General features: G+C 40.9%; 8 protein-coding genes across 8 annotated transcripts in view; 2 read left to right on the plus strand and 6 right to left on the minus strand.

The window, feature by feature from the left end:
- LOC144525847 (trace amine-associated receptor 4-like) overlaps window positions 1-1,046 on the plus strand; it is a 1,111-nt gene extending 65 nt beyond the window's left edge. The window contains 2 exon segments of the mRNA XM_078262911.1: window positions 1-111; window positions 236-1,046. The exon segment at window positions 1-111 is cut by the window's left edge and continues 65 nt beyond it. Coding sequence (XP_078119037.1) covers window positions 1-111; window positions 236-1,046 — 922 coding nt within the window.
- A 968-nt stretch (window positions 1,047-2,014) lies between these two features.
- On the minus strand, window positions 2,015-9,102 carry kiaa2012 (KIAA2012 ortholog). Its single transcript, XM_078262930.1, is given in 14 exon segments — window positions 2,015-2,106; window positions 2,698-2,772; window positions 3,543-3,665; window positions 5,114-5,284; window positions 5,551-5,706; window positions 6,068-6,284; window positions 6,739-6,806; window positions 7,055-7,268; window positions 7,397-7,548; window positions 7,937-8,057; window positions 8,059-8,130; window positions 8,260-8,403; window positions 8,610-8,741; window positions 8,992-9,102. Coding segments are annotated over 14 exon segments (1,848 nt in total).
- Window positions 9,103-12,760: 3,658 nt separating this feature from the next.
- LOC144525867 (olfactory receptor 4K1-like) lies at window positions 12,761-13,732 on the plus strand. The gene has a single exon (XM_078262931.1). The coding sequence runs from the start codon at window positions 12,761-12,763 to the stop codon at window positions 13,730-13,732; it is 972 nt and encodes a 323-aa protein (XP_078119057.1).
- Window positions 13,733-22,439: 8,707 nt separating this feature from the next.
- LOC144525849 (trace amine-associated receptor 4-like) lies at window positions 22,440-23,638 on the minus strand. Its single transcript, XM_078262913.1, has 2 exons — window positions 23,362-23,638; window positions 22,440-23,250 (listed from the first exon to the last, which is right to left on the minus strand). Exons 1-2 carry the CDS (start codon window positions 23,535-23,537, stop codon window positions 22,440-22,442), a joined length of 987 nt encoding a protein of 328 aa, XP_078119039.1. The 5' UTR covers window positions 23,538-23,638.
- Window positions 23,639-31,783: 8,145 nt separating this feature from the next.
- Window positions 31,784-32,982, minus strand: LOC144525850 (trace amine-associated receptor 13c-like). Its single transcript, XM_078262914.1, has 2 exons — window positions 32,727-32,982; window positions 31,784-32,597 (listed from the first exon to the last, which is right to left on the minus strand). The coding sequence occupies exons 1-2, from the start codon at window positions 32,897-32,899 to the stop codon at window positions 31,784-31,786; spliced, it is 987 nt and encodes a 328-aa protein (XP_078119040.1). The 5' UTR covers window positions 32,900-32,982.
- Window positions 32,983-36,313: 3,331 nt separating this feature from the next.
- Window positions 36,314-37,445, minus strand: LOC144525851 (trace amine-associated receptor 4-like). Its single transcript, XM_078262915.1, has 2 exons — window positions 37,255-37,445; window positions 36,314-37,124 (listed from the first exon to the last, which is right to left on the minus strand). The coding sequence occupies exons 1-2, from the start codon at window positions 37,425-37,427 to the stop codon at window positions 36,314-36,316; spliced, it is 984 nt and encodes a 327-aa protein (XP_078119041.1). The 5' UTR covers window positions 37,428-37,445.
- A 3,402-nt stretch (window positions 37,446-40,847) lies between these two features.
- Window positions 40,848-43,049, minus strand: LOC144525852 (trace amine-associated receptor 13c-like). The gene is made up of 3 exons (XM_078262916.1): window positions 43,033-43,049; window positions 41,811-41,990; window positions 40,848-41,661 (listed from the first exon to the last, which is right to left on the minus strand). The coding sequence occupies exons 2-3, from the start codon at window positions 41,984-41,986 to the stop codon at window positions 40,848-40,850; spliced, it is 990 nt and encodes a 329-aa protein (XP_078119042.1). The 5' UTR covers window positions 41,987-41,990; window positions 43,033-43,049.
- Window positions 43,050-49,029: 5,980 nt separating this feature from the next.
- LOC144525853 (trace amine-associated receptor 4-like) lies at window positions 49,030-50,143 on the minus strand. The gene is made up of 2 exons (XM_078262917.1): window positions 49,953-50,143; window positions 49,030-49,840 (listed from the first exon to the last, which is right to left on the minus strand). The coding sequence occupies exons 1-2, from the start codon at window positions 50,123-50,125 to the stop codon at window positions 49,030-49,032; spliced, it is 984 nt and encodes a 327-aa protein (XP_078119043.1). The 5' UTR covers window positions 50,126-50,143.
- Window positions 50,144-71,670: the final 21,527 nt, after the last annotated feature.

A 71,670-nucleotide genomic window follows, 5' to 3' on the forward strand; every position in this document is an offset into this window, starting at 1 on the left:
GCCAATGCGTACTCACTTTGAGATCATACTGTCTTACATTATACTGTCCTCCATCACTCTGCTCACCACAACTCTCAACCTGCTGGTCATCATTTCCATCTCCCACTTTAAGTATGGGAGACATACTGCATGGAATTGAAAACAAAATGTTATACTTGTTTGGTGGAAGATAGTCTCATGTTATTTTCTGTGTCCTCTTTCTGTACTCAAATGTGTTGCTGGTCTTCCTCTCCAGGCAGCTCTAAACCCCCACCAACCTCCTCCTCCTCTCTCTGGCTGTCTCAGATTTCTTCGTGGGCCTCCTCATGGTCTTTCAAATTATGCTCATAGACGGTTGCTGGTTCCTCGGTGACCTCATGTGTACTCTGTATTATCTTTTGGACTACATCATTTCTGCTGCTTCAGTGGGAAGCATAGTGCTTATATCTATTGACCGCTATGTGGCTATTTGTGATCCTCTGCATTACACCACTAAAGTCACAGAAAAAAGAGTTCAAGTCTGTGTCTGTCTGTGTTGGATATGTTCTGTAATCTTTCAAATTCTGGTGCTGAGGGATGACTTCAAACAACCAGGCAGGTATAACTCCTGCTCTGGAGAGTGTGTGGTTGTCAGTGACTACATTGCAGGACTTGTTGATCTGGTGGTATCCTTTATCGGTCCTTTCACTGTCATCATAGTTCTGTATATGAGAGTATTTGTAGTGGCTGTGTCTCAGGCTCGTGCCATGCGCTCTCATATTGCAGATGTCACACTTCAGGGTTCAGTGAAAGTAACTGCTAAGACATCTGAAATGAAAGCAGCCAGGACTCTCGGTGTGGTTGTAGTTGTGTTTCTAATATGTCTCTGCCCATACTTCTGTGTTGCTCTTACTGATAACTTGCTCAATCCTGTATCTGCTGCATTTGTAATATGTCTGTATTATTTTAACTCCTGTCTAAATCCTCTGATTTATGCCTTTTTCTACCCCTGGTTCAGAAAATGTCTTAAACTTGTTGTAACCCTTCAGATACTGCAGCCTGCCTCCAGTGAGAGCAACATACTATAGAGAGAAGGATTAGAATTACTTTTGCTATGAAAAGAAAAATATACTTGTCCATATTGCAAGGACCTAAAAAAACGTAGGTCTGCGTAAAGTGAAAACATGCTACTCTTTGCATTTATTGCATGGACTGTATGTGACATAAACCTGTGGAACTAGTGAGCATTAAAAGGCAATCTACCCTCTGCTGTATATTGTTAGTTTCACATCTAGAATATATACCTGCATATGTTACAGCATGGAATTTACGTCAAGGTTCTAGACATTTAAGCAAGCAGTAGTCATAACCATGATCATGCACCTTCATCAATTATTTAGGGAAGGAGAAAATGACACAGCATGCTGGTGCATCTCACGGGCCTCTTCAGTCAAATGCACTGCATGTAAAAAGTTATATGCAGTGCTGGGGAGTAGAGAACTAGCCTGTGATTACTGTAAATTAGTAGTTTAACTACATTTTGCAGTAGCTTGCTGGTACTGTAAATACTTTCATATTTGCATAGTGAATCAAGTAGTTATATTAGTTTTGGGACACAGATGTAACATTTCATTCTGATATGCTCAAGGTTACTGTAATAAGGCTCCTTCTGTTAAAAAAGTTATGAGATTTATCAGCTCCTCATCCGAATCATCAGCCACTACCACCGATATCTGGCCTCCATGGGGGGATTGATATTCCTTCTGCCCCCTTGTTTTCAAATCTCCCTGTACAGTCTAAGTGCATAAGAGTTACTGCCAATACTTAAATATCACATACCATCTGTTGTAATAAACATTCATCTTTACTTCATTCACTTTTCTCTCCTGATTGAAATGTACTTAGTTACTTTCACCACCACTGCAGACTTTTGTTCTCTGGAATACACAACATTTAGCTTCATGACGAGGTGCTCTAAATGACCATACTTTTACTTTTGTTGGAGAGTCTTCATCAGCAGTTTTAGCGTTGAGCTACAAAACACATGCTGGACCCTTTAAAGGTCAGTTCGAAAACAGCATTTCACCTTGGACTGATGGTACTGGATGTCACCCACAGGGCCATCTATGTTCAGCTCCACCTCACCCTCTGCACACAATGAACAGGCAATGGTTACAGCAGGGCACAAACACAGGCAGGGTTTGGGAATTCATAACAAAATATGTGATGTGCTTTTTAAACCAAATGGTTAATTGCAAAGGGAAGCTAATACCAAACAAACAACTACAGGTACAACTAATACCAATTAATTATTGAACTGTGTCTAATGTATAGAATTATGTACTCATGAGCCAATTCAAGCCCAATGGTATGACATCTAAACCTGGAAAAAACAAGTTGAAAGCAATGTGTATTTTGCTGAACCAGTCCCAAATATATTTGTGATGGACACTGGAAGTCCATCAAAGTACTTCACTGACATAAACAATGACAACGGTTCCACTGCAATCAATGGAGACGGATACAAAGCAACAGATACAGATACAGTTTGATAAGAATGAAATACAAGCCAATAGAGAAAGACAAGAGAACTTGTTAAACCGGCATTTCATCTAACGAAATCCAACACTGAAGAGCATCAAAGAGTGTTGCATACTGAACCTGCCCCTCCAACTCTACAAATGACCACAAGAATGTATGTGTGTGTGTGTGTGTGTGTGTGTGTGTGTGTACACAGACCTGTATGTGTGTGTGTAGGCTGCAGCACAATGACCCAGGGCAACTTCTCTCCTTCTGCCGACAAAACCTGGAGAGCTGTGTGTGACAGAAGGAGTGAGTTATTGATAATTACTGAAATCCTTCACCTTGCTCCAATGCACATGTGTCAAACTCAAGGGCCGTGGGCCAAATCCGGCCCCTCGCAGATTTTGATCCGGCCCACATACCAATTTAGGTTCATAATAAATTTCAGCCCACCTATATTTTTTTTCTTGGGGGGGCATTTTTAGGCCTTTATTTGACAGGACAGCTTAGATTTGAAAGGGGAGAGAGAGGGGGAATGACATGCAGCAAAGGGTCGCAGGTCGGAATTGAATCCACGGCCGCTGTGGCGAGGACCGAGCCTCTGTACATGGGGCACACGCTCTACCAGGTGAGCTACCTAGGCGTCCCAGCCCACCTAGTTTTTGTTGCTTTTTCTTACTTTTGGCGACACTGTTGGCGCTTTTTTCCACGTTTTTGTCACTTTATCCAACGTTTTTTTGTTGTTGTTTTTGTTGCTTTATTTCTGACCTTTTTTGGCGCTTTTTTTCTATGATGGCTAAGGAACTTTTATGCTGACTTTTTCAGGACTTTATGTCGACCAAACTGTAAGTGAGAAAGCTATATGAGACATGCAATAATACAGTCAAAGATATTTGACTTTTTCGAAATTAAAGCATGTCAATAAAATAAACATGAACACTGGAAACGTGATTCTCATTTCCAGTGTGGCCCTTAGTGAAGTTGAATTTGACACTACTGCTCTAATGTTTCAGGAAGTGTACTGATTTTGGATTTCTTGATGAAGGAAGTTTTGAGCGTACCTCTATCCTGTGTGTCACCATCAGCGTGAGATGGATCCTGGCTGTTGTCGTACAGCGACAGCTGAATGATCTCCCCATCAGGACCCAAGATCAGGCTGCCAACAGATTTGCCATTCTGCAAATCTGACAACACACAACAACTCTGAGGAACGGAGACATAGACCCTTTGACGGGTGAATAATAGTGAAACAACCAGTGCCTGGATTGGACCAAAAAAGGTGCCAGTACTCTAATTCAGCAATTGCATAAGATGATCATTGCATGTGTCTTAGATATCTTTGTATTCACATGGATATCTTGAGAGGTGACCCACAGTAGTCGACTATTCAATGGTTTGATCTACAGAGCCTGGTTAGCCTACCAATTTCACACTCGAATCGTCAAAGTGTATGAAAATGTGGTCATGAAACAATAAAATGAAATTAAGGATCATTCCATTTAGCCTCTACTGGGGTGCTAGATGTCTAATTTTACATAGAATTGCTTGTTTTTTCCCCCATTAAATCATGATATATAGTCTATTTTGGTATAAATAGCAGCCTATTAAATTAAGCTTAGCGTTAGTTCATGCAGGATATGGAAGTCATACGCCTGCTAATTGAATCTTCATTCCTATCAGACACACACCAATCACAGTCATTCTCACATCAAAGGCGGTCCTTTTAAATATGACTCCCTCTCACTGATCCCTGCTACGCTGATGCTCCTTCACTCGCTGCTGCTGCCGCTGGCAACGCTTTGCCTCCACCACCCCAGCCTCCACCTTCCTAGTTCAGAGTCTTAACAAGACTCAAAGTTTAAAATGGTTTTCATTGTCTTTCTTTCGGCTCACTCTTGTATACAGGGGGTTTCTGCATGGTGCGTCCTGTCTCAGCTTAGCATGCTGCTTGGCTGGTCCAGGAAGCATGATCAAGAGCACCAAGCATAACTGTATTTCCATGTGTTGCGATAAATGGTTAAATCTATGACCAGAGTGTTCCTGACTGAACAATACTGTTAATTACAATTAGAAGTAAAAGAACTTATGGACAAACATCAGCAGTGCTAGTGTGTAGAGGCCCATTTCAGACACTGAAAAACATTATCTCTCACACATTGAATTAATGTAAATATATGAATGTCAGGAAAGAGGTGAACTGGTCGTGAAGTTGAGTAACCATGTATGCAAAGTAAGATTTTAAAAACATTAACTTCATGGAAAGACAAGGTTCATGTCTGTTTTACTAACAACTCCATTGTAGGTCACTTTTACATTTTAGTTAAAGGTTAAGTGCAACAAGTTATCTTCAATCATATCTCATATTTGTTGATAGGAGTGGTTCTTGGATGAGGCCCACTGTGTCTCCATGACAGTTCTATGATTCACACTATTACAAGAGATACAACAGAAACAAAGCATGGATAATTTGGGCTGTGCGCTCATGAAGCTTTTCATAAGCGACAGTCTGCATTTAACACACACAGTGGCTACCGTCCATTTTACTGGAATCACTTTGAAAGCTGAATCAGAACAAAGGAAGAAATAGTTAACATAGTTTCCTGTTCTGACACAGGGGTTTAGCTCCTCATACCTCTCAGCTCCAGAGGCAGAACGCCCCTCACCACGCCTCTGTTAGCATCGCTGGATTCATAGGGATCCTGGAGGTCAAGCAGTCGATTCTGTAAGAAGGCCAAAGAGCTCTGTTTGCCCGGGCCTTTCCGTCCTGCAACACAACCCAGCAGTCCTACTGGAGGAGGAGGCTCTGAAGGGGAAGACACAGAAGACAGAGAAGACACAAGCGACGACCATGGTAAACCCTTGCAGAAAATATTCTCCAACTAGAGTGTATGGCTTGGGAAGTAGCTCAGTGGATGGGTTTTGTGGCAGCATTGCAGCAAATGAATTATGAATCACAACGACCACAAAGACACACAAAGAGGTTGCTGTTGAGCTGATCTCTCTCTCCATCTATCAGGCAGAGTGTATCATTTCACATCTAAACACCAGCTTGTAAAGTTTGTGCTGTACCGTCTCCTGGCTCCAGCAGAATCATAGAGCCTTTCTCTTTCTCAGAGGGTAGCCCTTCTCCTCCTCTTCCTCCTCCTCCCTGCTCTACTGTCTCTTTTATATAGTATTGTCTCTCTGTTTTTTCTCTTCCTCCTCTTTGGTTTCCACTTATCTCTTCTGAAAGAGAGAGGGAGAAGAGTTAATAATTTGTACATTGGCAGATGAACATTTCCTTACTATAATGTCAGCGTTTATGAAGTGGAGATGTACACATCACTAAATTAAAACGGGTTACACAACACACACTATGGAGAGGTAAGCTGTTACTAAATATTTCACTAAGTAATTGCCAGGTGTAACTGCTGTGTAGCTAACTAATCATATGGAAGACATATCTGACATGACTTATTGAAAATGCTGTGTAATAATTATGTGAAATAAAAGTATCATGTATATAGTATAGAATATTGCCAAACATACTAATCTATCCAACTAAGTCAGTGTGTGTATAGTCTTCCCCTGTGTGTGTCTTTGTTACCCTTCTTTCCAGGAAACAGCAGAGGAAGAACCAGAGGCTGCTGATGGAGTCTATTCAGATTTTCTTGGGATTGAAACCCAACTCGTTCTGCCTTTGGTTGGGCATCCTGCATCATTGCACGGCCGGGGGTGAAGCTACGACTCTCTGCTATTGGAGGTAGGCACCGTGCATGGTGTTCATCCCTGCTGGGGCCCTGAAACATTCAATAGAGGCGTGTCTGCTATTCAGAGGTTTTGCTCTCAGATAATGTAATGCCACATGTGGGAAATGAGGATTTCTGTCAGTATTTCAAATAACACCAATATTTATGCCGTAGAGATCAGAATAAACCAAAAATGCACATGCACCTTTACAGATTTTTGTTTTTTGCAGTTGTTAAAAAAAAGTATTCTACTGTGATATTTCAGTATATAAAGAGCGGAAGTAATGGAGTACGTAGTTCCAATAAAACCAAATGATGTGTGTTTCAAGGATATTGGCAATTTACTGCCAATCAATGTCACTCAAAGTTAGTAAAATAGTAAATTTTAGAGATAGTACCTGTTTCTATGATAATCCAGATAATGGGTTCTTGAATATCTGATTAATTTCATTTTTCTATATGCCAAATTTTATCTTCACAAACAGCAGTTTTCTGATTCACTACCTAAGTTTGTGTGAACGTGTCTTACCCTGTCTGTCTTCTCCCAGCTAGGTCCATTACTGACTGAATGTCCCACTGTCAGGGGAGGAAGGAGGCCTGTGTGTGGGGAAGGCAATCAGTGCATCATTATCAATATATACTGTAGAGGAGGTGTACTACGAGGTTAAGGTTTGGTGTATACTCCACGTAGTCTGACTAGACTACAGTCAGGAAAATACAGTTGTTGATTGATATATTGAAAAAGAACATGAGTACATGAAGATAACTTCTTGATATATTGTTGACTTATTTTCATACACATTAGGACATACATTTCTGTCTATTATGACAGACCACACACACACCTATCCTCCCAGGTCTTTTCCCACTTATCGATTTTTCATAGTTGTCTTCATCACTGGTCGTTCCACTTTCTTGAATGGAACAGCGTTGATCATCTGCCACGTCATGGACCCATTTCTTTGGATGCTGGAGCTCCCCTCCCATACTACGGTGGTTTATATCAGTATTCTGTATATTTTCAGTTTGCCGCAGAGTCAGACTCATGTCTACGTAAGTCTGCAGTTGGTAGAAAACACATTTAGCCAATAAATTAAATACATTTACATATACATTTTCAAAGATAAATGCACATAAATACATAATAATACACATGTATAGATTCAGTTTCAGTCATAAGCATCCACCTGAGGTTTCTCTGGTTCGTCAGGGGTCTTTGCTGCGTAGTGTCCCCAGGGACGAGGATCCGTCTGTGGAGTTGGACTCCTGGAGGTGCAGGGTATCTGAAGGAACAGATCCAGCCTGACTCTCTTTCTGCTGCTCTGCTCCTCCGCATTATCTGCAGAGAAGCTTAATTTTTAGGATCTAACCATACTAAGTTGCTTTCAACTGCTTTGGGATAGTTGACATGGTTGCATTCTTCCACTTGGTTATAGTTTTAAGAAGCAGAGCAGGACTTACAAAAGCCACATGACTCCCAAGTGGCTTTACTGCACACAAGTTTGATAATTTGTTATTCTGGCAGAGAAGTTTCGTAGAGTTACACTTTATTCATTATGAAATTCTTTGCTATTCAGGCAGAATATTTTCTTGTTTTTACATCATATTTGTTTTGTTGTTCTTGCTCATAACAGGATACTATGAAAGAGTTTCTGTTTTGGACTTTAAATCTCCACCTATATGTACGAGTTTGTATCAACCCATCTACCCATGTTTCCATCTTTTACCTTCAGGTTGATTCTCCAGTTGTTCAGTGATTTTCTCTGCAGGAAGCCACTGGGGGTTCAGCTGTACAAGGAAATCCGGACTGGACTGCTCTTGGGTTGTGTGAAGGGGCAGAGGGCTGGGAACGATGAAGGTCTGGAGCAGGAGGTAGATGAAGAGGAGGACAGAGGAGTGGATTGAGTCTGGAGGAGGTGAACTGGAAGGAAGACAAACATAAGACTTGCATTAGTGATTTTCTGACGATCCAACTATGACTGCTCTATGTGGTAGAAAAAGTTTAGCCTGTTTGCTAAAATAGATAAGAGGAGTTATTCCTGGTCTATACCTGAGTGTTGCTGTAGCTCACAATGGCTGCCGATAACTCCTTGAGGGTGCTCAGTTGTTCCACTTGTTGAGTGTACCGCCGAACAACCCGCTGCTTCTTCTCTCTGGTCTCTGAGAGACAACCCGTTTCCATAGTAACCAAGTCCTGGAGACAGAAGAAGGTCAACCTGAAACCTCTTGGTTTCTGTAAATGTCAAAGGTCTATGTAGATCAATATGGAGTTTTCAGTAAAGGCTCACACTTGTGTCTGTCTTGTTAACTGTTTACAGTAGGCAAATATCCATTGGTACACAAACACACATAATACACACACACACACACACACACACACACACACACACACACAGATACCTGGGAGTATAGTAGAAGTGGCCCCCTACGGGTGCTGTAAGTTTTTGGAATGGCTGACTCTGCCTCCACAAGCAGATGGCCGCTGTTGGACAGTCGCAGGAGAGAGTCCTGGGACTTCCAAATGTAGTAATCCTGTTGACAGATTGATGGATAATATTGATTATAAGATTAATGGAATGATTGATTGATTATTGAATGTCTGGATTGATGGATGAACTGAATTATCGGTTAACTGACATAAATGTGAGGATGTTTAATTTAATTACATTCCATAACCAAGACAGTAAACCAGCAACCAACAAACAATCTGACCAATATGCAACTAAAGTTCAATTCGATACTAATAGTTAGAATTGCCCCTATTACAGCCTTTTGTGAGTACCTGCGGTGTAAAGCAGACGTCCAGCCGTCCGTCATGTCTCCCTGTGTTTCTGTTGGTTGAGACGAATCGAGCACACCCCCGACTCAGCAGGGACAGAGACAAATCCTTCATGATGTCTTGGATTCTTGGAGGATGGCTAAGTCAAAGGGGAATTATGTTATTCCATAGACTAAGCCATAATAACGATAATAGTGCTCTATGCAGATGATTCTGAATTGATGTGGTAATTTAAAACGTAACTATTACAGTAGGTTTAGGTTTTTGTGGAGTTTTCTTTTGCTCTCAGAGTCTGTGTTGGTTTTGATATGCATGAAAATGTACTCTTAATTGCCTTTATATTTGTGAATGTAAGTGTGAATTAGATTGAATCGTTTGAGGTGTGTGGTGGCACTGTGAAACAATGGCAACCTGATCAGGTGTACCCTGATTTCTTCTCGCTCAACGTGTGCAACCATGAGGGTAGGAAAGGACATACGGGTATAAGAATAAAGTTTAAGATTGGCACCACTGCCCAATGTGTAAAGTCATTGCGGAGCACAGGTTATTATCTCTGAATGCTACGTTTTACTTCTGCCTTACTATACTAGACTATAACAGAGACAACATTGTCTTTAATGCAACAACTGGATATATATCACAGCAGATAGCACATGCAACGAAAGAGGCAATTATGGAAGTCACGTATCATCAAGCATTCAGTTTAGCTATTCGATTCAATATAATTCTATTTCATTTATATTGTAAAATCACATCAGAAGTTATCTCAGGATACTTTACAGATAAAGGTCTAGAAAGTCCTCATTCAGATTGACAGAGTGAATATAACAGAATAAATCCAATTAACTGAATCACCAACATTAGAAGTACCAACATTGAGGAGAAAAACAAATCCAGAGAAAGAACTGAAAAAAAGTCAAGTAAGTGAGGAAGATTTAGATTTATTTAGTTTTTCAGCTCCTTTCTTGATTTGTATCATATTTTATAGCAGAAATGAGCATTAAAAGACAAAACATTGGACGTACCTGCTGTCTCGCATACAAAGACTGCCCTTTGTGTGTGTACGTGTGTGTGTGTGTGTGTGTGTGTGTGTGTGTGTGTGTGTGTGTGTGTGTGTGTGTGTGTGTGTGTGGGTGGCTGTGTGTTCAATCCCTGTTGCTAGGTTGTTGAGAGTCTGTACTTTGTGTTTCTGTTGCCGTGGCTGCAGTGACATGTATGGTAGCACACCCACACACACACACCCACACACACACACACACACGCACGCTCACATGCGCACGCACACACACACACACACACACACACACACACACACACACACACACACACACACACACACACACACACATATAAAGGAAAATAAGACTTTTAAATGTTGCCTCCAGTACTGTGAGAACACCTCACATGCACCAGGGCATTAAAGGCGTGATAAGTTGTAGTTTATTGCTAGTTGGTCGCAGCCAGGCATCAGTATGCCAAGGCCCCTACCCCCCATCTGACATCACACCAGACTTCTTTGCCTTTCATCAAGGTTGGGGCTTGCTTCATGACTTGCTTCATGCATCCATGATTTCTTTCTTTCAGTGATTATCCAAAGCTCATGAAGGTTGAAATTGATATCCATTGGTAATTTGAGAATATGACCTTCAGACTCAGCTCCTTTATTACCACAACAGTTTGGTACAATGCCCCCATCACTGTTGACACTGCACTAATCTGTCTTTCCATCTCCCAGTTAATCTAACACTCACTCATGAACAAGACCCCAGGCAGCTTAAGACACATATTGACCGGATAATCTTCCATGGACAAGATCCCCTTGCAGTGCCCTGTCCCAGACCCCACCCAGAGACTACAACAGGGCCAGGTACTCTAAACTGTTCTATGATGACACATAGAAGCGACCACTCCAACACAGCGGTGCTCATCGGGGGGCTTGTTTGTATCCCAAACCTAAAGCAGTGCCACTCACCCTGTGCCAGTCAAAACAAGAGAGAATTCAGCCCCTCTTCAGCCTCCACCTCCCTCCTAAACTCAAACTACTTCCCCCTCAGACATTCAAAGTCCCAATTGCAAGTTCACACTGCCGGGGGTTAGGCCCCAGCCTCGACCTGCGAACCAATTGACATTGCACTAGACCCCTAGCCTATCCTTGTGGATGGTGGGCCCAAATGCTGAAGTTTCTATGGGTACAGGCTTGGCCACCAGACACTCGCCAATAAGCTACCAGGCCTGGCTCCAGAAGTGGCCCCCAATTCCGTATTCCAGGCGAGATTATTATTATTATTAATATTAAATTTTTACAGTATCTTGTTACATTTTTTTATTTTTTTTATTTTATGTGGTGAAGAGTGCATAATGATTTGTTAAGGACTTCCACCTGACTTGGAGACTTGCCTGTCTGGACTTTAGAACCTGCGTCATGGCTTTTGGACTTTTGTTATGAAACAATCCGTTCACAATTGTTTTGTAGTTCGTATCCTATCATCTACTGGCTTGACCTCCGTGAGTTGATTCTGAAGGCAGTTATGAGCGCTCGGACAACAAAGTGACACGAAGCAGGGTTCAGTTCACAATGTTCTAAAACAGGGGTCTTCAACGTATTTTAAGCCAATGACCCCTTAACTGATAGACAGAGGGATCAAGGACCCCCTACTACGTATATTGTATAAAATAAATGGCATATTAAACTGGGTCTACAATAACATGTAGGGTAGTCTAAAGCCTTTATACATACCTTTTATTTATGCATAGAATACTAAGCTGTTAAAATAATAATTGTTGGCATGATTTTAGAAATCATCTTTTAATGTTAAACATACATGTTGCACAGTGAATCCTCAGGATTAATTGTATCTGTGGATGGCTACCTTAGTGACCACCCTACCTATAGGCCAGTGAGCCTATGATCAATGGTTTTTTTCTTGCTGTTTTATACTGTATTTGCTAATAATATGTTGGATTCACATTCATTTTTGAAAGAATTAACAATAATTTGGAGGCCCCCATGCAGTAACTCTGAGGACCCCCTTGGGGTTCCGGACCCCCTGTTGAAGATCTCTGTTCTAAAGGTTTAAATAGACACACAATAATAGATTTAAATTTTCTAACAATCGCTCCATTCACTTAGATGACGTAAGAGTACAGATAAGAAAGGGGCACCAGAGGAAAGGAGGATTGGTTCAAGGTAGGTTCACGTGAATACATCTTCAGGAAGGAATACATTTACAACAATTTATGATGCCAATTAAAACAGATGAGAGGATTTGCTCAGAGTTGGAATGTAACAGATTCACAACAACTTTCAAAACAAGGACTTGGTCCCACCTCTGGTACTTGCTACATCCAAACATGGCTGCATTCTACAAGAAACAATAGCTCAGTCTTGATTGGTTTAATATTCTTCTAGACATGTTGGTTTGTTGGCCAGAACAAAAGTATAAAGGTATGGAAACTGCTTCTGTTTGTCTCAGTAGGGAGGGGAGGTTATGGCAGTCTTCAGTGTCCTATTGATCAGCCATCTCTCTGACTGGTAAATTTCATCTCTGATATGAGTAATATGACACAAATTCTCACAAAGTCTTACACATTTTTAATGCAAAGGCAATTTTTAATGGATGTTTGTAATTCCAGGTTTTATTGACATGTTATGGTATAGGTCAACGTCTACCAAAAGCTTCATGTTTATTACAAACTATGCTTTTCCATGACTATATTCTATAACTTTGAATTCATCTATCATCTAAGCTGCTTGTGTCTTATTACTGGGCCGATGGAGAACTCAACTCAGATTAAGTCATTTGTGTTGGCTATGTATGGTAACATGGGTCCCTTAAAGTACTTGTTTTTCACTGTGGCATTGCTATTTTACATATCAGTTATTTTGGCCAACACAGTTCTTATTGTCATTATTTATGTTGACAGAAATCTGCATGAGCCGATGTATATATTCCTGTGTAATTTGTTTGTTAATGAAATATATGGCAGCACGTCTATGTTGCCTTGCTTGATGCATCAAATGTTGTCGGACACTCATGAAATTTCTGTCCTTTTCTGTTTCCTTCAAATATTTAACATTCATACGTATGTAGCTGTTGAATTTGGAACGTTAACAATAATGGCATATGACAGATTTATATGTATTTGTAAGCCTTTACATTACAATGCCATAGTAACTAAACAAATAGTATTAAAGGTAATTCTTATTATTTGGATAGTTTCCTTTATAGAGGTTGGAGTTTTACTGTCGTTCACTATTCGTTTAAAGCGTTGTAGGACTGTCATCCACAAGCTTTTTTGCGCACACCACCTTGTAGTGGAACTTTCTTGTTCACCAGACAGAACAGTGTCACTTATTCATGATCTGGTGTTTGGCCTTTTTTTCACTGTTGCTGCTCCTGTCACTTATATTTCATTCACTTATGTCAAAATTTTGGCTGTGTGTTTAAAGGGTTCCAAAGAGACCAAAATGAAAGCTGTTGACACCTGCACTCCACATTTAGTTTCACTCATTAGTTTAGTTTTTGCCTGTTTTTATATTCTAATCACTCAGAGATTTGACATGTTGTCTGTTCCATATCCACTGTGTGTTGTCATGTCAATGTATGTAGTGATCGTTCAGCCTCTTCAGAATCCAATTATTTATGGGCTTAAACTGTCAAAAATTAGACAAGCTTGTAAACATTTGTTGACATTAAAATCATTGCAACGCTACATTTTCCTGCATTCTCGGGTCCATTATTAATACAAATAATACAGCACAGTTTATATTGTGGCAATATTGTTGTTGTCATTGCTTTCCATACAAAACTGGAATCTTCTGGGGTTGCTGCCCTGTAAGAGGTTTATTAATTTTACTCAAGCAAGAAATGTTGTGTTTGCGGTGGTGAAAATGCAATGTATTATTTTTGATATAATTACTTGCTGGAGTATTGATGGAGTACTATGTGTACCCACAAAGAAATACATGGTTAAAGTGCTCATATTGTGCTCATTATTAGGTTCATAATTGTATTTGGAGGTTATATCAGAATAGGTTTACAGCAGTTTGTGAACAGTGTTTTCTCTGGAAGATGGTATAAGTCCCTTTGTGGGGGACATTGGGCTTTTCACTTTGTAAACCTATTACATGCACAAAAAAGATAAATAACACAATAAAGGAAAGGGAAAAAAGCAAAAAGCATAATATGAGCACTTTAGAGTACATCTATTTTTTATCAAACACAAATGAAGATCTAAAGTAGGGGCAAGCAAATACTGAGATGTGGGGTGGATGTTGCCCCTTGACAAAAAAATACTTGACCTGCTGAACGAAACCTGAACATTTTCCTTATTGAGCCACAGAAATCAGAAATCCCCTTTTAAATGTAACAACATACATATAGTTAATTCAAATCTAAAATTTAAATGAGTTTACCATCTATTGAATCATACACAACTACAAAAATGTTAAGGATAACACAGTTAAGCAAGGCTTGTTTATATCTCATAGTACCAAATAATGTTTGACTTAGAGTGACTTTAATCATGATGATACAGGACAATAAGCTTACACTTCCCATAAAGTGTCCCGTAAAACATAATTGGACATTGTGCTGAAAACAATTGCAAATAAACTGATTAAGCAGATTAATAACATATGAAATACACACAATACTGTATTTAAACAGATTACAATTTATTTCCATCTCTGTTATTTAATAGAGATTATTTAAAACACAGATCACAAGATTTCATGATTAGCAGTTTTATTTACAGTTTTGTGTATGTATGAGTATAAGAAAAAAAAATCTCTGTGGCAATTATCAATGAATTATCAGAATTCGTTTGCACTACAAAGAGTGTATATATTTGTTATTTATTTTTGGTATAGTGCTTAACAAGCATCATTTAATTTAAATTTAAATTTAATTTTGCCCAGTTATGGCCGGTTGAGGGGCAATAAATATCAAAAGTTCCAAAACATCTATTGTGTTATTTGTATCGATCCACTATATAAACATAATATCTACATACATGGCATTTGATTGGAGGCTAGTCTCACTTTGTCCCACAGCAACATTAAAATAGTTTAGATTTGTGTACATTGTTTCTGTTAATAATGTATTGTATTAAGTGTCCATTTCATTATAATATTCAGATTAGGGCTGTCAAACGGTTACATTTTCTTAATCGCGATTAATCATTGAATTTCTATAGTTAATCGCATGTTTTATCATAAGATTAAAATTCTATTATTTTGCATTTGAGAACATTTAAGTACATATTAACAATGGAAAGCCATTGTGTCTTGATTGGGAATCAAATGAATGCAAAGAAAGTGACTTTATGAACTTGATTTTAAGATTTGTATTTGTTTATTATATATTTAATCTAGTCACACATTTGAATTTAAAAACAACTTTGAATGCACCACGAGGGTGTAAATTACCAGTTTCATTGAACGCACCGTCTGTGTTTTTCCGACAACAGCAGCTGCAGATTGTTACATACCGGTGTTGAATCCTCTACAGTAAAACACAGTCAAACTTTACACCATTTAGCGTTAGCTGTCAGCATTTTAACCGTGTTTAATCCAGCTACTAGCTAGCAGTAGGCTAACGTTAGCTGCTGTTGAGTATTGTGTTAACTAGCGTCATGTGCAGCGGTGTTTCTGTTGCCTGTAACGTCTGTTTCAGAACATCAGAGAGAAGTGCAGACATATCAGTGGCACCAGAATGAGGCACCGAAATCTGCGTTGCTATTCCTGCAGCAGCAGGATGTGTTTACGAGGAAGTACGGCAAAATAGTAGCCTGTTAGGTACGACGCAAAGCCGAGTGAAGTGAAGATAAATTAATAAATGGCGGTATGCGATTAATACGATAAAAAAAAATTAACGTATTATGCTCGGCCCTTAATCGCATTGCGATTAACGCGTTAATGCTGACAGCCCTAATATATATGAACTGTGAACTATATATATATATATATATATATATATATATATATATATATATATATATATATATATATAGGAAGCCCGGGGCCCCCGTCTGGAGCCAGGCCCAGATGGAGGGCTCGTCAGCGAGCGTCTGGTGGCCGGGTTTGCCACGGAGCCCGGTCGGGCACAGCCCGAAAAAGCTACGTGGCACCTATCTCTCCATCCCATGGGCCCACCACCTGTGGGAGGAACCGCTGGGGTCGGGTGCGCTGCCATATGGGTGGCGGTGAAGGTCAGGGGCCTCGACGGACCAGACCTGGGCAGCAGACGCTGGCTCTGGGGACGTGGAATGTCACTTCTCTGTGGGGGAAGGAGCCGGAACTTGTGCGGGAGGTGGAGCGCTACCGGTTAGATCTGGTGGGGCTTACCTCTACGCACAGTCTCGGTTCTGGAACCATACTCCTGGATAGGGGCTGGACTCTTTTCTTCTCCGGAGTTGCACAGGGTGTGAGGCGCCGGGCGGGTGTGGGGATACTCACAAGTCCCCGGCTGAGCGCCGCTACGTTGGAGTTTAACCCGGTGGACGAGAGGGTCGCCTCCCTACGCCTGTGGGTTGTGGGGAGGAAAACTCTGACTGTTGTTTGTGCATATGCACCAAACAAGAGTTCGGAGTATTCGGCCTTCTTGGAGACCTTGAGTGGAGTCCTGCATGGGGCTCCAGTCGGGGACTCCATAGTTCTGCTGGGGGACTTCAACGCGCACGTGGGCAATGATGGAGACACATGGAGAGGCGTGATTGGGAGGAACGGCCTCCCTGATCTAAACCAGAGTGGTTGTTTGTTGTTGGACTTCTGTGCTAATCATGGATTGTCTATAACGAACACCATGTTCGAACATAGGGATGCTCATAAGTGTACTTGGTACCAGAACACCCTAGGCCAAAGGTCAATGATCGATTTTATAATGGTTTCATCTGATCTGAGGCCGTATGTTTTGGACTCTCGGGTGAAGAGAGGGGCGGAGCTGTCAACCGATCACCATCTGGTGGTGAGTTGGGTCAAGGGGTGGGGGAAGACTCTGGACAGACCTGCTAAGCCCAAACGGGTAGTGCGGGTAAATTGGGAACGTCTGGAGGAGGCCCCTGTCTGACAGACTTTCAACTTATACCTTCGGCGGAGCTTTTCGTGCATCTCTGTGGAGGCTGGGGGCATTGAACCCGAGTGGACAATGTTCAAAGTTTCCATTGCTGAAGCTGCGGTGAGGAGCTGTGGTCTTAGGGTCTTAGGTGCCTCAAGGGGCGGTAACCCACGAACACCGTGGTGGACACCGGTGGTCAGGGAAGCCGTCCGACTGAAGAAGGAGTCTTTCCGGGATATGTTATCCCAGAGGACTCCGGAGGCAGTTGCAATGTACCGAAGGGCCCGAAGGGCTGCAGCCTCTACCGTGAAAGAGGCAAAGCAGCGGGTGTGGGAGAAGTTCGGAGAAGACATGGAGAAGGACTTTCGGTCGGCACCAAGGTGCTTCTGGAAAACCGTTCGCCACCTCAGGAGGGGGAAGCGGGGAACCATCCAAGCTGTGTACAGTAAGGATGGGACGCTGTTGACCTCAACTGAGGAGGTAATAGGGCGGTGGAAGGTGCACTTTGAGGAACTCCTAAATCCGACTAATACACCCTCTATGGTAGAGGCAGAGCTGGAGGATGATGGGGGATTGCCCTCAATTTCCCTGGTGGAGGTTGCTGAGGTAGTTAAACAACTCCACAGTGGCAAAGCCCCAGGAATTGATGAGATCCGTCCAGAAATGCTTAAGGTGTGGAGGGGTTGTCTTGGTTGACACGCCTCTTCAACATTGCGTGGAAGTCTGGGACGGTGCCTAAGGAGTGGCAGACCGGGGTGGTGGTTCCCCTTTTTAAAAAGGGGGACCAGAGGGTGTGTGCCAATTACATGGGTATCACACTTCTCAGCCTCCCCGGTAAAGTCTACTCCAAGGTGCTGGAAAGGAGGGTTCGGTCGATAGTCGAACCTCAGGTTGAAGAGGAACAATGCGGATTCCGTCCTGGTCGTGGAACAATGGACCAGATCTTTACTCTCGCAAGGATCCTGGAGGGAGCCTGGGAGTATGCCCAACCGTTCTACATGTGTTTTGTGGATCTGGAGAAGGCATATGACCGGGTGCCCCGGGAGATACTGTGGGAGGTGCTGCGGGAGTACGGGGTGAGGGGGTCCCTTCTCAGGGCCATCCAATCTCTGTACGACCAAAGCGAGAGCTGTGTCCGGGTTCTCGGCAGTAAGTCGGACTCGTTTCAGGTGAGAGTTGGCCTCCGCCAGGGCTGCGCTTTGTCACCAATCCTGTTTGTAGTATTTATGGACAGGATATCGAGGCGTAGTCGGGGTGGAGAGGGGTTGCAGTTCGGTGGGCTGGGGATCTCATCGCTGCTTTTTGCAGATGATGTGGTCCTAATGGTATCATCGGCCTGTGACCTTCAGCACTCACTGGATCGGTTCGCAGCCGAGTGTGAAGCGGCTGGGATGAGGATCAGCACCTCTAAATTGGAGGCCATGGTTTCTCAGCAGGAAACCGATGGAGTGCCTTCTCCAGGTAGGGAATGAGTCCTTACCCCAAGTGAAGGAGTTCAAGTACCTTGGGGTCTTGTTCGCGAGTGAGGGGACAATGGAGCGGGAGATTGGTCGGAGAATCAGCACAGCGGGTGCGGTATTACATTCAATTTACCGCACCGTTGTAACGAAAAGAGAGCTGAGCCAGAAGGCAAAGCTCTCAATCTACCGGTCAGTTTTTGTTCCTACCCTCACCTATGGTCATGAAGGCTGGGTCATGACCGAAAGAACAAGATCCAGGGTACAAGCGGCCGAAATGGGTTTCCTCAGGAGGGTAGCTGGCGTCTCCCTTAGAGATAGGGTGAGAAGCTCAGTTATCCGTGAGGAGCTCGGAGTAGAGCCGCTGCTCCTTCGCGTCGAAAGGAGCCAGTTGAGGTGGTTCGGGCATCTGGTAAGGATGCCCCCTGGGCGCCTCCCTAGGGAGGTGTTCCAGGCACGTCCAGCTGGGAGGAGGCCCCGGGGAAGACCCAGGACTAGGTGGAGGGATTATATCTCCAACCTGGCCTGGGAACGCCTCGGGATCCCCCAGTCGGAGCTGGTTAATGTGGCTCGGGAAAGGGAAGTTTGGGGTCCCCTGCTGGAGCTGCTACCCCCGCGACCCGACCCCGGATAAGCGGACGAAGATGGATGGATGGATGGATGGATGGATGTAAATAAAACTGCTAATCATGAAATATTTTTTGGTAAATGATAGAGATGGAAATAAATTGCAATTTAAATGTGAATACAGTATTGTGTGTATTTCATATGTTATTAATCTGCTTAATCAGTTTATTTGCAATTGTTTTCAGCACAATGTCCAATTATGTTTTACGGGACACTTTATGGGAAGTGTAATTTCAATTTTTCAATTCAGTTCAGTTTTATTTATAGTATCAAATCATAACAAGAGTTATCTCGAGACACTTTACAGACAGAGTAAGACAAAGCCCCAACAATTACAATAATTCCCTCAAGAGCAAGCATTAGTGGTAGCTATTGCGACAGTGGCGAGGAAAAACTCCCTTTCGGGAAGAAACCTCGGACAGACCCTGACTCTGTGTAAGCTTATTGTCCTGTATCATCATGATTAAAGTCACTCTAAGTCAAACATTATTTGGTACTATGAGATATAAATGAGCCTTGCTTAACCGTGATATCCTCAACATGTTTGTAGTTGTGTATGATTTAATGTTCTCCCTCTCATGTCAAATAAACTAACTAAACATACTCCAACCTGTTAAATATAATTTCCCTGCATGTGTTGATGATTTATCATAAGATGGTAAACTCATTTACATTTTGGATTTGAATCAACTACTTGAATGTTGTTACATTTAAAAGTGGATTTCTGATTTCTGTGGCTCAATAAAGAAAATGTTCAGGTTTCATTCAGCAGGTCAAGCATTTTTTGTCAAGGGGCAACATCCACCCCACATCTCAGTATTTGCTTGCCCCTACTTTAGATCTTCATTTGTGTTTGATACAAATTGATGTACTCTAAAGTGCAATTTATTTTTTTAAAGATAATTTTTTGGGCTTTTCCACCTTTATTTTGATAGGAGAGATAGGTAAAAAAGGGATATATATATATATATATATATATATATATATATATACCAGGGAGAAATCTAGTTCTTAGTACTTAGAAAATGTATATCAAACTAGTAAACTAAAACAAAATAAAAAAGACACATGCTAGCAGAAAATGCCACTCAATTGAGTTTGCAGCACAAAGTGGCCGCTTGTTCACAGGTCAGACACAAACCAAAAAAACAAATACCCAACTATTCATTGCAAAGTGCAAGAATGATTTGGTTTTGTATACAATGTTCATCACTCAGACACTAGAGTCCAAGTGGAGGTATTCAGAGATGGGAAGTAACGAAGTACAAATACTTTGTTACTGTACTCAAGTAGATTTTTCAGATATTTTTACTTTACTATTTATTTTTGTGCCGACTTTTTACTTTTACTTCTTACATTTTTAAAACGAAAATTGGTACTTTATACTCCTTACGTTTTACAAAAGTGGCTCGTTACTTTTGTTTTTATTTTTCTAATTGGATGGGAATATACGTTGCACTTGGCACACCACTACAAGACGACAGTAACGTTAAGGGGAAGATTAAAAAAGAGAAACTGGATCTGTGAATTCTCACAGAATCACAATTGAATTCATATCTTCCTACTCAGTAAGAATCTTATTAAGCTAGAGTCCGAGTCTCTGTCACAATAATCATATATGTGATGTTTTATGCCTATTGGCAGACATCCATTTAAAATGTAGGCAATGGCATATAAAGAGCCTTTTTTCGTTGGCATTCGCAACGCTACTTTTACTTTTATATTTTAAGTAAATTTCCAAGCCTGTACTTTGTTACTTTTACTTGAGTAAAGAAGTTAAATCAGTACTTCTACTTTTACCATAGTATTTTTTAACACAAGTATCTGTACTTCTACTTGAGTACGGGAAGTGAGTACTTTTACCATCTCTGGAGGTATTGCACCAAGCATGATTACTCATTTAGCAAAATAGTATGCAGCAACCTCACTAAACATGTGTTTATGAATAGTAATAATCATATGACTAATTTGAATTTCATTTGATAGAAAATATGCAAGTTAACATAGCTCCAATCACAACATGAAACTGATGTGCTGCACAGATTTATAGATAATGCTAATTTTTCAACTCTTTATAAAAACCTAGTATATTTAAGTTTAGTTTTACAGCTTTCTGGAAAACCCATGAGACCAGAGAAGGGCAAAAATACATCATAAGTAAAATATTAAATACTGCTATGAGGAAATGTGGGCTAATTTATTAAAGTATGAGTAATTTGTCATTTTAAAATAGAAAAATACATTCTTTACTATCATTTTATACTATATTATCACATTTTAGACATTTAGAAGCCTCAATATGGATTTGACCTTAACCCCATTTACTTTGAAAAGTAGAGCTCTGCTAATTCCCCACATCATGGATTTTATGTGGCCAATCAGGATATCTTGGAGGTAGTAGGCTGCAAATTCAGTGGTGCATGCTGGGTGGTTTCTGTCTGTCAAAGCAACAATTGACGGACAGAGTAAACAGCAATTTGAAATGCAACTGAAGGACCTGAAGAGTTTTGCCTTGTTGATGCACTAGTTCTTTCAGATGACAATAAGACTGGGCATTTGTCAGATGCCTATTTCAAGAGCGATAAATACAAGTGTGAGACCTAAACCTGTCCTAAAAAAAGTGGATGCCTGATGAATGCATTGCCTGGGCACACCTTCGCTGTGGTAGAAGGGGTTCAATGACACTAGAGAAGGAATTGAAAAATAAAAAAATACAAATGATGTCTTTCCTTTTATCACCCCAAAACATTAGTGTAGTTTCAGTAGTTTACTGCACAAATACTTGCAAAAAACTAATATAACTACTTGATTCACTATGCAAATATGAAAGTATTTACAGTGCCAGCAAGCTACTGCAAAATGTAGTTAAACTACTAGCTTAAAGTAATCACAGGCTAGTTCTCTACTCCCCAGCACTGCATATAACTTTTTACATGCAGTGCATTTGACTGAAGAGGCCCGTGAGATGCACCAGCATGCTGTGTCATTTTCTCCTTCCCTAAATAATTGATGAAGGTGCATGATCATGGTTATGACTACTGCTTGCTTAAATGTCTAGAACCTTGACGTAAATTCCATGCTGTAACATATGCAGGTACATATTCTAGATGTGAAACTAACAATATACAGCATAAGGGAGATTGCCTTTTAATGCTCACTAGTTCCACAGGTTTATGTCACATACAGTCCATGCAATAAATGCAAAGAGTGGCAAGTCTTCACTTTACGCAGACCTACGTTTTTTTAGGTCCTTGCAATATGGACAAGTATATTTTTCTTTTCATAGCAAAAGTAATTTGAATCCTTCTCTCTATAGTATGTTGCTCTCACTGGAGCCAGGCTGCAGTATCTGAAGGGTTACAACAAGTTTAAGACATTTTCTGAACCAGGGGTAGAAAAAGGCATAAATCAGAGGATTTAGACAGGAGTTAAAATAATACAGACATATTACAAATGCAGCAGATACAGGATTGAGCAAGTTATCAGTAAGAGCAACAGAGTAATATGGGCAGAGACATATTAGAAACACAACTACAACAACACCGAGAGTCCTGGCTGCTTTCATTTCAGATTTCTTAGCAGTTACTTTCACTGAACCCTGAAGTGTGACAGCTGCAATATGAGAGTGCATGGCACGAGCCTGAGACACAGCCACTACAAACACTCTCATATACAGAACTATGATGACAGTGACAGGACCGATAAAGGATACCACCAGATCAACAAGTCCTGCGATGTAGTCACTGACAACCACACACTCTCCAGAGCAGGAGTTATACCTGCCTGGTTGTTTGAAGTTATCCCTCAGCACCAGAATTTGAAAGATTACAGAACATATCCAACACAGACAGACACAGACTTGAACTCTTTTTTCTGTGACTTTAGTGGAGTAATGCAGAGGATCACAAATAGCCACATAGCGGTCAATAGATATAAGCACTATGCTTCCCACTGAAGCAGCAGAAATGATGTAGTCCAAAAGATAATACAGAGTACACATTAGGTCACCGAGGAACCAGCAACCGTCTATGAGCATAATTTGAAAGACCATGAGGAGGCCCACGAAGAAATCTGAGACAGCCAGAGAGAGGAGGAGGAGGTTGGTGGGGGTGTAGAGCTGCCTGGAGAGGAAGACCAGCAACACATTTGAGTACAGAAAGTAACATGAGACTATCTTCCACCAAACAAGTATAACATTTTGTTTTCAATTCCATGCAGTAAGTCTCCCATACTTGAAGTGGGAGATGGAGATGATGACCAGCAGGTTGAGAGTTGTGGTGAGCAGAGTGATGGAGGACAGTATAATGTAAGACAGTATGATCTCAAAGTGAGTACGCATTGGCTTCTTGCAGGAGGAATTGAGGAGTTGTGGGAAGCAGAGTTCAACTTCTTCCAGGATCTCCATCATCAAGGACAGAAATAGAGAATGAGGAGAGCAGCTCTGTCGACTCTCTGAGCAAAGCTCTCTTTAATACAGACAATTTATAGATGCCCTCCCTCCCCTGTCTTCTGCTGCATTGTAGTCCTTTGCAGCTGAGAAAGACATATTTCATCCTGCCCTCACTCCTTGAAGCCATGCTCTTCATTTCAATCTTCATCACTCTGCTGAACCCAGTATTCCTGTGGGACTGGAATCACTTCTCCCACTGCAGTCATATACTGGGAATAAAGTGGAATTTGGCAAGTGCGGGAATCCTAACATTAGAGGCGTGGGGGGACCTTGGACATGACACGGCAAAAATTTACACCCACAAAGCATGGTAAACAAGATAGAGTGTAACACAGTTCACAATGGTCAAAACACAAAATAAGAGACTGTCCTCCCCCAAAATACGCTCCTATGGGTTGTTTGTTCAAGCGGAAATTGCAACTCTAATTAGTATTTATAGTGGTGGTGCTCTCTAGTGTCCATAGTAATTACAGGAATAAAGCACAAAGTAAATTGATAAGGTGTAAGAATGACAAGTTCCTCATAAGGAGGCTGACTGGGGTGGTAATTGTGGAAATCATCACCCGGTCTGCCACTCTTTGGGCACTGTCCCAGACTTCCACACAATGTTGAAGAGGCGTGTGTCAAGACACCCCTTCACACTCAAAGCTTTCAGCATTTCTGGACGGACCTTATCAATCCTCGGGGCTTTGCCGCTCTGGTGTGGTTTGACTACCTCAGTGACTTCCACCAGTGAAATTAACCAAGATCCTTCATTAGCCTCCAGGTCTGCCTCTACCATAGAAGGTGCATTTGTTTGATTTATTAGTACTTAAAAGTGCTCTTTCTACTGCCCAATTACCTTCTCAGTTGAGGTCAACAGCGTCCCATCCTTACTGTACACACAGAATGATCTCACAAAATTCCGTGAAATGATCACGAACTGTTAACACCGCATTACGTGGTGATCGCACGGAATGTGTGAAAAGTCCGTGTGGCCACCACGGAAAACAATGCCAATGTAAAGTCAATGAGAAGATGACGTAGCATTAGGAGCGACTACGGTAGCGAGTAGTATGAAAGCCCGGAAATCTGCATAGGGAGGTTGGTTGGGGTGGTGGATGGGTTAAAAACAGGACTTTCACCCAGGAGACCGGGGATCGTGTCCCGTGTGTCACGTTTCCTAAACCCAATCGTGACCGTCCCATTCTTCTCCCGCGTCCCGTTATTGTTTGTACTGAAATGCTCTCACACATACAACTGAAACGCTCTCACACATACAACTGAAACGCTTTATGAGAGCGTGTGAGAGTGTTTCAGTAGTGTTTATAAGCGCATTTCACTTGTATGTGTGAGAGCGTTTCACTTGAATGTGTGAGAGTGTTTCACTTGTATGTGTGAGAGGGACATTATTCAGAATTACCTCTTACAAACACATGTGAAATGCTCTTACATACACTACTGAAACACTCTCACATAAACAACTGGAAGATTATTTGCTCGCACACACTACTGAAACGCTCCCACACATACAAATGAAACGCTCTCTCCCATACAACTGAAACACTCTCACACATACAAGTGAAACGCTCTCACACATACAAGTGAAATGCTCTCTCACATACAACTGAAACGTTCTCACACATACAAGTGAAATCCTCTCTCACATACAACTGAAATGCTCTCACACCTACAAGTGAAATGCTCTCTCACATACCACTGAAACGCTCTCACACATACAACTGAAACGCTCTCACACATACAAGTGAAACGCTCTCACACATACAACTGAAACGCTCTCACACATACAACTGAAACGCTCTCACACATACAAGCAGTGACGGACTGGTAATCTGGCATTTGATTAGATGCCAGAGGGGCTGTGGACCCTCATGGGCCGTTTGGGCCGGCCAGCCAATCAGAGAGTCGCTTGATTGTCACAGCCATGCGGCCACTTAATTATAAATAATTCATAATAAAGTTCTTTGGCCAAACGATAACCAAATTTGCCAAAATCCTTTACACCTTGTAATAGCATAATCTGATCAGTATATATACCACATGAGTCTATCGATATCACAGTCATGGTTACCCTCTACAGTCACGAACTTTTACATTAGTCTCTAATATTTTGTAGCAAAATTAGTTATTCAGATGTTCAAAAACGTAAATGTGCATGGTTTGAAATAAAACAAATCTACCTGCATTTCTTTTATTTGAATATTTGTTTGCAAAAGTTAAAATGAAGCAATGCATTCTGGGAATTTCAAGACAGAATCGAGTAGATCCCGTCTGCATCTTTATATATACGGTCTGCCTCAGAGTGGTTGTTGGAAGTTGAAAATTGGAAGTTTGAAGCTATACTGTTGACAAAAACATTAATCGAGGGGGAGGCAGAGAAAAAGAGAGAAATATAAGAGAGCACTGTTGGCTGACGTTGAAAAATGCTGCAAACTGACTGATTTGTTTTTAAAGTCAAGTGCAGCTTCAGCTAGCATGTTAGCGACACATCTGAGCCAGCACACCAGGGAGAAAGACAGGACAGTGAGGAATATGAGGAAGAGGAAGAACAAAACGAGCAAGAGGAGGATGAAGAGATAGACATGGTTAACGAATCTATGGAACTAACCAACACAGAACAACAAGCCTGCTGTGGGTATGAATGTGAATTACCTGAAGCAACAGAGATGGAGACCAATGTTGCAGGAGGGAGTGTAGGTACAGTAAGTTTGGCTACTTCAGAATATTATATTATTATGGAGTGGCTGGCTCTGATGATTTATTCTTTTTTTTTCTTCGTTTTGGATCCATACCGTTTCAGTATTGCGTGTGAGAGGATTTCAGCTGAACAGGAAGGCGTTTCAGTTGAACAGGAAGGCAATTCGGTGTGATTTTCCCAGCCACCTTACTGTCACCTTACCGATTTGCCTTCCTGTTCAACTGAAACGCCTTCCTGTTCAACTGAAATCCTCTCACACGCAATACTGAAACGGATTTCAGTAGCATTTATGAGAGCGTTTCAGTGTTGCGGGTGAGAGCGTTTCAGTAGTGTTTATAAGAGCGTTTCACTTGTATGTGTGAGAGCGTTTCAGTAGCGTTTATAAGAGTGTTTCACTTGTACGTGTGAGAGCGTTTCACTTGTATGTGTGAGAGCTTTTCAGTAGTGTATATAAGAGCGTTTCACTTGTATGTGTGAGAGCTTTTCAGTAGTGTATATAAGAGTGTTTCACTTGTACGTGTGAGAGCCGTTTCACTTGTATGTGTGAGAGCTTTTCAGTAGTGTATATAAGAGCGTTTCACTTGTATGTGTGAGAGCTTTTCAGTAGTGTATATAAGAGCGTTTCACTTGTATGTGTGAGAGCTTTTCAGTAGTGTATATAAGAGTGTTTCACTTGTATGTGTGAGAGCTTTTCAGTAGTGTATATAAGAGCGCTTCACTTGTATGTATGAGAGCTTTTCAGTAGTGTATATAAGAGCATTTCACTTGTATGTGTGAGAGCTTTTCAGTAGTGTATATAAGAGTGTTTCACTTGTATGTATGAAAGCTTTTCAGTAGTGTATATAAGAGCGTTTCACTTGTATGTGCCAAAATGCTTAACTGTTTCAGTGAACATTTCATAGCCTCAGGATTTTTATTTGAGTCATTCAGTCCTCAACATGAGTGTTCCTCTACAGTTGAGACTGTTGGTCTGGATCCTTCTAGTCAGTCTTTTAGTTTCAGTCCTATCACAGTTTCAGAAGTAAATAAAGCCCTCAAGCATTTGGATACAACAAAATCTGCAGGCCCTGATAAACTGGATCCCTACTTGTTAAAGCTAGCAGGAAATTGTATTGCCGTGCCCTTAACTAATATTTTTAATCTGTGTTTGAATACAAATGTCATTCCTCCTATCTGGAAATCAGCCTTTGTGGCTCCCCTGCTAAAAGGTGGTGACAATACCATCTTAAATAACTACAGACCAATCTCTAAACTGTCTGTCCTGGTCAAGATTCTTGAATCCCTTGTCAGTGATCAGTTAAAGAACTTTTTTAACAGTTATAATGTGTTGTCTGACTTCCAATCTGGTTTTAGAAAAGGGCATAGTACAACGTCGGCAGCTCTTAAGGTTTTAAATTACTTTGTTGATTCCATGGATAATAAGCAGCATTGTGCTGCCCTCTTTATTAACCTTTCAAAGGCATTTGATACAGTGGACCACATAGTGCTTCAGCAGAGACTGTATAGGGCTGGGCTTTGTGAAAAAAACTGTCGGCTGGTTTGTTAACTACCTTACAGACAGAATTCAGTGTGTGCAGGCGGAGGGCAGCACTTCTTGCTATCTCAAAATAACAAAAGGCGTGCCTCGGGGGTCAGTCTTGGGGCCACTGCTATTCATCATCTATATCAATAACATTGATCATAACGTGTCTAATGTAAAATTTCATTTTTATGCTGATGACACTGTACTGTATTGCTCTGCACCCAGTGCAGACCAGGCCCTCTCCCAGTTACAACTTGCTTTTAACACACTTCAACAGAATCTTTATGATTTAAAACTAAAGTCATGCTTTTTTCAAATTCGAAATCTAAATCAAATCTCCCTTCAATCCTCACTTCCCAGGGTACGGAAATTGAATGTGTTTCTAAGTACAGATATCTTGGTATTTTAATTGATGAATCTCTTTCTTTTACCCTTCATATTCAGCAGCTAGCAAAAAGATTAAAACTTAAACTAGGATTTTATTTCGGAATCAAATCCTGCCTTTCGTTCGAATCTAGAAAGAGGCTGGTCGCTGCCACTTTTATGTCTGTACTTGACTTTGGTGATGTTTTATACATGAATGCTTCATCTCAAAGTTTACATGCACTGGACACTGTAAAACATGGAGCTCTGAGGTTCATCACTGGTATGAAAGCCCTCACTCACCATTGTGAACTGTATGAAAGTGTTGGATGGCCTTCTCTATCAACACGGAGACTTCAACATTGGCATACCTTCATATACAAGGCTATTTTAGGTCTCCTTCCATCTTACCTTCTGACCTATATCAGTGTAAATAGTACCGGGACTTACAATCTTCGTTCCCAGGATCTTTTCCTTCTGTCTGTTCCAAAGGTTAGAACTGAGCTGGGAAAAAAGGCCTTTAAGTTTGCTGCTCCCTCTGCCTGGAACAAGTTACAGAAATCCATGAAACTTACTGAGCTGGTCTCATTGGTCGCTTTTAAGAGGATGTTGATTGACTTGGAGGCAGCCACATCTGGCTGCAGATGTTTTGCCTGATGTGTTTAGGATTGTGGTTGACTTTGAAAGATTTGGTGTGTCAGTTGTTTTATGTTTTTTGGTGTTTTTGCGTATTTTGTGTTTGCATGTACTGTATGTGTGGTTGTACTGCTGCCTGTCTTGGCCAGGAGACTCTTGAAAAAGAGATGTTTAATCTCAATGAGTCTCTTCCTGGTTAAATAAAGGTAAAATAAAATAAATAAATAACAAATGTGTGAGAGCGTTTCAGTAGTGTGTGCGAGCAAGTAATCTTCCAGTTGTTTATGTGAGAGTTTTTCAGTAGTCTATGTAAGAGCATTTCACATGTGTTTGTGAGAGGTAATTCTGAATAATGTTCCTGACGGCCCCTCATAATAAGCTTACAATTCCCATAAAGTGTCCCATAAACCATAATCTGACCGGGTTGAAAAGATGGGAAATAAAGAATTTAAAGCTACATTGTGTAAGAATTTCACCCATCTAGCGGTGAAATTTCATATGACAACCAACTGAATATTACTTTTTAGCCCCTCCCCCCTATTACGAGTGCGTTGTAACTCCTACGGTTGCCAAACCCGAAATTAGCGACGACTTCGTCCGTGAGTGTTCCTTCCAGTGTAATAATAGTTTTATGTTATTTTGGTACCATTACGTGAGTTGTCTGCCAGGGAAATCACGACGACATATGATTACGTTTATGTTACAAGGTAGACAAAAAAGTATCATAGACGTTGTTCTAGCGTTATGCACAACCATGCTATAGTTAGCCAAGCAACAATTGGCTGAATTACCTGTCGAGAAGAAAGCAGGCAACTTCGGTGTCCCTTTTAAAATCCTTGCTCCTTATGATCTCTTTCCATCTTGGAAAAGCCACTCCAATATTAACTTTGGTCTGTTGCTTTGCCTGTCGCGTTGTCATTTTAATTCTCTTTTTAACTTCCTTGGCGACTCCATTACATGTCCTCGAGAATAGGTGTGATCCCCCATCTTCAACAGGCTTTCAAATCTGCCAGCAGTAGCAAGTAATCTTCTACCCCTTCCTCCCTGGCATTCGTCACAGTCAGTGCCACTGAGTGAAAAGCGCGAGAGGTGGAGATATGTCCCCCGTTGGCTAATATATTTTAAAGATGGAGGCGCAACATGGCGGCCAGCATTTCAGTGAGTCGCTGGTATGTATTCTGTACAATTGTGAATGGCAGATTATATGCGTACGAGAATACTTTGATTAGTTGGTGGAAGTAATTACACATGAATGAGCACATATTTGTGAAAGACCAATTACACAATGGAGCTTTAAGCAGATTAATAATATCTGAAGAGGAAATCCACACAACGCTGTACTTATATTTAAACACACATTTGTTTTCATCTCTATTATTTAAGAAAATATATATTTACATTTTACAAAAGCAAATCACAAGATTTCACGATTAATAGTTTAATTTATTATCAACAGTTTTCTGTATTTATCAGTATGAGAAAAACAAAATTATCTGTGACAATAAGACAATATTGAAATCAATAAATTATCACAATTTTTGTGTTGATAGTACATTGGTAATACATCAGAGAAAGTAAAAAGAAAGTGTAATACATAGTGTTAGTTATACTCAGGAGAAATCTAGTTTGGTTAACTAAAGCTACTTAGAAAAAGTAGTTCAAACTACTTTGGCAAAAAAATAAAAACAGCAACAAACAACAACACAAAGTAAAATTAAAAGGCATATGCCAGCAAAAATTGCCCCTCAATTAAATGTATTGCAAAAAGAGCCCACTTGTTCACAGGCCAGACTTAAACCAAAAAATAGTAACCCACTATTAATGGAAAGTGATATAATGTCAGCTTTTGTTTGGTTTGTATACAATGTCCACTGTCAGAAACTAGGGTCCAGGTGGGGGTACTGCACCAAGCAAGATTACTCAGTTAACAAGGTAAAAATAACATGCAGAAACCTCTCTGAACATTTGTTAGTAAATAGCAATGATTAATACTCATGACTTATTCAAACTGAATTTTATTTTATTTGATGAGGACGATGCAATTTAACATAGTTCCATTATAGAGCATTAAACAGATGTTCTGCACAGAGTTTCTAGCTAATTCTAATAATTACTTTTCTGACACCTAATATATTTAAGTTTAGTTTTATAGCTTATGTTGTTACAAATTACAAATACTTGCTCATCAAATGTAAAAAAAAAATACTGCTATGAGAAATGTTGGCTATTTAATTAAATTCAAGTAATTTGTATATGAAAATACATTATATACGAAACTGATATTGTCACATTTTAGGCATTTAGTAGCTTCAATATGGGTTTGACATTAATATGACCATTGACTGACTGAGTGAACAGCCATTTGAAATGCAACTGGAAGAACTGAACAGTTAGGCCACAGCGATGTACTAGTTATTTCAGATGACTACAAGACTGGGCATTTTTCAGATGCTTTTTCAAGAGTGATAACTATAAGTGTGAGACCTTAACCTGTCCTAAACAAAAGTGGCTGCCTTATAAATGTATTGCCTGGGCATGACAAAATGAGTTGCATTACAGTGGAGAAGCAATTGAAAGATAAAAATAAAAAATCATTCCTTTCCTTTTATGCCACCCAAAAAGTTATTTAATTACCTGAATCACTATGCAAGTGTGAATGTAGTGAAGTACCAGCAATCTGCTGCAAAATGTACATAAACTACTAGTATACAGTAATTACATGTAGGCTAGTTCCCTACTCCCCAGCACTGCATATAACTTATAACATTATTGTGCATTTGACTGAAGAGGCCCCTGAGAAGCATCAGCATGCTGTGTCCTTTTCTCCTTACCTAAATAAATGATAACGGTGCATGCAATAAATGCAAAGACTAGCATGTTTTCACTTTACGCAGACCAACATTATTTAAGGCATTGCAATATGGATGTTTATGTTTATGTTTCCATAGCAAAAGTAGTTTTAGTCACTCCAGCCTCTCTCTCACTCTATAGTATGTTGGTCTCACTGGAGCCAGGCTGCAGTATCTGAAGCGTTATAACAAGTTTAAGACATTTTCTGAACCAGGGGTAAAAAAGAGCATAGATCAGAGGGTTTAAACAGGAGTTAAAATAGAAAAGACACATTACAAAGGCATCGGATGAAGCATTGAGCAAGTTATCGCCTGTATAAGCAACACAGAAATATGGGCAGAGACATATTAGAAACACAACTACAACAACACCGAGAGTCCTGGCTGCTTTCATTTCAGATTTCTTAGCAGTTACTTTCACTGAACCCTGAAGTGTGACAGCTGCAATATGAGAGCGCATGGCACGAGCCTGAGACACAGCCACTACAAACACTTTCATATACAGAACTATGATGACAGTGACAGGACCGATAAAGGATACAACCAGATCAACAAGTCCTGCAATGTAGTCACTGACAACCACACACTCTCCAGAACAGGAGTTATACCTGCCTGGTTGTTTCAAGTTGTCCTTCAGAATCAGAATTTGAAAAATTATGGAAAAAAACCAACACAGAAAAACACAGACTTGAACTCTTTTTTGTGTGACTTTAGTGGAGTAATGCAGAGGATCACAAATAGCCACATAGCGGTCAATAGATATGAGCACCATGGTTCCTATTGATGCTGAAGTAATGGTATAGTCCAAAAGATAATACAGAGTACACATGAGGTCACCAAGAAACCAGCAGCCGTCTATGAGTATAATTTGAAAGACCATGAGGAGGCCCACGAAGAAATCTGAGACAGCCAGAGAGAGGAGGAGGAGGTTGGAGGGGGTGTAGAGCTGCCTGGAGAAAAAGACCAGCAACAAAACTATGATTCAATATACTGTATATATAGGACACAAGAAATAACATGAAATCTTCCACCAAACTCTGACATCTATAAAATTTTGTTTTCAATTACATGCACCATACTTGAAGTGGGAGATGGAGATGATGATTAGCAGGTTGAGAGTTGTGGTGAGCAGAGTGATGGAGGACAGTATAATGTAAGACAGTATGAACTCAAAGGGAGTACGCATTGGCTTCTTGCAGGAGGAATTGAGGAGTGGGAAGCAGAGTTCAACTTCTTCCAGGATCTCCATCATCAAAGAGAGAGAGAGAGAAGAGTATCTCTGTCAACTCTCTGACAAAAGCTCTCTGTATTACAGCCAATTTATAGCTGCCCTCCCTCCCCTGCTGCAGTCATCCTCTTCATTTTGCTCTACTACCCTCTACTGCACAGGGGATTCCTGTGGGACTTGAATCAGTTCTCTACTGCTGTCATATAGTAAAATGGCATAACGGTTTTGGATAAATGGACATATTGAGTGGTTTCCAAAGTCAGTTAAAGTTGTTTTCTGTAAGATTTTCATCTAGTTAAATGTCTGTTAAGTTCCTATCAAAGAAGGAGTCAAACCAATGGTGATTTAGCATATGACCCACTGATGAAAGCGCTCATATTTGCTGCTTTGTCAAGTAATAGGATCTGAGTGTCTGTGGCGACTAAGGTTATTTCACTTTCTGCCTCAGTGGCTAGTAGGGTGTTTGTGTCACATTGGTGACACATCCCAATAGCTGTGTTAGCACTGTTGACCGTGTTAGCCAGGTAAGCTAGCCGCTGCCTCCCTGGCTCTATCATCTCCACTGATGCGCGTATCCCCACATGGCTCACATCTTCATGGATGTATTAGCTCTTAGCTCATCTTAGACTAAACTGCTATCTATGTGGACTGGAGCATGTGAAGGCATCGCGCCGGTGAGAACTGTTTTCACCGCAGTTCAGCAGGAGCTCAGCAGGCTAACGTGACAACGGCCGGTGCTGCCTCGCCACCCGGCGTGTCCTCCTTCATAGACCCTGGCTTGCTGTGAGCTAGATAGATCTCCGTCATGACAGGAAGCCCACGGCGCTCCATACCCGTGCAAAGTCACCATTTCTGGGTTCCTGGACTACCAAATGCCGAGGCCCTGACGGAGCTCCAGGGCCTGCAGCTAGCTGTGATCTTTACCCATAGCATTGAATGGACACTAGCAGCTAATGAAACCCCTCACATTCACAAAAATGCATTAAATTGAAACAAAGCTACAGCTTACAAAGCTACAGCTGTAGCTTTAGCTGTAGCTACCCTAAGCTGTAGCTTTGTAAACTACAGTTTAGGGTAGCTGTAATATAAGCTGTAATATAAACTGTAATATAAGCCCAATCAATGTTACATACCCTATTAGGAGACCTTAAGGAACAGTGTGAAATATCCTACATAATCATTCTATCACCCCTTTAAGGATAACACTGTTAAGCAAGGCTTATTTATATCTCATAGTACCCAATAATGTTTGACTTAGAGTGACTTTAATCATGATGATACAGGACAATAAGCTTACACTTCCCATAAAGTGTCCTGTAAAACATAATTGGACATTGTGCTGAAAACAATTGCAAATCAACAGATTAATCAGATTAATAACATATGAAATACACACAATACTGTATTCACATTTAAACATATTGCAATTTATTTCCATCTCTATTATTTACCAAAAAAGTAGTTTGCATCTTTAAAACACAGATCACAAGATTTCATGATTAGCAGTTTTATTTACAGTTTTGTGTATGTATGAGTATAAGAAAAACTAAAAATCTCCGTGGCAATGATCAATGAATTATCAACATTTTAGTATTATTATTAGTACATTAGTTATTCATCAGAGAAAGTCTCAGAATGTATTGCTGAATCTGTTTTGTTGCCCTACCACTAATTTTACGTAAAGATTATATTTGATATATATATATATATATATATATATATATATATATATATATATACATATATATATATACATATATATACATATATATATATACATATATATATGTATATATATATATATATATATATATATATATATATATATATATATATATATATACATATACACACAGAAATCTAGTTTGGTTACTTGAAGCTACTTAGAAAATGTATATCAAACTAGTAATCTAAAACAAAATAAAAAAGACACATGCTAGCAGAAAATGCCACTCAATTGAGTTTGTAGCACAAAGTGGCCGCTTGTTCACAGGTCAGACACAAACCAAAAAAACAAATACCCAACTATTCATTGCAAAGTGCAAGAACGATTTGGTTTTGTATACAGTGTTCATCACTCAGACACTAGAGTCCAAGTGGAGGTATTGCACCAAGCATGATTACTCAGTTAGCAAAATAGTATGCAGCAACCTCACTAAATATGTGTTTATGAATAGTAATAATCATATGACTAATTTGAATTTCATTTGATAGAAAATATATAAGTTAACATAGCTCCAATCAAAACATGAAACTGATGTGTTGCACAGATTTATAGATACTGCTAATTTTCAACTCTTTATCAAAACCTAGTATATTTAAGTTTAGTTTTACAGCTTTCTGGAAAACCCATGAGACCAGAGAAGGGCAAAAATACATCATAAGTAAAATATTAAATACTGCTATGAGTAAATGTGGGCTAATTTATTAAAGTTAAGAGTTAATTTGTCATTTTAAAATACAAAAATACATTCTATACTATCATTCTATACTATATTATCACATTTTATACATTTAGTAGCCTCAATATGGATTTGACCTTAACCCCCCCTACACTGAAAAGTAGAGCTCTGCTAATTCCCCACATCAATGAGTAAACAGCAATTTGAAATGCAACTGAAGGACCTGAAGAGTTTTGCCTTGTTGATGCACTAGTTCTTTCAGATGACAATAAGACTGGGCATTTGTCAGATGCCTATTTCAAGAGCGATAAATACAAGTGTGAGACCTAAACCTGTCCTAAAAAAAGTGGATGCCTGATGAATGCATTGCCTGGGCACACCTTCACTGTGGTAGAAGGGGTTCAATGACACTAGAGAAGGAATTGAAAAATAAAAAAATACAAATGATGTCTTTCCTTTTATCACCCCAAAACATTACTGTAGTTTCAGTAGTTTACTGCACAAATACTTGCAAACAACTAATATAACTACTTGATTCACTATGCAAATATGAAAGTATTTACAGTGCCAGCAAGCTACTGCAAAATGTAGTTAAACTACTAGTTTACAGTAATCACAGTCTAGTTCTCTACTCCCCAGCACTGCATATAACTTTTTACATGCAGTGCATTTGACTGAAGAGGCCCGTGAGATGCACCAGCATGCTGTGTCATTTTCTCCTTCCCTAAATAAATGATGAAGGTGCATGATCATGGTTATGAGTACTGCTTGCTTAAATGTCTAGAACCTTGACGTAAATTCCATGCTGTAACATATGCAGGTACATATTCTAGATGTGAAACTAACAATATACAGCATAAGGGAGATTGCCTTTGAATGCTCACTAGTTCCACAGGTTTATGTCACATACAGTCCATGCAATAAATGCAAAGAGTAGCATGATTTCACTTTACGCAGACCTACGTTTTTTTAGGTCCTCGCAATATGGACAAGTATATCTTTCTTTTCATAGCAAAAGTAATTTGATTCCTTCTCTCTATAGTATGTTGCTCTCACTGGAGCCAGGCTGCAGTATCTGAAGGGTTACAACAAGTTTAAGACATTTTCTGAACCAAGGGTAGAAAAGGGCATAAATCAGAGGATTTAGACAGGAGTTAAAATAATACAGACATATTACAAATGCAGCAGATACAGGATTGAGCAAGTTATCAGTAAGAGCAACAGAGTAATATGGGCAGAGACATATTAGAAACACAACTACAACAACACCGAGAGTCCTGGCTGCTTTCATTTCAGATTTCTTAGCAGTTACTTTCACTGAACCCTGAAGTGTGACAGCTGCAATATGAGAGCGCATGGCACGAGCCTGAGACACAGCCACTACAAACACTCTCATATACAGAACTATGATGACAGTGACAGGACCGATAAAGGATACCACCAGATCAACAAGTCCTGCGATGTAGTCACTGACAACCACACACTCTCCAGAGCAGGAGTTATACCTGCCTGGTTGTTTCAAGTTATCACTTAGCACCAGAATTTGAAAGATTACAGAACATATCCAACACAGACAAACACAGACTTTAACTCTTTTTTCTGTGACTTTAGTGGAGTAATGCAGAGGATCACAAATAGCCACATAGCGGTCAATAGATATAAGCACCATGCTTCCCACTGAAGCAGAAGTAATGATGTAGTCCAAAAGATAATACAGAGTACACATGAGGTCACTGAGGAACCAGCAGCCATCTATGAGTATAATTTGAAAGAACATGAGGAGGCCCACGAAGAAATCTGAGACAGCCAGAGAGAGGAGGAGGAGGTTGGTGGGGCTGTGGAGCTGCCTGGAGAGGAAGACCAGCAACAAATTTGTGATTCAATATATTTAGAGGACACAGAAAATAACATGAGACTGTCTTCCACCAAACAAGTAAAACATTTTGTTTTCAATTCCATGCAGTAAGTCTCCCATACTTGAAGTGGGAGATGGAGATGATGATTAGCAGGTTGAGAGTTGTGGTGAGCAGAGTGATGGAGGACAGTATAATGTAAGACAGTATGATCTCAAAGTGAGTACGCATTGGCTTCTTGCAGGATGCATTGAGGAGTTGTGGGAAGCAGAGTTCAACTTCTTCCAGGATCTCCATCGTCACAGAGAGAGAAGAGTAGTTCTGCCGACTCTCTGAGCAAAGCTCTCTGTAATACAGCCAATTTATAGCTGCCCTCCCTCCCCTGTCCTCTGCTGCATTTTATTCCTCTGTAGCTGAGAATGACATCTTTCATCCCACCTTCACCTCTTGCAGTCATCCTCTCCATTTTGATTTACTACCCTCTGCTGCACACAGGATTTCCTGTGGGACTGGAATCATTTGTGTGACTGCAGTCATATAGTTAAATGAAATACAGGGTTATTGATGAATGGACATATCTAGTGGTTTCCAAAGTCAGTCCATGTATACAGATTAAAATCCCCTTATATACACAAACAATGCAAAAAAAAAAAATCATGAAGTCAGCAGCAAATTTTCAGAAACTTCCAAACACAGATGATTAGCCCTAATTAGCCATTAAGGCCCGTTGCATGCTCGTGCTTCTCAATCAAGAATGTGTGCATGGGACACCCAGATAGCTCAGTTGGTAGAGAGGGCTCCCATATAGAGAGGTTTACTCCTCGACCCAGCGGTCTTGGGTTCAACTCTGACCTGCAGCCCTTTGCTGCATGTCATTCCCCCTCTCTCTCAGCTTTCATATCTTCAGCTGTCCTGTCAAAAATAAAGGCCAAAATATAATCTTGAAAAAATGTGTGCATGTGGACCTCTTGAAATTAAAAACAAAATTTGAATTAATTGCAAGATGAGAAAGGAAAATGCAATTAAGGCAAGACAGCTTTATTTGTATAGCACAGTTCATCAACAGGGCAATTTAAAGTGCTTAACATAAAACATTAAAGAGCAGTTAAAAACGATTAAAAAAACACCAGTTTCACATAACAAATGTACACCGGATGAGCATACTCCCTGGCTTTCTCCAGGATCCTTTAGTATCCTGTAAGAGTGAAGAACTTGTCAGTTGTTCCATCACCAGGATGAATTCTGCATTGTTCCTCTTCAAGCTAAGGTTTGACTATCTGAACCCTCCTTTCCAGCAACTTGGAGTAGACTTTACGAGAGCGGTTGAGAAGTGTGATACCCCTGTAACTGGTTCTTTGGCCCCTCTTTTTGAACAGGGGAACCACCACCCGGTCTGCCCTGTCCCAGACTTCCACGCAATGTTGAAGAGGCATCATCCAAGACAGCCCCAAAGCTTTCAGCATTTCTGGATGGACCTTATCAATCCCCAGGGCTTTGCCACTGTGGAGTGATTTGACCACCACAGTGACTTCCACTAGGGAAATTGACGACAACCCCCCATGAGCCTCTAGCTCAGCCTCTATTCTACTGTCTTTACCATAGAGGTATACAGGAGGCATTGTTGGATTCAGGAGTTCTTCAAAGTGCTTCATCCACCGCCTAATTACCTTCTCAGTTGAGTTCAACAGCGTCATATCATTACTGTACACATCTTGGATGGTTCCCCTCCTTAGGTTGCGGATGGTTTTCCAGAAGCATCTCTTCCACCGGAGTAAACGCTATTGTAGCTTTTGTTTGACTCCTAATATACTCAAGATTAGTTTTACAGCTTCGTGGAATACCCCTGAGACCAGAAAAAGGCACAAATACATCAAAACTTATCTTGTTACAAATTACAAATACTTGCTCATCAAATATATCATAATAAAATACAAAGTTATGAGAAAATGTAGGCTATTTTTTTTTTAAAGATAATCTTTTGGTCATTTTAGGCTTTTATTTTTATAGGGCAGCTGAAGACATGACAGGGGAGAGAGAGGAGGAATGACTTGTTGCAAAGGGCCGCAGGTCGGAATTGAACCCACGGCCGCTGCGTCGAGGAGTGAACCTCTATGAACGGGGGCGCGCTTTATCCGGTGATCTAACCAGGCGCACAAAATGTAAGCTATTTAATTAAAATACATGTAATTTGTCATTGAAAAATATAAACATACTTCTTTACAAACTGATATTATCACATTTTAGGCATTCACTAGCCTCAATATGGGGTTGACCTTAACCCCCTTACATTGAAAAGATGAGCTCTGCTTGTTTTCCACATCATGGACGTGAAGTGGCTAATCAGGATATATTGGAGGCTGAAAATTTAGAGCTGCATGCTGGGTGGTTTCTTTCAGTAAATGCGGCCACTGACTGACAGAGTGAACAGCCAAATAAAATGCAACTGGGGGAACTGAACAGTAAGGCCACGGCGATGCACTAGTTCATTTAGATGATAATAAAACTAAACATTTAGCAGATGCCTTTTTCAAGATCAATACATAAGTGCAGTGGAGTAAGTACATTTCTCCAACTTTACAAGCAACCAATTGAACGAAAGAAACAAAACAGTAATTACAGCAAAGTCTGATAAAGTGCAAAATAGTAGAAGCGGAAGAGAAGCACCCATGCTCTCATTTTAGATTTTAGAACAACCTCAAGACAAAATAATTCTCCTTTGTTTATCTCTTAACACTGCAGTTCAGGGGAACGCAAGTGAAATATAATAGTTCACAATAGGACAGAATATGATTCACGTGATTCACTTTTAGTCGAAGACTGTGATTAAGATAATTGTTGTACAGATTGTGGGGATAATCTGGGGATAAAAATCTAAAATGAAATTACATTAAACAATGTTTTTCAAATACACAAATACAAGCTCGTAAAGTAGTTTTCTTTTTATAAATTACATCTTTTTTTCTGTCCGGCAAAATAAAAATTACATAATGTGTATTTTAAATGTATTTAATTGAAATACTGCCTATCTCTGCCATCAAATGAGGGTTAAATTCCAGCAGAGAAGCAGAGGAAACATACAAATAAAAAAATTGTTTATTTCCTTTTATGGTCCAAAAATAGTTAATAGTTTTTTCAGTGGTTACCTGCACAAATAATGGCAAAAAAAGTAATTTAACTACTTGCCACTATGCAAATATGAAAGTAGTTGAATTACCAGCAAGCTACTGCAAAATGTATAGTTAACTACTAGTTTACAGTAATGACATGCAGGCTATTTCCCTACTCCCCACCACTGCATATAACTTATTACTACATTTGACTGAAGAAGCCCCTGAGAAGCACCAGCATGCTGTCATTTTCTCCTTCCCTAAATAAATTATAAAGATGACATGACATGGCATGACAGACAATGTTGCATGGTTATGATGACTTCTGGCTTGAATACCAAAAATGTTAATGTGTTAAAATATATATATATATATATATATATATATATATATATATATATATATATATGTTATATATTAACATTTTTGTTTGTTAAACTAACAATATACAGCAGAGAGTAGATTTGGCAGCAGATATGTCTTTTAATGCTCACTAGTTCCACAGGTTTATGTGACATATAGTTTGTGCAATTAATGTAAAGATTAGCATGTACAAGTACATTGTTGTTTTCCTAGAAAAGTATTTTAAGTCCACAATCTCTCTCTCTCTCTATAGTATGTTAATCTCACTGGAGCCAGGCTGCAGTATCTGAAGCGTTACTACAAGTTTAAGACATTTTCTGAACCAGGGGTAGAAAAAGGCATAAATCAGAGGATTTAGACAGGAGTTAAAATAGAAAAGACACAATACAAATGCATCGGATGAAGCATTGAGCAAGTTATCGCCTGGAAGAGCAACACAGTAATATGGGGAAAAACATATTAGAAACACAACTACAACAACACCGAGAGTCCTGGCTGCTTTCATTTCAGATTTCTTAGCAGTTATTTTCACTGAACCCTGAAGTGTGACAGCTGCAATATGAGAGCGCATGGCACGAGCCTGAGACACAGCCACTACAAACACTTTCATATACAGAACTATGATGACAGTGACAGGACCAATAAAGGATACAACCAGATCAACAAGTCCAGCAATGTAGTTATTGACAACCACACACTCTCCAGAGCAGGAGTTATACCTGCCTGGTTGTTTTAAGTTATCACTTAGCACCAGAATTTGAAAGATTACAGAACATATCCAACACAGACAAACACAGACTTGAACTCTTTTTTCTGTGACTTTAGTGGAGTAATGCAGAGGATCACAAATAGCCACATAGCGGTCAATAGATATAAGCACCATGCTTCCTACTGATGCAGAAGTAATAGTATAGTCCAAAACATAGTACAGAGTACACATGAGGTCACCAAGGAACCAGCAGCCGTCTATGAGCATAATTTGAAAGAAAATGAGGAGGCCCACGAAGAAATCTGAAACAGCCAGAGAGAGAAGGAGGAGGTTGGTGGGGGTTTGGAGCTGCCTGTAAAGCAAAACCAGCAACACTGTGATTCGTTATATCTATAGGACACAAATAAAATGACACTATCTTCCACCAAACTCTAACATCTATAACATTAACAACAATATTAACAATATTATTTTCAATTCCATGCACTAAGTCTCCCATACTTGAAGTGGGCGATAGAGATGATGACCAGCAGGTTGAGAGTTGTGGTGATCACAGTTATGGAGGAAAGTGTAACGTAAGACAGTATGAACTCAAAGTGAGTACGCATTTGCTTCTTGCAGGAGGCATTGAGGAGTTTAGGGAAGCAGAGTTCAACTTCTTCCAGGATCTCCATCATCAAGGACAGAAATAGAGAGTGAGGAGAGCAGCTCTGTCGACTCTCTGAGCAAAGTTCTCTTTAATACAGTCAATTTGTAGATGCCCTCCCTCCCCTGTCTTCTGCTGCATTGTAGTCCTTTTCAGCTGAGAATGACATATTTCATCCCACCCTCACTCCTTGAAGTCATGCTCTTAATTTCAATCTTCATCACTCTGCTGAACCCAGTATTCCTATGGGACTTGAATCACTTCTCCGACTGCAGTCATATACTAGGAATAAAGTGGAATTTGGCAAGTGTGGGAACCCTAACATTAGAGGGGTGGGGGGACCTTGGACATGACACGGCAAAAATTTAGACCCACAAAGCATGGTAAACAAGATAGAGTGTAACACAGTTCACAATGGTCAAAACACAAAATAAGAGACTGTCCTCTCCCAAAAAACGCTCCTATGGGTTGTTTGTTCAAGCAGAAATTGCAACTCTAATTAGTATTTCTAGTGGTGGCGCTCTCTAATGTCCATAGTAATTACAGGAATAAAGCACAAAGTAAATTGATAAGGTGTAAGAGCGACAAGTTCCTCATAAGGAGGCTGACTGGGGTGGTAATTGTGGAAATCATCACCCGGTCTGCCACTCTTTGGGCACTGTCCCAGACTTCCACACAATGTTGAAGAGGCGTGTGTCAAGACACCCCTTCACACTCAAAGCTTTCAGCATTTCTGGACGGACTTTATCAATCCTGGGGGCTTTGCCGCTCTGGTGTGGTTTGACTACCTCAGTGACTTCCACCAGGGAAATTGATCAAGATCCTTTAACCTCCAGCTCTGCCTCTACCACAGAGGGTGCGTTTGTTTGATTTATGAGTACTTCAAAGTGCTCTTTCCCCCACCCAATTACCTTCTCAGTTGAGGTCAACAGTGTCCCATCCTTACTGTACACACAGACTGGTCTCACAGAATTCTGTGAAATGATCACGAACTGTTAACACCGCATTATGTGGTGGTGGCAGGGAATGTGTGAAAATTCCGTGTGGCCACCATGGAAAACAATGCCAATGTAAATTCAATGAGAAGATGACAGATGTAGCATTAGGAGCGACTACGGTAGCGAGTAGTATGAAAGCCCTAAGTTCTCTAAGTTGGTTGGGGTGGTGGATGGGTCAGACGACAGGACGTTCACTCAGGAGACCGGGGATCGTGTCCCGCGTGTCACGTTTCCTAAACCCAACCGTAACCGCCCCGTTCTTCTTTTCCTAAACGCAACCGTCCCGTTGTTGTCCCGCGTCCCGTTATTGTTTTCCTAAACCCAACCGTTTATTGTTTTCCTAAACCCAACCATCCCGTTCTTCTTTTCCTAAACCCAACTGTCCCGTTGTTGTCCCGAGTGTCATGGAAACGTAAGCACACCCACAACCTTTTCCTTAACTTAAGGGGCCGTGTTCATTTCACAGAATTCTTGCCTGGGCCCTTCATGGAATTTTTTGCGGTTCCGTGAAACTGCCAGAGATGTTGAGTTAAGGGGCCGGGTTCATTTCATGGAATTCTGTGAGATCAGGTTGGTACACTGCTTGGATGGCACCTGGCACCTCTCACACCCTTGGAAACTCCTCAGAAGAATAGAGTTCAACCCCTGTTCAGGAGTACGGTTCCAGATCTGAGACTGTGTGTAGATGTAAGCCCCACCAGATCTAAATGATTGTGCTCCACCTCCCGCAAAAGTTCTGGGTCCTTCTCCCACATGTGTGGCAGCACACCCAACCCCAGCGGTTCTTTCCATAGGTGGTAGGCCAATTGGATGGAGAGGAGGGTGCCACTTTGGGCTGTGCCCGGCCATGCTCCCTGGCAAACTCGGCCATCAGGTGCTCACTGACGAGCCTTCCATCTGGACCTGGCTCCAGACAGGGGCCCCAGGCTTCTTCCAAGCAGGGTCATTACTCCTCTTCCTCGTTTATTCATAAGGTCTTTTTGAAACATTCTTAGTCCGGCCCCTCGCCTGAGACCACTTTGCCATGGGAGACCCTACCAGGAGCACCAGGCTCCAGATCACACAGCACTCAGGTACATAGGAACGCAAACCACTCCACAATGATAACGTGATGGTTCCCGGAGAGGCATTTCTTTGTTATTGTTATTAAACTAGGACTTGTTATAGACAAAAACCACCAACAAACTAACTCAGTAAATACCGATATCATAATCAATGCAATCACTCAAATGTTTTACTTGGAGTGACTTTATTCATGATGATATATGATAATAAGCCTACACATCCCATAAAGTGTCCCATAAACCATAATCTGACCTTGGGTTGAAAAAATGGGAAATAAAGAATTTAAGCATCTTAATAATATCTGAAGAGGAAATTCACATAACGCTTATATTTAAACACATTTCTTTTCATCGCTTATTTAACAAAAATATATTTACACTTTACAAAAGCAAATCACAAGATTTCATGATTAATAGTTTAATTTATTATCAACAGTTTTGTCTATTTATCAGTTTAAGAAAAACAAAATTAACAAAAATTGAAATCAATAAATTATCACAATTTTTGTGTTGATAGTACATTGGTAATACATCAGAGAAAGTAAAAAGAAAGTGTAATACATAGTGTTAGTTATACTCAGGAGAAATCTAGTTTGGTTAACTAAAGCTACTTAGAGAAAGTAGTTCAAACTACTTTGGCAAAAAAATAAAAACAACAACAAACAACAACACAATGTAAAATAAAAAGGCACATGCCAGCAAAAATTGCCCCTCAATTAAATGTATTGCAAAAAGAGCCCACTTGTTCACAGGCCAGACTTAAACCAAAAAATAGTAACCCGCTATTAATGGAAAGTGATATAATGTCAGCTTTTGTTTGGTTTGTATACAATGTCCACTGTCAGAAACTAGGGTCCAGGTGGGGGTACTGCACCAAGCAAGATTACTCAGTTAACAAGGTAAAAATAACATGCAGAAACCTTTCTGAACATTTGTTAGTAAATAGCAATGATTAATACTCATGACTTATTGAAATTGATTTTTTTTAATTTTATATGATAGGGCCAATGCAATTTAACATAGTTCCATTATAGAGCATTAAACAGATGTTCTGCACAGATTTTCTAGCTATTGCTAATTCTAATAATTACTTTTCTGACACCTAGTATATTCAAGTTTAGTTTTATAGGTTATGTTGTTACAAATTACAAATACTTGCTCATCAAATGTAATTATTATTATTTTTTTAAATACTTTTATGTAATTTGTATATGAAAATACATTATATAAAAAACTGATATTGTCACATTTTAGGCATTTAGTAGCTTCAATATGGGTTTGACATTCATATGACCATTGACTGACTGAGTGAACAGCCATTTGACCTTAACCTGTCCTAAACAAAAGTGGCTGCCTGATGAATGTATTGCCTGGGCATGACAAAATGAGTTACATTACAGTGGAGAAGCAATTGAAAAATAAAAAATCATTCCTTTCCTTTTATGCCCCCCAAAAAGTTATTTAATTACCTGAATCACTATGCAAGTGTGAATGTAGTGAAGTACCAGCAATCTGCTGCAAAAATGTACATAAACTACTAGTATACAGTAATTACATGTAGGCTAGTTCCCTACTCCCCAGCACTGCATATAACTTATAACATTACTGTGCATTTGACTGAAGAGGCCCCTGAGAAGCACCAGCATGCTGTGTCCTTATCTCCTTACCTAAATAAATGATATTTGAGAGTTAGTGATGCTTTTTTTTGTCAGTCAGCACATGTGGGTCTCTACCCATCTGCCAAGTTGGAGCTTGACAGTGCCGGGTATGCTGTGTCCCACTGTACTCGGAAGTTGGGAACTTCTGACAAGAAAAGATGCAAAGAAACCGAACGTTAATTAGGCCGGGCGCCTACACTTCATTACAACTGACTCACAATGTCAGACCAATAGACAGAAAAAGATGGTAGCACTGTCAGCTAATAATTTTAGCAATGTGAGGCTCCTCCCTCGGGAAAGCGGTGCCGCCCGCTCTTCCTTGGCCATTACTTTACCAGCTAAGGTTATTTCACATTCTGCCTCAGTGGCTAGTAGGGTGTTTGTTTCACATTGGTGACACATCCCATTAGCACTGTTGACCGTGTTAGCCAGGTAAGCTAGCCGCTGCCTCCCTGGCTCTATCATCTCCACTGATGCTCGTGTCCTCACATCTTCATATTAGCTCTTAGCTCATCTTAGGCTAAACTGCTATCAGTGAGGACTGGAGCATGTGAAGGCATCGCGCCGGTGAGAACTGCAATCTACATTTAGACGTCATTTAGTCGACACCTCACTTGGAAGTCTGAAATTACATCTTACTGCCAAAGCTGCCGCTAGAAACAACCTAACTCAAATGTTACGGACTACAACTTTAATGTATTAGGATTTAAATATCATAATAAACAAAAATAAGCTGTCAAAACCTTTCATGAACTCAGCAGCATATTTTTAGAAACTCCTAAACCTCAGATGATTAGCCCTGATTAGCCATAGCTGTTGCATGCTTCTTACGCTGGACTTTACACATGTGCATGCATCCTTCCACGTAGAGAAATAGAAAGGGTCTTCCAGGAGTCAATACCCTCCTTAAACTGTTCAATTTTGTTGTGCAAGTTCTTCCTAAGAGTTCCTCAGGATTTTTCTAAACAATTACACCAAGATATAAAAAATACTCATAAGTTTTTTTAAAGAAGTCAATATTAAATATGTCATATTGATCTCCTTAAAGGACTGGCATTAGCTCACTTTTGTCTGAGTTGACAGAGAATCCAGAGAGGTTGCCAAAGTTGCTAATTAGTGTCAACTGGTGAGGTGTTGATGTTTGAGGACGAGATATAAACCAAAGAATGTCGTCAGCGAGATATGATGCTCTTCTCCATACATGTCAATAGGAGATATTAACTGGTTTGTCTGACACTAGTAGCTACCGGATCAATAATAATCAAGAACACAAAAGGGGAGAAGGGGCAACTTTGACGGGTCCGACAGGTGATTGCAAAAGGGCGCAAAATATTTGGATTGGTAATAACTGAGGCAATTGTGTGCAAATAAATAATCTCAATCCACTTCATAAAGGAGGGTCCAAATCCAGATTTCTTGAGTGTTATGAACATATAGGGCCAGTCCACCTTATCAAATGCATGCTGTATGCTCCATATGCTCTGTGTACAAAATATTGAATAAGCGACGAAAATTCAATCACTCAAATGTTTGATTTGGAGTGACTATATTTATGATGATATAAGATAATAAGCTTACACTTCCCATAAAGTGTCCCATTAACCATAATTCAACCTTGTTTTAAAAAAACATCGCAAATAAAAAGATTAGGACAGATAATAACATATGAAAAGGAAATACGCACAATACTGTACCTACATTTAAACAAATTTATTTCCATCTCTATTATAAAAGATATTTATAACTTGCATACGCAAATCACAAGATATCATAATTAAGTTTTATTCATTATCAACAGTTTTGTGTATTTATAAGTATGAGAAAAACAAAACAAAATGTACAATAAGAGAATATTAAAATCAATAAATGATCACAATTATATATTGATAGTACATTGGTAATGCATCAGAGAAGTATAAGTATGTATTGCTGAATCTATTCTTTTTGCCCCACCTCCAATGTTGTGTAAAAAATGTGTTACATACTGTGTTACATACTAGCGAAAATAGGATACTGATATTGAGAGGGACAATGCAATTTAACATAATTCCAATATAGAGCATGAAACCGATGTGCTGCACAGAACGTTTATAGCTGTTTCTAATTATCAACTCTTTTCTGACACCTAATTTATTCAAGATCAGTTTAACAGCTTCCTGGAAAACCCCTGAGACCAGAGAAGGGCACGAATACATCAAACCGTATCTTGTTACAAATTACAAATACTTCCTCATCAAATGTAACAAAATAAAACACAAAATACTGCTATGAGAAAATGTGGGTTATTTATTTAAAATTCAAGTTATTTTCTATTTGAAAAATACAAAAATACATTGTATGCAAAATGATTGTGACATGTGACATGACATTTTAGACATTTAGTAGCCTCGATATGGGTTTCACCTTAACTCCCCTACATTGAATAGAAGAGCTCTGCTAATTTCCCACATAAATTTGAAGTGGCCAATCAGGATATCTTTGAGGTGCATGCTGGGTGGTTTCTGTCAGTCAATACGTCCATTGATTGACTGCAGTAAACAGCCATTTGAAATGCAAATGGGGGAAGTGAACAGTTAGGCCAAAGTTATGCACTAGTTCTTTCAGATGACAATAATGCTGGCCATTTAGCAGATGCCTTTTTCAAGAGTGTTGAACATAAGTGTGAGACCTAAACCTGTCCTAAAAAAAAGTGGCTGCCTGACGAATGCATTGCCTGGGCATGACTTCACTGTGGTCAAAAGGAGGGTTCACTTACAGTTGAGAAGTGATTGAAAAAAAAAATCATTCCTTCCCTCCTGTGCCCATAAAGTAGTTTGTAGTTTCAGTAGATAAGTGCATAAAAAGTGACCAAAAGCAATATACTTGAATCACAATGCAAATATGAAAATAGTTGTTGAACCAGCAATCTACTGCAAAATTAAGGTAAAAAACTAGTTTACGGTAATTACATGTAGTTCACTCCTCCCCAGCACTGCCTATAACTTAGTACATTTCTGTGCATTTTACTGAAGAGGCCCCTACAAACATCAGCATGCTGTGTCATTTTCTTCTTCCCCTAAATAAATGATAAAGGTGTATGACTGACTTACTGCTTGCTTAAATGCCAACAACATTGACGTAAATTCCATTCTGTAACATATACATATATATATATATTCTGGATGTAAAACTAACAATGTACATCAGATACAAGATTGTCCAATGCTTACTAGTTCTACAGGTTTATGCAATAAATGCAAAGAGTAGCATGTTTTTACTTGAAGCAGACCTACATTTTTTAAGTCCTTGCAATATGGACAGAAGTATATTTATGTATGGAGAGTAAAAGTAGTTTGTAGTCACTACACACTCTCTCTACAGTATATTAGTCTCACTGGAGCCAGGCTGCAGTATCTGAAGCGTTACAACGAGTTTAAGACATTTTCTGAACCAGGGGTAGAAAAAGGCATAAATCAGTGGATTTAGACAGGAGTTAAAATAATACAGACACATTACAAAGGCATCAGATGAAGGATTGAGCAAGGTATCTGTAAGAGCAACACAGAAATATGGGCAGAGACATATTAGAAACACAACTACAACAATACCAAGAGTCCTGGCTGCTTTCATTTCAGAATTCTTAGCAGTTACTTTCACTGAACCCTGAAGTGTGACAGCTGCAATATGAGAGCGCATGGCACGAGCCTGAGACACAGCCACCACAAACACTTTCATATACAGAACTATGATGACAGTGACAGGAATAATAAAGGACACAACCAGATCAACAAATCCTGCAATGTAGCTACTGACAACCACACACTCTCCAGAGCAGGAAATATACCTGCCTGGTTGTGTCAAGTTATCACTGAGCACCAGAATTTGAAAAATTACAGAACATATCCAACACAGACAAACACAGACTTGAACTCTTTTTTCTGTGACTTTAGTGGAGTAATGCAGAGGATCACAAATAGCCACATAGCGGTCAATAGATATGAGCACCATGGTTCCTACTGAGGCAGAACTAATGATGTAGTCCAAAAGATAATACAGAGTACACATGAGGTCACCAAGAAACCAGCAGCCGTCTATGAGTATAATTTGAAAGAACATGAGGAGGCCCACGAAGAAATCTGAGACAGCCAAAGAGAGGAGGAGGAGGTTGGTGGGGCTGTGGAGCTGCCTGGAGAGGAAGACCAGCAACAAAATTGTGATTCATTATATCTATAGCACACAATAAATAACATGACATATTCCACCAAACGCTTCCATTCCATGTACTAAGTCTCCCATACTTGAAGTGGGCAATAGAGATGATGACCAGCATGTTTAGAGTTGTGGTGAGCAGAGTGATGGAGGACAGTGTGATGTAAGACAGTATGATCTCAAAGTGAGTACGCATTGGCTTCCTGCAGGAGGAATTGAGGAGTTGTGGGAAGCAGAGTTCAACTTCTTCCAGGATCTCCATCGTCACAGAGAGAGAAGAGTAGTTCTGCCGACTCTCTGAGCAAAGCTCTCTGTAATACAGCCAATTTATAGCTGCCCTCCCTCCCCTGTCCTCTGCTGCATTTTATTCCTCTGTACCTGAGAATGACATCTTTCATCCCACCCTCACTTCTTGCAGTCATCCTTTCCTGGGACTGGAATAACTTCTCTGACTGCAGTCATATAGTAAAATGGGATGAAGGTTTTGGATAAATGGACATAACAATTGGTTACCAACATCAGTCAATGTATACAAATTTAAATACTCTTAATATACCAAAATAATGTGTAGAAAGATTTCATGAATTTAGCAATATATATTAAAAAAATTCCAAATCACAGATGGTTATCTCCAATTAGCCTTAAAGACCTGTTGCATGCTTCTTACACTGGACTTTGCAGTTACGTAGGTGTGCATGTGGACCTCTCGACATTTAAAAAGCCCGTCATTCATTTTATCATTTACACCTGTGCTTTTTCTACTGTGACATGTCAAAATATATTTTGTGAAAAGGCCAATTGCGAGAATACAAAGTTATTAGCAAATAAGAAATAAAGTATTTTTTTGTTATTATACATCCCCATTTAACTGCATTTTCTTTACTTCATCAGGCCTCAACCATTTAGTTGGAATAATCTAAGATTGGAAAACCACTCCCAACCTGAGCCATGGGAATGTAAGTAGACATTGTTGGTTATTAAAGGTCATCAGTCAAGAGGTTGGGACCTACTGCAACAAACTGTCCGCCTATCTCCTGCTCCATTGTCCCCTCACTCACGCAAAAGACCCTGAGGTACTTGAACTCCCTCACTTGGGGAAAGGACTCATTCCCTACCCAGAGTAGGTACTCCATTGGTTTCCTACTGAGAACCATGGCGTCAGATTTAGTGGTGTGAACAGATCCAGAAAGTGCTAAACGTCACAGACCGATAATGCCAATTAAGACCATATTATCTGCCAAAAGCAGCAATAAAAGAGTGAAGTGCCATTCACATTGTATGCGCAAACGGCAGCGCTGCGCTATGAAAACCATTATTGTCAATGGCTTGCGCGTGCAAGAACTGGTCTGCCGCTGCGCTGAGTAAAGCGCAGCGCAAGCGGAATTTTGCGGCTGGCCGCTCTTGCGCGTGCCGCGGTCAAAGTTCAACATGGTTCAACTTTGACTGCGGCACACGCAAGAGCAGCTGCAGTGCGCTGTGACGTGTATTCAAGTGTCTGAAAAAAAACAACAACAAAAACACAGAATACACGTGGATCCACAAATGGAACATGGACGAGAGGTTGATTTTGGCCGTCAGCGATCTCCCAGAGCTGTACAGGCTACGACACAAGTTTGAGGTCGTACAGAGACCTCGGACACAAAACTATGCTGTGGAAGCATATTTCACTATAATAGGCATGCCAGCTGTGTAAATTATTGTAGCCTCTTAATTTAAATCATTCAGGTTTGTTTTAGCTATGTGAAATCAACATATATGTCTCCACTGAAATAGAATCCTATGTTACATTTTTTACTTTTGTGCATTTGTCAAATCATAATTGCATTTGCGCAACAGTGAGTGCATTTCTTAAAACAATTGCTGTAAACTGCACCGCATAGTGACTGACCTGAAAAATTGTGTATCTTGCTGGAAATCTTTTGTTTGTGTCCAAAGCAAGTACCAATGAATGTGTCTAAAGCAAGTATTTTTGAATCAAACTGACAAGTCCTTCCGCCATTGTTTATACCAAGATAGTGAAACTGCTTTGTGTTGCTGTCCATATTTAACAGTTCACTCTGTAAGTATAGTCTAATGAACAATGCACATGAAAGGGAGCACTATTCCCTATGTGACAAAGTTACACATTATTGTCATCTCTGATCTGAGAAATGCGCCAAAGTAACTGAAAAGAACTAGTTGGGAATAGGACAACCTAGCGGCGAGTGCAGCGCATGCTGCGTACAATGTGAATGGCCCTTGAGAGTGAAGAGATGGTCCTTTGTTCCATGACCAGGACAGAATCTTCATTGTTCCTTTTCAATGTGAGGTTCAACTTTCAGCCTTTCCAGCACCTTGGAGCAGACTTTACCAGGGAGGCTGAGTAGTGTAAAAACCCTGTAACTGACAAACACTCTTTGGTCTCCCTTTTTTTTTTAAAGGGGAATCACCACCCCGGCCTGCCACTCTTTGGGTACTGTCCCTCTCTTTTATGCAATGTTGAAGAGGTGTGTCATCCAAGACAGCCCCTCCACACCCAAAGCTTTCAGCAGTTCTGGACAGATCTTAACAATCACCAGGGCTTTGCCACTGTGGAGTTGTTGACTATCTCAATGACTTCTACCAGGGAAATTGACAAATATCCCTTATCAGCCTCCAGCTCTGCCTCTACCATAGATGGTGTTAATTGGATTCAGGAGTTCCTTTAAAGTTCTCCTTCCACCGCCTGATTACTTCCTCAGTTGAGGTCAACAGCATCCCATCCTCACTGTACACAGCTCGGATGGTTCCCCATTTAGAAACTTCGCCTACTTTGCCTCTTTCACGGCAGAGGCCTGTCATTACCTTTCCGCCTCCATTGTCCACTGACATAACATATCCCGGATGGACTCCTTCTTTAGTCGCATGGCTTCCCTGACCACCGGTGTTCCCCACAGTGTTTAAGGGTTACCGCCCCTTGAGGGACCTAAGACCCTGACACCACAACTCTGACTTATTTTTGCAACCAGTGGAAGTTAGATTGAATGCAGGTTTAAGGTGCTTCCGCATTGGCTTCACTTTTCAGGCCCGGAAGCTTTGTCCGTTATTTTTACAGTCTATGGGTGTAGACATCTCTGTAACACTTTTAAATGCCCAGTCTACTTCCTACCCCCTTACTTCCAGCGCCCTTGCTCAGACCACACCCATTTGCCAACTTGGCCTTTATTTTGATCTCAATTACACACCTGTAAGCTTTTTTGACTACATCTTGTACAGTTGTGACTTTAGTACAGCCACGAGAGGTCGCAGCCTAACAAAAAATGTAAATATGGGTCAATATGAGCTGCTTGAACAATCGACCCATATGGTCGATTTCTGGGTGAGGACTGTGCTCACACAGACTCACAACGTAAAAACATTAAAATCTTGATTACACTGGTAAATATTAACAAAAACTGATGACACTCATGTGTCTTGGAGGCCAAAAGAACAGAAATTCAAACAGTCAACAATGAAATTTGGCTCTATTATGACAGAAACAATGTAACAAAGGTCCCAGACTGGAATCAAACAATTTTGATCTCCAATTGATATTAAGCGTATTTATGGACACCAGACGATGGATTCTTTCTAAACCCACTCCATTAGGTTTTTTTTCTCATTAGATTGACATTGTTAGTGGATATTTATGGTAATAATACTATTGTGAATTTGACCTTCTGACCTTTATTGTCTAGTAGGATGACAGTGCCTCTTGGATTTGACATTTGACACAAGTGACTATGGTTCACATTTTTTATTTATTATCAACAGTCAACAATGGTCTTTTTTAATCATGACCACAATCTTTTCTCAAACTTATCCAAGATGGTTTTGTGCCTGAAACCTAACCAAACCTAAACCAAAGTGGTGCACTTACCCTTACACCACAACTACTCTGTCAATCAGTGTAGAGTATTTGTTGGAAAATGAGTGGCCTTTCTAAAATACATTAGTGACCCTGTTGTTTTACTTGTTAGCAGAGGTGTCAAAAGTATTCGCATTCATTACTCAGGTAGCAGTATATATACTAGGGTTTAAAAAGACTTCTGTAGAAATTATCAATATCAATTATCAACTCAAGCTTTTCACTCAAGTAAAAGTGTAAACGTACTGGTTTCAAAAGTACTTAAAGTATAAAAGTAAAAGTAATGTAAGGGGGAAAAAAATTATCAATATGCTTTTTCGAATCAGACGGCGAGTTTTGGAAACAATTAGCTCGTGGGGGTGTGCATGGCTTGCAGCGCATTGGAAAGGAGTTGTTTTTTAATCCAACCATTTCGAAAAAGTCTTCCAGGTACAGCCAGGGATGTAGAAGAGTTGGCTGGTCTTCCTGGCTACCAACCTCCTCGCTGGTGCTTGGTTGGGACATATCGCCACGTACCACGGACTTCTTCGTACTAGGCTACATACGTCTTCTATTTCCTTGCTGGACTGTGATGTGATTTGTGTCATATGCAGGTGCGATGGATCGTGTACAAACCAATAGGGTGTCAGAATTGTATATGTTTATACTTCTCATCCAACCACAATCAAATTCACTCTATCCGGATGGCGCGATTTATCTGGATAGGTTTTTTTTATTTTTTTGTGTTTTTTTGAATGATGACAAGCTGGAATGAAAACAAGCCGAACTGAAATAGGAGTAACAAGGCTATTTTTAAAATGTAAGGAATAGAAAGTACAGATAATTGCGTGAAAAGTTAAGGAGTAGAAGTAAAAAGTCTGTTGTAAAATAATTATTATAGTAAAGTATAGATACCCACAATTTCTACTTAAGTAAGGTAACGAAGTATTTGTACTTCGTTACTTGACATCTCTGCTTATTAGTGGAAACCTGCTGCATGTTTGTTTGAGTGGATGCCCAGGATGGCTGTCCACAGTGGTGCAGTTTAATTGATCTCAAGGGTTAATGAAGATAACAACATGTTGACCATTGAGACTCTAATGACCGTATTTTGCTTCTGACTTTTCAGTGTCAGCAATTACTCTTCACTTCTTACACAAAAAGACACTAAATATGACATATTGAATCTTTTTTTCAATAATTTTACTGCGTTGTGAATTATTTGCTTAGTGGAACATCTCATAAGGCCAACAGACAGTAGCCGTTGGTTCATACAGTAATTAGCTGTATAAAGTGTTGGTGTAGCCAACCCTGTTCCGTGAGGCCTGTTTACCCCTGTAGAGTTGGCACACTGGGGAGGTCACAGTCGAGGACTTAATGACACTCATTACAGTAGGCATACATCACCTCTGGGCTTGTTGTTGTTGCTATTAAAATGACAGTATCTAAATACTGTAAGTTAAGATGAAATGATACATAACTTATTCATCATTGTCAATGAAAATGTCCTTAATACACTGTCACAAAAAGCAAATACGTATAGGGAAATCAATCTTTTTTTACTAGCTATTTACAATTTATTTGAATTATCCAACATTTGTCAAAACTTTTTTTTGTAAGGCAGTGGTCAGTAGAGATATTGATTCAGGATGTTCAAAGCCTCAGTATGCTTCAAATGAACATCTGGCCACGTCTTAAGGCAAGTGTTCTTTTCCATATAGCCACACTTAGAGGCACAACAAAAGACAGCCATCATAGCCTCCTGCTGGCTGCATTCCTTTGCCTCCCCAATACCTCTGCATATTGTGCAAATAAGGGTGTCGGGTTGATTGTTTGGGTTACAAAAGTCACAATTATTGGACCAATCATTTTCAAACACTATTCGATGATAATTTTTTTCCACTAATACACTTAAATATCACCTGGGTTGTGTTCAGATCAGCAAAGGTGTGAGTAGTAAGAAGACAAGTAACCAGGTCATGCCATTCCCCTCTGATCAGCGCAGTCTGTGGGAATTTTGGATTTAAAAGGTTGGTTTCCCCCTGGGCAAAATGTTATGATTCCAGGCAGACAGTAGCCATCTGTAAGATTACAAAAATCTTTGATAACCAGTAGATATCATGACACAGGAAGCTCTGAACAAATTTAGTTTTTGTTCTCATGTCTAGGGGAATTAATTAACACTAAGCCTTGCGGCTATACCAGCTACTAACAGGCCACACCATATACTGAGTTCCATCATCATTTGCTGAAAGGATGCAGACCTATTTGAACCACAGTGAGTCTGACTCGCCTTCTGAGGCGTCGCTTTGTTTAAACTGGGTGTCCCTTGCATGTCGACAACCGTACACTGACTGTTCACAGCTCAGCGCTTGTTTCAATTCATTTAGGATAACATATAAACATAGAAAGAAATTAAACCAAAATGACTGCTGGGTTGAGGGTTATTAGTCATTGACCATCAGACTCAACAAACTGACTCACTTGTTGCCCTTCAGCTTGGGTCATAGTCCTGTTGACAGGTGAACCTTTGGCCCAGTCAGAGGTCCTGAAAGCTCTGGGCCAGGTTTTCATTAAGGATATCTCTGTACTTTGCTCTGTTCAACTTTCACTCAACCCTAATCAGTCTCTGCTGCTGCAAAACACCCCCACAGCAGCTGCCACCACCATGCCCACCATTGGGATTGTGTTGCGCAGGTGCCAGACATGATGCTAAGAATTGAGGCCAAACTGTTTAATATTGGTTTTATCAGACTAGAGAATCTTGTTTGCCACAGTCTGAGAGTCCTGTAAGTGCTTTATTGAGGAGAGGTGTCTTTTACTGAGGAGAGGCTTCTGTCTGGCCACTCTGCCAGGAAGCCCAGATCGGTGGAGTGTTGCAGTGATAGTTGTCCTTCTGAAAATGTCTTCAATCTCCACACGATCTCTGTTGCTCAGAGCTCAGAAGAGTGACCCCTAGGTTCTTGGTCCCCTCTCTTACCAAGGATCTTCTTGCATTGCTCAGTTTGGCCAGGCGGACAGCTCTAGGGACTTGCCTGGTTGTTCCAAACTTCTTACATTTAAGAATTATTTACAAAAATCCACTGTGCTATTGGGAACCCTTAAAATGAGAATTTCGGCCAATTTTTACATTAATCTTGATCGCTATAAATATACCTGTACTTTCGTTTATAAAAAAACTGACCCGAATCAGTGTAGGCAACACGGAGTAGCTGCAGCTACGTGTACAAGCTTCCACTGAGCTAAAACTGCAGTTGTCCGGGCAAGTTTTAAAGTGCCTTTGTGCCTCTTAACAGACACAAAATGCAATTAAAATGTCTGTGCAACATGAACAGGGCCCTTACGTGACAACAAGATGCGTTTTCAACTCAGACATTGTTTTATTCCACCTACCCTGTCTCGATTCTGCTGGTAGCTAGCTCGCCCTGTTAGCTGCTAGCTGTTAGCTGCTAGCTGCCGTCCGTGATAAGTGTGTTCAGCCAAAATATCACGCAGCAGTTCCATGTGTATTTGTACTTCATCCATTTTGTGTGTGATCGATCTGGTGTTGGTGAGTAGGAGGCTTGGCAGTGTCGATCAGTGTAGTAGTTCCCTTAGCCGCGCTAGCAGGCACGACCTTGCTTCTCAGAGCGATCTGCACACTGTTTACCTTTTCCTGCTACACCGGAACGTCAGCGCGAGACTACAGATATTGAGGGGGAATAAACTTCAAGTTTTCGTTGCGAAGGCATGACCTGTCGTCTGGAGAACATAGCCAGACCACTGGGCGCTCACTGGATTGTTTTTGGAGGCGATGAAGGCGGGAGCAATCAGAAGCAAGGATGCCAGCCGGTCGGGCCTGCTAGCGCGGCCAAAACTACCACACAAATACACAAGGAACTGCTGCATGATATTTTGACTGAACACACTTATCACGGACGGCAGCTAGCAGCTAACAGCTAGCAGCTAGCAGCTAACAGGGCGAGCTAGCTACCAGCAGAATCGAGACAGGGTAGGTGGAATAAAACAATGTCTGAGTTGAAAACGCATCTTGTTGTCACGTAAGGGCGCTGTTCATGTTGCACAGACATTTTAATTGCATCTTGTGTCTGTTAAGAGGCACAAAGGCACTCTAAAACTTGCCCAGACAACTGCCGTTTCAGCTCACTGGAAGCTTGTACAAGATTAACGTAAAATTGGCCAGAATTCTCCTTTAATGAAGCAGAAATGTTTTTGCAGCCTCCGCAAGATCCGTCCCTCGACACATCCTGTCTCTGAGCTATTGACGTTATGACTGGTTTTTGCTCTGATATGTATTGTCAGCTGTGCTCAAAGATGATCAAGAAAAATGGGAGGCACCTGAGCTAAATTTCAAGTTTTATAGTAAAGGGTAGCCATCACAGGTGAAAGCCGTTTTTCTGCAAATACCAATTCCCTGTCAGAATACTTTCTGAATGCACTGCATGTAATCAAAAAGATCATACATGTAATGAATGTAATCAAAACATGAACATTCACTGACAAAACACTTCCTTTATCAGCACAGAGTTAATAAAATAATCATTCCTCAACAATTACAGTTTTTCTCAATTGTTTACACACAAATACTGGCACTTGAGACACAATGAGCACAACATGTAACTCATGCACCAACCCCCTGAACCAATTCTGCTAAACTACAAGCACAATTCCTGCTTTACACTCAAATTGCAGTTCTAAAACACACTTTTTTCAAAACACTACACACAATTATCTGCATTTGGCACAATTTTCATGAAGAAAATCTCTTGTTTTCACAAGGAACACACTGCCATTCAAATATGCACACTGACTCGTCACATGGGCAAACACCTGTCACACAGTTTTACAATTAGCAATCAGAGCTTAAGCATAAAGGGGCAACAGGTGAGCTCTTCTGTTTTGGAGAATTTGTTTCTGCCTGGAGATGGAAAGTGTATGACCGAAATCCACAAACGCGTATTCTCCAAGCTATGGAAGATGCATGTGGAGATATAGCAGTTGATGCTTTTCATGGCTGGAATCACCATGCTAGGCGATATTTCCCCCACTGCTTGGCCAGGGAAAACATTGCTTGTTATGTGGATGAGGTGCTGTGGCCAGACTGAAACAGAAGAGAGGATGCAGCATAGTTTTTTTTGTTTTACTGTAACTGTATACAGTAAATTCTTCTTTTGTTCTATATGTAGACCACTGTATGTGCAACTTTATGTTGGTTGGGATGTACACTGTGTACATTCTGTGGGAAAATAAAATATATTTGTTACCGTGTATTTGTGTGTTCTGAGTATAAAAACAATATTCTCAAATATTTTACAACACACTTATGTATCTACTGTCTGTAGTAAGTGTAACACTGAACACAAAAAAGGCCTAAGTCATTATGTTGAATGGTGTTTTCATTCATCATAGTGTTTGAGCATTGAGCACATCAGTGTTCAACTGGTTCTTATAAATGTCTATTCATATGATGGTTTGTGTGTGTCATTTGAAAACAAAATACCATTTTGAGAAGAAATAACATTGTTTTGAATGTAAAGTTTCATTTTGCAGGAGAATTGAGGGGTTTTGCCCATTGTATGTGTGTTTTTTGATTTGTGTGTAGAGTTCTGAGAGTATGAGGCATGCTTTCAGAAAATGTGTGTAAACAATTGAGAAAAACTGTAAGCCATATAGGTAACAAAAACAGGATGGCAAGCTTACCCAGAAAAAAAGCTGAGCAAGTTAACTTAACTTGCTGCTTTGTTTCCAACACTAATATCCCACCGAGCATACAATTTCATATTAAGAGATAAATAACAGCATTTGGCTGCTTACAGTACCCATGAGTTATATTTCACTGTAGATACTGCTATCTGCTGGCAGTAATTAGTATCACACTAGAGTTGTATGAAATGAGAGCAGGTGAGTTCGTCAGTAACTTGGCAGAGACAGAATTATTTTATAATTATAACGAAAAGGCTTTTTCTAACTTTTCTAAAGCTACAGTTGAATATCTAGGAATATCCAGTTGTCCAGTGTCTATTTCCACAGACTGTCACATTATATGTAATTAGACCCAGTTAAATAGAAAAGAAAGTTGCTGTATGAATATGAATATTCGTGTAATATTGCAGTATTATTGGAATTTGCAGTGCTTATCCTTCTCAACACCTTATTTGGTATCTGCACAATCAGTCATTTCACAATAATCTACTACGGAAACTGCTGTTCATGCCAGAGTTGTTTTTTTACAATTCAAAAGATCAATATTAATAGACTGACAAGAAATAGCACCTCTCTTGCCAACTCCTTCTCTGGTGTAACATTGATCATATTCTGTGAAACAATGTTGCTGGTTTCAGTCCACAGGAATAAGTCGATCTTCTTCCTGCTCATGTGTCCCTGATTACTGTACAAAATAATGTAATTTTAAATGAAACACATACTATGTCTATCCATCCATCCATCCATCTTCATCCGCTTATCCGGGGTCGGGTCGCGGGGGTAGCAGCTCCAGCAGGGGACCCCAAACTTCCCTTTCCCGGGCCACATTAACCAGCTCCGACTGGGGGATCCCGAGGCGTTCCCAGGCCAGGTTAGAGATATAATCCCTCCACCTAGTCCTGGGTCTCCCCCGAGGCCTCCTCCCAGCTGGACGTGCCTGGAACACCTCCCTAGGGAGGCGCCCAGGGGGCATCCTTACCAGATGGCCGAACCACCTCAACTGGCTCCTTTCAACGCAAAAGAGCAGCGGCTCTACTCCGAGCTCCTCACGGATAACTGAGCTTCTCACCCTATCTCTAAGGGAGACGCCAGCTACCCTCCTGAGGAAACCCATTTTGGCCGCTTGTACCCTGGATCTTGTTCTTTCGGTCATGACCCAGCCTTCATGACCATAGATGAGGGTAGGAACAAAAACTGACCGGTAGATTGAGAGCTTTGCCTTCTGGCTCAGCTTTCTTTTCATCACAACGGTGTGATAAATTGAATGTAATACCGCACCTGCTGTGCCGATTCTCCGACCAATCACCCGCTCCATTGTCCCCTCACTCGCGAACAACAACCCAAGGTACTTGAACTCCTTCACTTGGGGTAAGGACTCATTCCCTACCTGGCGAAGGCACTCCATCGGTTTCCTGCTGAGAACCATGGCCTCCGATTTAGAGGTGCTGATCCTCATCCCAGCTGCTTCACACTCGGCTGCGAACCGATCCAGTGAGTGCTGAAGGTCACAGGCCGATGATGCCATCAGGACCACATCATCTGCAAAAAGCAGCGATGAGATCCCCAGCCCACTGAACTGCAACCCCTCTCCACCCCGACTACGCCTCGATATCCTGTCCATAAATACTACAAACAGGATTGGTGACCAAGCGCAGCCCAACTCTCACCTGAAACGAGTCCGACTTACTGCCGAGAACCCGGACACAGCTCTCGCTTTGGTCGTACAGAGATTGGATGGCCCTGAGAAGGGACCCCCTCACCCCGTACTCCTGCAGCACCTCCCACAGTATCTCCCGGGGCACCCGGTCATACGCCTTCTCCAGATCCACAAAACACATGTAGACTGGTTGGGCATACTCCCAGGCTCCCTCCCGGATCCTTGCGAGAGTAAAGATCTGGTCCGTTGTTCCACGACCAGGACGGAATCCGCATTGTTCCTCTTCAACCTGAGATTCGACTATCGACCGAACCCTCCTTTCCAACACCTTGGAGTAGACTTTACCGGGGAGGCTGAGAAGTGTGATACCCCTGTAATTGGCACACACCCTCTGGTCCCCCTTTTTAAAAAGGGGAACCACCACCCCGGTCTGCCACTCCTTAGGCACCGTCCCAGACTTCCACGCAATGTTGAAGAGGCGTGTCAACCAAGACAACCCCTCCACACCCAGAGCTTTAAGCATTTCTGGACGGATCTCATCAATTCCTGGGGCTTTGCCACTGTGGAGTTGTTTAACTACCTCGGCAACCTCCACCCGGGAAATTGACGACAATCCCCCATCATCCTCCAGCTCTGCCTCTACCATAGAGGGCATATTTGTCGGATTTAGGAGTTCCTCAAAGTGCTCCTTCCACCGCCCTATTACCTCCTCAGTTGAGGTCAACAGCGTCCCATCCTTACTGTACACAGCTTGGATGGTTCCCCACTTCCCCCTCCTGAGGTGGCGAACGGTTTTCCAGAAGCACCTTGGTGCCGACCGAAAGTCCTTCTCCATGTCTTCTCCGAACTTCTCCCACACACGCTGCTTTGCCTCTTTCACGGCAGAGGCTGCAGCCCTTCGGGCCCTTCGGTACCTTACAACTGCCTCCGGAGTCTTCTGGGATAACATATCCCGGAAAGACTCCTTCTTCAGTCGGACGGCTTCCCTGACCACCGGTGTCCACCACGGTGTTCGTGGGTTACCGCCCCTTGAGGCACCTAAGACCCTAAGACCACAGCTCCTCGCCGCAGCTTCAGCAATGGAAACTTTGAACATTGCCCACTCGGGTTCAATGTCCCCGAGTGGGCAATGTTCAAATGGTCTTAGGGTCTTAGGCACCTAAGACCCTAAGACCACAGCTCCTCGCCGCAGCTTCAGCAATGGAAACTTTGAACATTGCCCACTCGGGTTCAATGTCCCCAGCCTCCACAGGTATGCACGAAAAGCTCCACCGGAGGTGTGAGTTGAAAGTCTGTCGGACAGGGGCCTCCTCCAGACGTTCCCAATTTACCCGCACTACCCGTTTGGGCTTACCAGGTCTGACCAGAGTCTTCCCCCACCCCCTGACCCAACTCACCACCAGATGGTGGTCGGTTGACAGCTCCGCCCCTCTCTTCACCCGAGTGTCCAAAACATACAGCCTCAGATCAGATGAAACGATTATAAAATCGATCATTGACCTTTGGCCTAGGGTGCTCTGGTACCAAGTACACTTATGAGCATCCCTATGTTCGAACATGGTGTTCGTTATAGACAATCCATGACTAGCACAGAAGTCCAACAACAAACAACCTCTCTGGTTTAGATCAGGGAGGCCGTTCCTCCCAATCACGCCTCTCCATGTGTCTCCATCATTGCCCACGTGCGTGTTGAAGTCCCCCAGCAGAACTATGGAGTCCCCGACTGGAGCCCCATGCAGGACTCCACTCAAGGTCTCCAAGAAGGCTGAATACTCCGAACTCTTGTTTGGTCCATATGCTCAAACAACAGTCAGAGTTTTCCCCCCCACAACCCGCAGGCGTAGGGAGGCGACCCTCTCGTCCACCGGGTTAAACTCCAACGTAGCGGCGCTCAGCCGGGGGGCTTGTGAGTATCCCCCACACCCGCCCGGCGCCTCACACCCTGGGCAACTCCGGAGAAGAAAAGAGTCCAACCCCTATCCAGGAGTATGGTTCCAGAACCGAGACTGTGCGTAGAGGTAAGCCCCACCAGATCTAACCGGTAGCGCTCCACCTCCCGCACAAGTTCTGGCTCCTTCCCCCACAGAGAGGTGACATTCCACGTCCCCAGAGCCAGCCTCTGCTGCCCGGGTCTGGTCCGTCGAGGCCCCTGACCTTCACTGCCACCCATGTGGCAGCGCACCCGACCCCAGCGGTTCCTCCCACAGGTGGTGGGCCCATGGGATGGAAAGATGTCCGCCATGTAGCTTTTTCGGGCTGTGCCCGGCCGGGCTCCGTGGCAAACACGGCCACCAGACGTTCGCTGACGAGCCCTCCATCTGGGCCTGGCTCCAGACGGGGGCCCCGGGCTTTGTCCGGGCAGGGTCACTTCATCCCTTCCTCGATTTTTCATAGGATTTTTGAACCATTCTTTGTCTGGCCCTCACCTTAGACCACTTTGCCTTGGGAGACCCTACCAGGAGCACAAAGCTCCAGACAACACAGCCCTCAGGTTCATAGGGACACACAAACCTCTCCACCACGATAAGGTGATGGATCATACTATGTCCAGTGTGTATTTTTGTCACAGATGTCTGCATGATCACATGTTCTGAGGAGGTATGTGACTGTGACTGAGTAGTCCTTAATGTAGAGCAGCCTGAGGAGAAGGATCTGACATTTTCTACTTGGTTCATCCTCTCCTCTGGCTCAATGTGTAGAGTTTTGGCAAAACTAAATGATTCCAGAACATTAGTGACATTAGGAAATAGTATAGTATCAGCATATGTATTTAGGTTTGCAGTGGAACAATACAAAAGTAATATGTTTATTTATATAGCATCTTTCAAGAGCAGATATCACAAAGTCCTTCACTATAAAAGACAAAAGAGCAAATACAAGACAGACAGAAGTCTTGCAATGTACTGGACAACATTATTGTCACATTTTAGAGGTTTTAAGAAACACTGGGATTGCAAGCAGGTGATTTCCCTTGGGACTTTAGTTTATTCACTGTGTCCCCCAGAGTTAGATAAGTCCATACATACCCTTCTCATCTCCGTGTGCGTTGTAACTCTGACGCACCCACCGCTAGCCTCGCTTGGCACAGACCCTGAAGGTAACCGGCTCCAACTAGCCTACTGCTCCCAATAAGTGACAAAATAACGCCAACATTTTCCTATTTACATGTTGCCTCATACTCTCAGAACTCTACACACAAATCAAAAAACACACATACAATGGGCAAAACCCCTCAATTCTCCTGCAAAATGAAACTTTACATTCAAAACAATGTTATTTCTTCTCAAAATGGTATTTTGTTTTCAAATGACACACACAGACCATCATATAAATAGACATTTATAAGAACCAGTTGAACACTGATGTGCTCAATGTAAAACACTATGATGAATGGAAAACACCATTCAACATAATGACTTAGGCCTTTTTGTGTTCAGTGTTACACACTGTTACACACATAAGTGTGTTGTAAAATATTTGAGAATATTGTTTTTATACTCAGAACACACAAATACACGGTAACAAATATTTTATTTTCCCACAGAAACAATGTACACAGTGTACATCCCAACCAACACAAAGTTGCACATACAGTGGTCTACATATAAAACAAAAGAAGAATTTACTGTATACAGTTACAGTACTATGCTGCATCCTCTCTTCTGTTTCAGTCTGGCCACAGCACCTCATCCACATAACAAGCAATGTTTTCCCTGGCCAAGCAGCGGGGGAAATATCGCCTAGCATGGTGATTCCAGCCATGAAAAGCATCAACTGCTATATCTCCACATGCATCTTCCATAGCTTGGAGAATACGCTTTTGTGGATTTCGGTCATACACTTTCCATCTCCAGGCAGAAACAAATTCTCCAAAACAGAAGAGCTTACCTGTTGCCCCTTTATGCTTAAGCTCTGATTGCTAATTGTAAAACTGTGTGACAGGTGTTTGCCCATGTGATGAGTCAGAGTGCATATTTGAATGGCAGTGTGTTCCTTGTGAAAACAAGAGATTTTCTTCATGAAAATTGTGCCAAATGCAGAGAACTGTGTTCAGTGTTTTGAAAAAAGTGAGTTTTAGAACTGCAATTTGAGTGTAAAGCAGGAATTGTGCTTGTAGTTTAGCAGAATTGGTTCAGGGGGTTGGTGCATGAGTTACATGTTGTGCTCATTGTGTCTCAAGTACCAGTATTTGTGTGTAAACAATTGAGAAAAACTGTAAAACCAAATAGAGATTCTCAATGACATCAGTGCAATTTTCCAGACTACAGTTTTTTTTACAGTCGCTAGGATACATTTCTCAATACACACGTCACTTTTTCAAAACTCTTAACACAGTTCTCTTAACCAACTTCAGCTCGGCACAGCAGTTCATTTCACATTCAAAATGCACTAAAACTACCAAATCACTTCATACATGTCTCAAAGCAACTCCTTCTCCCATAACACTAGCAAAGTTTGACAGCCAACAGACACTTTGTCACCCACAAAACAATGACCTAAAATACACAAACAGGTATCATTATACAATGTTTTCTTATGTAAAACAAGGACACCTCTCTACGGTTTAGAATTCACTGCAAGAGGTTACTGGAATGAAGCAGACATGATGCAGTATGCTTCATTCATCTTATTTGCACTGAGTAATTCCAAAATACAAGAATTTGTACACACCATCCACTGATACAGATGCTAATCAGTCTTCTGCATTCGGCCACAGGTTCTCATCCACATCACATCTTATAACATCTAGGGCAATACACCTAGGAAAGAATCTTCTGGCATGCCTAAGCCATCCCTGGCAATCTTCTGCTGATATGTCCAGGCATCCAGCATTCATTGCTTCCAGGAGGGACATTTGATTATGTGGATGGTGGTCATAAGCCTTCCACCTCCATGAGGAAAAAAATTCCTCTATGTGGTTGAGGAATGGAGAGTAAGGTGGGAGGAAAAGTGACACCATTCTGGGATGGGCTGCAAACCACTGGGTAACTGCACGGGAGTGGTGAAATGCAACACCAACATAAGAGTTAGGCTATTGCAGTAGTATACATTACCTAAAATGTATGCCTTTGTGTGCGTTTGGTTTTGTTCAAAAACAGTTCTGTATTTTACAGTATTGTGATCTTACCTGGACATATTGGTTCCTGAGTTGCCTGACACGTTCAGAGTTCCTCTCAAAAGGCACAGTAAACAACTGCTTCATCCTGACCTGATGTTTTTTCAGGACTCTAGCAATAGTTGTTGTGCTTACACTGAATATTTTCAAAAGTAACGTTGTCTGCCAAGACTGTCGTGATTCTCAGTGAGTTTTATGCCGTTGTTTCTGATGACCATAACAATGGCAGTTTCTTGCACATCAGTGAACATCCTACGTCTCCCACCTGTGTGAGGTAGACGTTGAGTCCTAAGCAGAAAAGCAAAAGCAATTACACACAAGTTACACACAATCTTTGCTCTATTTACTTCTGTAATGTGCAGCTCAGTCAGATGCTATGCAGAATTACTTGTTGGTTTGCCAGAAAACTCTAACAATAGATGCCACTGTTGAGCATTGCAGATTTGGCTGCACTCTCTGACCATCCTCTCTCATTGAGAGACCATGATTGATTACATGATCAATTACAGTAGCTCTAATCTCATCTGAGACTACAGCTCTTGATCTTCCTCTTCTTCTTCCACCACGCATATGAATTCCTCGCCCCCTCCAAGCCACTCTTCTTCCTCTTTCAGCCACTTCTCCATTTCTGGCTGGCTCCATGTTTACGTCACAATACAAAACTATTCTGAGGTTGTCTCCTTTTGTAATGAAATTGAAAGAGTAACACCTATGTAGGTGTTCAACCATAATGAGAATCAGCTGTGGTTGGTCCAAATGTCCAATTGTTTTCATAGCATTTCATTTTTCGATTCAAAATATATTTCATTACAATATTACTGTAGAAATGTAGCAAATTGCTGTCTTATTCAGTTTTTTATTATGTTATTGTTTTGAACTTAAGTTTAACAGTTTTGAAAACAGTATGTTAGCATGTGCAAATTGGCCTGTAGGTACATAGAGTTTTGGCGGTTGTTGTGTTGAAGTGAGAAAAGAATGAATGAATGATGTCATTTGAAAGATTTTCAGTCATTGAATGCATTTTGTGCCAAAGCACTGATAAATGATCCACAGTTTAGCCCACATATACTTCTGTTGTGCTCACTGTGTGAAGAGTTTTGAAAAAGTGACCCAAGTATTGAGAAATGCGTCCTTGCAACTGTAAAAAACTGTAATGTTCTTGTGTCCACCGAATAAAAGTTTACCCAGAAGTTTAAGGTTAATGCCACAAGGACCAACCTCTATGAATGTAGCCGTAAAAGAGTTGACTTTGAGAATATCTCATGAACATACGAGACCAGACACATTGAACATACTGCTCACTGGCACTGACCCATCGTCACTCACTATCAAATCTGTAAACTCTTCATCACTCTTGCATGCTCTTTAACTTTCACGAAGTCGTTATGCGTCACTCAAATTATTAAACCAAACCAAACCACCAGTTTACCTACCCCCACAACCAGAAAACATGACATGGATTTTATATATTATAACATCTTCATTTATTGGTATTCCATTGCCAAGATCCTTGTAGAATGTGCCGGATCTTCACAAATAGACCAGATCATCACATCAAGATGCATGCCAACCTTTCTGGCCCAGTGAAATCTTTGTTTGCCAGTGTTGGTGGTACCTTGTGAACGGATTCTCTTCAAAGATGGAGGAGTGAGCAGAAAGCATCAATAGTGCGTCAGTTAAAATGATCTTGTTTTTAAAAGTATAAACCATCCGCACATACACACAAATTCCCCTATACATTTCCCCCTTTGCCCTCTTCTAAAGTGTTTCACAAATGTAAAACCAGATACATGTACTATGCTACTTTTGCCTAATGTTCACACTTAATAAGTTGCGCAAACATTTCCTCCAAACACTCTTTCCAGGTGCACAAGTACAAACATGTAAACATGCTTTGTTTTTGTACAGTACTCTGTAAATGCATTAATTTAACAAGCTATGTAAAAAATAGAATGCATTTAAAACATGCGTATTCCCCTATTCCACATTCTGCTTAAGGTCAGTTATTACATAAAATGTTTACAGCACTACTGTCGCTTATTGATCATGAAAACAATATATCAAAAGATGACAGTGGTGACTTGACTTGTATTTTACTCTGAGTCCTTCTATGCAAATGCAATACCAAGGAATGGCCAAGAGATGTCACCATTTTACTTGTATCAAATGCTTCATGGTGAGTATTTTCAGCACTGTCAGTGTTTCAGAAAGCTCTGTTTCATCCATCACTACTCTTTGCCCTAGAAGAATCTGCAAACTCCTTGTATAAGCCATAGCTTATTCTACTAGGAAACCACAATTATGAAATCTGTTAACGCATAGAAGATATTTCTATTCAGCCTGTTCTCATGAACCATCCGTTCAAGAAGCGACGAAAAGTTAAGCACTGTAATTCGTAAGCATTCCACTTTTTTTTTGTTTTGCTGTATGCACCACAAGGCCATCAATGGATGGGTGGGCGTTAAAACAGGACATTCAAGCCTTTTTTCCAAACTCTTTATTGCTTTTTCCAAGTTAGTCACATTTGCATAAACAAAGTGTTATACAGATAAGTGATAACAAAAGGAAAGCAAAAACCCAGCACTCATACTCGCACGTGCACACGCACACACACACACACACACACACACACACACACACACACCCCAAGAGACAGAATAGACAAATCCAAAAAAATAAAAAAATAAATAAATGAAATAAAATAAAATAATACAAGAAGGGAGGGAGGCTGTAGTTCCTAATGACGTTAGCTAGAGGGGGCCAGTCTTGAACTGCCTTGACAGGGTCTATCTGGATGTATAAAGCATTAACAATGAACCCCAGGAAAGAGACATATAAGATGTGAAAATCACATTTCTCCTCAACAGCGTGGGGGGTAGATGACCCTTCAATACCGCTTCATTGAAAACTCTGACCAAGTACGGGGCAAGTACAGAAGAAAAAGCATTGTAATATTCTGTAGTGTAGCCATCGGGCCCGAGTGACTTGTTACTTTGTAAGGATTTAGGAATTTCTCCCATCTAGCGTTGAGATCATATATCGCAATCAACTCTCGCACCACGCAGTTCAAAGTACGTATTACAGCTACGGTAGCCTTCAGGCTTCAAAAAGCCAGTCTCTTGCTTGCTTTTCAATATACTTTTTCTTTTTCTGGGCAAAGAAGAAGACTCCACGTTTCCCTCTTCAAAGTTGGCGGGGCCGGGAGGCTACGGTACCCATTAGCAGCATTAGCAGCACCGTTGAGTTTATCATGTGACAGCGAAAACGCGGAAGGTGGAGCAGTATGTGCTGTATGTCCCTTACCCACTAACGTATTTCAAGATGGCACATGAATATGGAGCATCTACCCCAGTTCATGCGAATGCAAATGTAAAATTTCAAGCCAATAGGAATACTTGGAATTGATGGTGGTGGTAAATATTCATGAAAAAGGACAAGTTTGTGAACGGGCAACACAGATTTTGATAATGAACAACTAAAAACGTTATACACTGGATCTTTTATTTTAGAAACAGTTAAGGGTGCACCAATAGTAGCAGCAAGCTCTTCAATTTACCTGGATATATATTAGATGATCAAGGGGGTTAGGACCTTGCCAGTCGTGAGAGGAGGACTCAGAAGAGTAAAGGTTGGCAAAATAATCAGAAAACGCATTGCCAATTACTGTAGGATCTGTCGAAATGTCTCCTGAAGGAGATTTAATGCTAGGGACTAGTCTAGAAGCACTAGCCGCTCAAGCCTGATGTGCAAGCAGTTTGCCCGCCTTGTCCCCCTGCTCAAAAGAATTGCTGTTTCTTCTGCAAAAGTTGCCTCTTGACCTTACCCATTGATAATAATTTATATTCAAATTGAAGCTGGAGCCGCTTTTAATAAACCAAAGCAGAGGGATTGGCAGAATATTGGATGTCAAGTCTTTGGATATCGTCTGATATTTCTCTTAATGTCGCTTGCTCGGACTTGTTAAAGTAGGATACAAAATACATAATTTGTCCCCGTATATAAGCCTTAAAGGTCTCCCACAGTGTGTTGTTACTGATGTCTGGCGTGTCATTAACATCAAAGAAAAAGAATTTGTGAAGAAAGAAAATCAGAGAATTTGGGCTCGCATAGCAAATGAGGGTTGAATCTCCAGAATTTAGAAGGCTGGCTGCTGTGAGGAAAATGGATTTCTATGGAAGTAGGGGCGTGGTCAGATATCACTATGCTGTGGTAATTGCAGGAAATGATGTTGTGCAGAAGCATTTTGTCAAGTAAAAGATAGTCAATTTGCGAATAATTGTGATGGACGTGTGAGAAAGACGAAAACAATTTTCCAGTAGGGAATTTGGTCCTCCAAGGATCTACTAGGCCTAGTTGTGCCGCATGGAACTTTAATGAATTAGCCGATTTTGACAGAGCAAGTCGTATGGTGGATGATTTGTCAAGTTCAGTGAACCTGATTGAAATCACCACCAAGAATGATATTATGATCATTGGGATTAGGAATAGCAGCGAAAAAAGTATTTATAAATTTCTAGTCATCCCAAGTCGGGGCATATATCAAGGCCAGGACCACTGGAGTGTATTGTAACTTGCCTGACACTTTTACATATCGCCCGTTGGGATCAGAAATAACAGTGGAGGGTTCGAAAGCAATGTCCCTGTGTATAATAATAGCCGCTCCTCTAGCCCTCTCAGAAAATCTAAAATGAAAGAAGTGGCCCATCCATTGCTTTTTAATACGTGAGATTTCAGAAGTGCAAAGGTGGGTCTCTTGTAAAAGGAGAATGTCCCCTTTAAGCTGCTTTAAGTGTGAAATTACCTTATTGGCTTTAGTGGTATCGTTTAAATCTTTGAGGTTCCAAGAAATGAAACGGACCGCCCTACCACTCACTGACATGGCATCCTAAAATGTAGTGTAGTTGCCTGAGCTGGAGAAAAAAAAAAAAAGGAGGGGGAATACACACACACACACACACTGGACTCCAGCGAAGTAATACGTTGTCCGTGATTACACGCAGTCGCTTGCACCAGGTCAATTTTAGACTCAAGGGCAGAGATGGTCATCTTAATTTCAGCAGAAAGGTCTGCTTTGTGGCCCTCCAGCAAGTTGGTCAGTGCAGCCATGCTTACATCGCTAGCTAACATCGTCCTTTAGCGCAGTGTATTTTTTATTTTGCTTTGCAGCCTTAGAAGTCATATCTGCGAAGGTCATGCAATGTTCACAAGTTATATAAACTTGTTGCAAAAGGTAGAGAAGGGAATACAGATTTTTAGAGATGAAAGTGTCACGCTTCCAGGGATAAAAGGACCCAAATGCAGGGAGAAGCAGGCAGGCAGGAGAAGGTCTGAGCTCCAGGATTTATTAATAACAAAAAACAGCAGCACAGAGACTGGAAAAAACACACGGAAAAACAAAATAACGCAGGGAAGAATCCAAAACAAAGGCACTAGGCTAAAACATGCTGACAGGATACAAACACACACAACTCACAGGACAAGGACACA

Source organism: Sander vitreus, chromosome 11 (assembly GCF_031162955.1).
Source record: "Sander vitreus isolate 19-12246 chromosome 11, sanVit1, whole genome shotgun sequence".
In the NCBI taxonomy this organism is placed as follows: Eukaryota; Metazoa; Chordata; class Actinopteri; order Perciformes; family Percidae; genus Sander; species Sander vitreus.

Excerpts from the sequence above, each read along its gene's own strand:
- LOC144525849 (XM_078262913.1), bottom strand. The coding sequence starts at position 23,537 with ATGATGGAGATCCTGGAAGAAGTTGAACTCTGCTTCCCACAACTCCTC. Across the intron at positions 23,251-23,361 it reads ATCTCCATCTCCCACTTCAA|GCAGCTCTACACCCCCACCA; the intron begins GTATGGGAGACT and ends CTTCCTCTCCAG.
- LOC144525867 (XM_078262931.1), top strand. The coding sequence starts at position 12,761 with ATGGAGAACTCAACTCAGATTAAGTCATTTGTGTTGGCTATGTATGGT.
- LOC144525852 (XM_078262916.1), bottom strand. The coding sequence starts at position 41,986 with ATGATGGAGATCCTGGAAGAAGTTGAACTCTGCTTCCCTAAACTCCTC. Across the intron at positions 41,662-41,810 it reads ATCTCTATCGCCCACTTCAA|GCAGCTCCAAACCCCCACCA; the intron begins GTATGGGAGACT and ends TTTGCTTTACAG.
- LOC144525853 (XM_078262917.1), bottom strand. The coding sequence starts at position 50,125 with ATGGAGATCCTGGAAGAAGTTGAACTCTGCTTCCCACAACTCCTCAAT. Across the intron at positions 49,841-49,952 it reads ATCTCTATTGCCCACTTCAA|GCAGCTCCACAGCCCCACCA; the intron begins GTATGGGAGACT and ends CTTCCTCTCCAG.
- LOC144525851 (XM_078262915.1), bottom strand. The coding sequence starts at position 37,427 with ATGGAGATCCTGGAAGAAGTTGAACTCTGCTTCCCACAACTCCTCAAT. Across the intron at positions 37,125-37,254 it reads ATCTCCATCTCCCACTTCAA|GCAGCTCCACAGCCCCACCA; the intron begins GTATGGGAGACT and ends CTTCCTCTCCAG.
- LOC144525850 (XM_078262914.1), bottom strand. The coding sequence starts at position 32,899 with ATGATGGAGATCCTGGAAGAAGTTGAACTCTGCTTCCCACTCCTCAAT. Across the intron at positions 32,598-32,726 it reads ATCTCCATCTCCCACTTCAA|GCAGCTCTACACCCCCTCCA; the intron begins GTATGGTGCATG and ends CTTTTTCTCCAG.